The 60,397-nt window shown below is 43.9% G+C and overlaps 1 protein-coding gene across 1 annotated transcript; it reads left to right on the top strand.

Moving 5' to 3' along the window:
* The first annotated feature begins 3,948 nt into the window (after nucleotides 1-3,948).
* LOC115786348 (zinc finger SWIM domain-containing protein 6) lies at nucleotides 3,949-51,716 on the top strand. Its single transcript, XM_030738467.1, has 14 exons — nucleotides 3,949-4,415; nucleotides 30,919-31,275; nucleotides 32,623-32,771; nucleotides 34,513-34,663; nucleotides 36,216-36,395; nucleotides 37,578-37,748; nucleotides 37,881-38,027; nucleotides 38,372-38,518; nucleotides 39,254-39,514; nucleotides 40,793-40,928; nucleotides 48,122-48,279; nucleotides 48,461-48,624; nucleotides 49,561-49,642; nucleotides 49,751-51,716. Exons 1-14 carry the CDS (start codon nucleotides 3,983-3,985, stop codon nucleotides 50,614-50,616), a joined length of 3,402 nt encoding a protein of 1,133 aa, XP_030594327.1. The 5' UTR covers nucleotides 3,949-3,982; the 3' UTR covers nucleotides 50,617-51,716.
* Nucleotides 51,717-60,397: the final 8,681 nt, after the last annotated feature.

Raw genomic sequence — 60,397 nt, 5'->3', positions numbered from 1 at the left:
GTGTGCCCCGTTATTAATTTGCTAAATGGTCTATAAGAAAACTTTCAATTATGTAGCAGTTAGTGTAGGCTTATAGGAGATTATTTTAATTTTAATCTCGTTGGGGGTAGCATTATGTCTATCAAACCACACAGAAGCAGACCAGAGGTCCAGTAAGTGTAGTAAATTATGCAATAAATATTTGGAGAACAGTGAATATCGAAACTCCTTTTTTTCTTGTCTTCTTTTATTCTTAATGGAGTTTTATTTAAAAAAAAAAAAACAACAACAACAAAAAAACGTGGCACAATATAAGTGGGGAAAAATCTTTAAAGACATGAGTAATACAATCTTTCACTGTTGCTTCATTCAGTTCAATTCAATTCAATTTTATTTATATAGCGCCAAATCACAACAAACTGTCGCCTCAAGGCGCTTTGTATTATGGGTAAAGACCCTACAATAATACAGAGAAAACCCAACAGTCAAAACGACCCCCTATGCTTCATTTATTCAATCTATTTAAAACGTGAGTTTCACTATGGTTACATGAAAGATTGTGTCTTTGTCAGTCAATAGGTATAGCCTGTGTCAATGTATTAAATCAAAAATATATTATGACAAGTCTGATATCAGTACAGATGACCGGATCACATTTTGAAAAACTGAACAGTGAAAATTTGAACAATTCAAAACTCTTGAAGGCTTTTACTAAAATGTCTTATTGTGTGTAGAGCTGCTCTTTCTGAAAAATAAAGCCAATGATAATGCTAAAAAAAAAAAAATTAAAAAGGCTTCATTGGCCCTCTGAGAAAGATGACTAACATAACAAAGGAGGACCTGCTGGCTTTGTGAACTTCCTGTGGGGAAGTATTGAAACCAAATCAGGTTAGGCCACATCTGCTCCGTCCATACGGCATGGATCACTTTCAGAGCAGTTCAAAGGCCAGCCTTTTAGACCTACTCACAGAGGAAGGAGAGGGGCAGCTGGGAACACATGCGGCAGGCAGACACATTGCAAACACACATTCTGGTATACCAGCATAGACTTGGGCCAAGTTTTAAAGACAATTTAGAAAAACATCCCCCAGCCTTGTGGCTTTTCTCTGTTACATGCAATTATTAACTTCTGCAGTGGCTACCCAGACAGGGAAAACCAGGGGGCAATGGCAGCCACACCTTAACCTCTGATGACTAGTTTACCCCTATAGAATTGGGGGCCCCCTTTCATGACACACAGACATGGAACTAGCATTATCAACAGACAGGGTGGGGGCCCATAAAATGACTGTTCCACAGTTTGTGGTTATAACTAGCTCCACTAATCCATGTGTCATAAGTGTTACAGGAAAAAAAACACTAGGTCTGGTGTGCCTGTGAAAATTTTCCAGTGTTTCTTTTGGCAAACGTATAGACTGGACTACAGAAGAGGGTAAAGAGAAGAAAACATAATGGGTTGCAGAAAACTTAAAAAAAAAACGATAGAGTTGCAGAAGTCTAAAAGTTATGGCTATAGCAATCTAGAACCACAGTTGTGGTCAGAAGTTTATATACAGTCATGAATGTCATTGTAATTTGGGATTTTAAATCATTTTGGTGGAAATATTTTGCAGCATATATCTTTAATCACTTTAAAAAATAAAGAATTGGGTGCACAAGTTTGAATTTATTTTGAATTTTCTCTGATCTATACAGGGTCAAACACAAACAGGCTCAAATATATACATACACTCTCACTAATATTTGGTTAAATGTCCCTTAGCAAGTTGCACTTCAACCAGATGCTTTTTGGTAACTATCAACAAGCTTCTGGCATAATTCTGGCTGGATATTTGACCACTGTTTTTTTGGCAGAATTGGTAGAATTCATTTAAATTGGTTGGTTTCCTGGCACAGACATGATTTTTAAGTATAGTCCACAAATTTTCAATAGGGTTGAAGTCAGAGCTTTGGGAAGGTCATCCCAGAAGCTTAATGTTAGCCTACTTTCAAACTCAGTTTTGATGTGTTTGGGATCACTGTCCTGTTGGAACACCCAGTTGTGTCCAAGTTTCAACCATGTAGCTGTTGATTTGAGGTGAAGTTGAAAAATATTGAGGAAGCCCTCCTGAATTATTCCATACACTTTGTGCAGTGTAGCAGTACCGCTGGCAGTAAAACAGCCCGAGAGCATGGTGCTACCGCCACCATGCTTGACAGTTGCTACAGTGTTCTTAGGTTTGAACCTCACCTCAAATACCTCAATTTTTGTATCATCTTACCATAAAATGTTTCTTCAGAAGACATTTGGCAGCTCATTAGCCTAATAGCATAATTACCTAAGTCATATTTTGGCCAAAATTGAGATATATATCTAAATGAATCTACACTGTTAGCAGAGTAGAATTAGGTAGGTATCTCAAAATATGCCAAAATATGACTTAGGCAATTATGCTATTAAGCTAACGAGCTGCATATTTCAGTCAAGCCTGAAGGTGTCGATTTTGAAATTAAAGTGTAGATTTCTTGATCGGCACCCTCTCAGTCCATGGCAATGTAATACTTGCTTCACTGTGAACAGCGTCAGTGATGTTCCAGCAGTTTCCAGTTCATGGCGGGCTTGAGCTTTGGTGGTTCAGAGGTTGTTCTTACACATGCTAACCAATTTCCTCTCATGTGAGGGTGACAGTTTGGGTCTTCTTCCAGACCTTGGCAAAGTGGTGACATGTGAATAACTTGCACTTATGCACAATTGTTTGAAATGATGATTTTTGAATCTGCAGTTGTTGGGAAATGGGTACAAGAGTCTTGGGTAAATTAGAGTTCTGAGTCCACTGAGTTCTTTGGACTTTCCCATTGTTCTGAGTATTGGTCAGTCAGAAAAATCCAAGTTAAAAGACACTGTAGAACCTTCAGCACCACTTACTAAAAGAAGTGAATGCATGTATGTATTTGACCCTGTGTAGAACAGAGAAAATCCAAAACAAATTCAAATTTGTACACCCAGTTCTTGTTTCTTAAAGCCATCAAAGATGTATTCTGTACAATCATTCCATTTTGGAAAAAGAACAGTTCAAAGAAATCATTAAAAGCCCCAAATGACCATGCCACCCATGCCTACGATGAGTGTAGGTAAACCTCTGACCAACAAATGTAACTCTAAAAACACTACCTTGATAGTGTCAACGACCCTTATACCTGGTAGTATCTTTCAGTCACCACTGGAACTAAACAGTTAACCAAAATGTCTCAATCATGCTCTTGGGCTTATTTTCTCAGACTTTATGTAGCCAAGCTACACACAATACCAATTATACTGATCTCCATGAGAAACATCAGTAGACTCGCCTCTTAAAATAAAGATTAGTAGGGGAAAAGCTTGTCTTTCAGGGTGCGTTTGATTAATTGGCCATAGGCTGCAACATGTAACAGCTGATGTGACTACAGAGGACAAGCATGTCCACCTTCATATGTTCCTGCCCCCGCGGCCTGACAGCTGAAACCGCTTTTGGACTAAAAGCCTCAAAAACAACGATCAAGTTGTTATTGAAGAAGCTGCAGCCTGGGGTGGTAGCTGAGGCTCCAAAGGAAAAAAAAAAAAAAAAAAAAAAGTCAGTTTTCTTGCCCCCTTTTACCCCTGTGGGAAACTGCGAGGCCGCCCCTGGATTAAGTCCCCGCCTTTAAACTCAAATAAGAAGGAAACTTCAAAGGCCGTCGGCCGCCGGGGCTCCACCCTCGCGCTCCCGAACGGCTTCACAAAGGATTTGCCGACGTTCGGGAATTCCGCCTCCAGTTCCTTTTATAGCGCCACTCGTGCGCTGGCAGCTCTCCAAGATCCCGCCCATCCCGGTTACTTTGACAACACAAAGGACTTCACGGAACTCATAGGTACCGCCCACTTTTCCAAATAAGGACAGTCTCTCCATGTACGGCAAACAATCGGTGCGAGATTGCCCTTTTCTCTTCCTTATCCCGTTTATATGATCGGAGAGGAACTGCGCTTCAGGTTGGAAGCGGTGCGATCATGGCCGAGCGAGTCCAGCAGCCCCCAGCCAAGAGGCTCTGCTGCCGGCCCGGCTACAACCCGGCGTGCAGGCAGGGGCAGCGGGCTGGAGGTGTCCTGTGTGGCGGCGCGGGGTCCGCTCCGGGAGGATCGGGAAATGGGAAAACGCACAACCCCGAGTCGTTGCTCGATATCGCGGCTCGCAGAGTCGCGGAGAAGTGGCCGTTCCAGAGGGTGGAGGAGCGGTTCGAGAGGATCCCGGAGCCCGTCCAGCGGAGGATCGTATATTGGTCTTTCCCGAGAAGCGAGAAGGAAATCTGTATGTATTCCTCTTTCAACGCTGGAGGAGAGGAAAGTGGAACTAGCGGGGACAATAATGACGAGACCCAGCTGCCTTTCCTACGGGGTGTCACTCTGTTAGAGGGTGGCTGGGTGGACAACGTATTGCAAGTCGGTGAGTGGACTATAACGTTAGAATAACGCAGGAAAACAACATATAACCAACAAAACACCTAACGAGCACTGTTTGCCTTTTCCACTGGAACCATGCCAGACTTTTGAAGGGCTCGTGTTTGCCTCCCATAGTCTTGTCTGTTATAAACAATGCAGGGTATTTCCACACCAGTCTACCCTATAGCTGTGTGAGAACAGCCTATTTTCAGACAAGCCCGTAATAGTAGCCCACTTCTCCTTGTTTTTACCCACTGAGCTGCGCGCATTGAATGGCCCAAAGCCATCCCAATTGGAAGCTTAGCACTTTGTTCCTATTTTTGTGTCTTTCTAGCTCTCCATGCCCCCACCAATGGGTACGCAGACAAAAGCCCCCTATATCTTTTCACCGCTGGCTAAATAGAAGATATTTAGAAAGGGTGGGAGGGACGGTGATTTAAAGCCACAGTGCTTCTGTTTTGTTTGCCAAACACCTTTGTGAGACGGACTGAAGCCTTTCTGCTGCCTTTCCAATATTCACTTAAAGCCCAAGCTATATGCACACGGTAAAGGCAAAGATGTTTTTCCCCTTAGCGGCAGTATTTTGGTAAAGCCTAGAGTAATTAGAGGTGCTATAGGCTCAGCAACCCCCTGCCTGCCTGCATCCCTGGCTGGCTGGCTGCCTGCCTGTCTTTGCCAGAGCCACAATATTTCACTGCAATCGTCAGTGCAATAGACTCAGCTGTCAATCCGACTCCCCACCCTTGGAAACGGTTCAGGATTCTAATCCCATTACCCTCCCCAGTTCATCTGAATCTTAATGCATTCTGCAAACAAGATTTTATGCATGATCTTCTTCCTCCTCCCCTCCCTCCCTCTCTATCTCTCCCCCCATGTTCCCTCTTCCTCTCTCACTTCTTGGCTTACTATCCCTCCAAAGAATCTGTGTGGAGATGGCTTCAGCTCTTGTGGGCTCAGAGAATGTGCAGTGCACAATAGTAGCCATGGAGTAGACAGACAGGAAGGCAGCTCTCCCTCCCTCTCTGGCCTGTTTACCAGATTCCCCAGCATTAGTCTCATTTATGTGCTCAGTCATTTTGGGGCTTTAGGAAGCAAAGCACTCAGCTCAGGGTTAAATAAAAAGTGTGAGGCTTCAGTGAGGAGCTGTGTGTGTGTGTTTGTGTGTGTGTGAGCGCACGCACTTTGGAAAATACTCAGAAATAGTGACAAGTGGGGTAACGGGGTCATTTACTGTGGCCATGCATGTGCTTCTGTCTGCGTTAAAGAGATGGAAAAGTGTGTCAGTGTGTGTGTGTGTGTGTGTGTGGGCTTGATAAACACAGAGGGGAATTGTACATGCGGCTGCGTGTGTGTGTGTGTGTGTGTGTGTGTGTGTCTTCGTTTGCATGGGCTGTCAGTCTCATCCCGCATGCTCACAGAGAGTGGAGAATGACAGGCGAGTACACAGCAGGAGGAGGGCATGTTATGCTGATTGCAATTTTCGCCCCAGAATTTTTTTTTTTTTTTTTTTTTTTAAGCTGGGGAAGATAAAGCCAAGGAAGAAAAAATGATAAATAAAAGATGCAATCTACTCCAGGGGACAGGCAGCCACTGGAGAATGAGGGCTTAAAAGCAGGGCAGCGTGGGAGGGGGGGGCTGTCAGCCACATCACACACCACATGTATTGGCCCATCAAACACATACAGTGGGTCTGGCCTGGAAAAAAAGTGCAGGGTGGCTGTTAGGGCGTGTATGTGTGCGCACACAAGCATACATGCATGCATGGCTTTGTGTGGCTTCTTGTGTGTGAATGTGTGTGTGTGTCTGTGTGCTGTCAGTGGGATGGGATTCAGTGTTGATGATGAAAGACAGTAGAGCAATAGAATAGATGCAGAGGTTATTGTGTATGGGGGAGAAAGCTAATATACTTGAATGGATCTGCTGTCGCTGTTTTCCACTCCTTCCCCTCCCATCTCGTCCTCCACCTTCCTCTCTCCCAAGTGAGCAGCTATAAAACTCTCCATATTTACTCCCCTAAGGCCAACTACCAGCCCCCAGTCTCCTGTGATTATTTATCTTTTTCTCAAAGACATTAATCACAAGTCTTTTTCCTTTTTTTTGTCCCTCCATCTCTTTCCATACATCAGTGCTATGGAGAGAATGGATAGGGGGATGGCGCTTAAGGGGAAGAGCAATAGATCGGGTGATATCAAGAAAAAGAGGGGAAGCCTAGAGGGAAAATGTGGGTGGAAAATGCAAAAGAGGAAAGAGGCATTGAAATGGTGATTGCAAGAGATGGGAGATGCATGAAAGTAAAGAATGAAGTGCAGAAATAGGGAGAGAGTGAGATGGATGGGTTGCTCTCTCTCCCATGCGGGCTCATCTGTTCCAATGCCAGCCTCCGAGATAAATTTTCATATATGAATGCAGGCGTTATCTAGCTGGCCACTGCTCCATGGTTATAGAAGTGTTATAGCAACCCAGCTTCAGTACTTTTGCACTCTTTCTACAGTCAAATTGCTGATGATACGTCAGCCACTGAGCAGGTGTCAGACCACATACCTAACCCTAACCTCTATTAAAAGGCTTCTATGTGTAATAATACATGAAAAACTGCAAATGAATCACATTAAATATGCATCTTGCTTTGGAGAACAGTCCCATAACAGCACCTGTCTGTCACAAAAATTATATTGTCATGAGATGATCACAGAAATATCAGTAAATCTCACCGGTGTGCCAAAATTTGAATCTTCTTTAGCTTGTCAATCACACCGTGCCGTGTGGCGTCTGAGCATCGTTTACCGGTATAGAAAACTTCCAGACCAGCCTGTTCTGATCACGGCATCTGTTCTCCGGTCCCCTTGTGTGTTTAGACTGAGTGGCTCATCTTGTTGAAAGGAAGGCTAGTATTATGGTGCCCCATCCTCTAATTATAGAATTCAAATCCTATGGCTGTAACATGGCATGACAAAGCATGTTTGCACTTCATTACCTTCCTTCCTGTTTAAGTCCTTCTGCATGGGTCAAGTTCATCCCCTCTGCTGTCATTTATTCAAAACATGCACCATCCTGCTCTGCTCCTCCTTCCCTTGACCTCTCGTCCCTATATTTCTAACCCTCCCAGCCCCGTCTGCCTCCAGTGCTTTGGCCTAAGAGTTAAAGAAAAAAAAACAACAACTCATCACCATACACACCACCACCACCTTCCTATCCTGTTACCGTAAGCCCCATGTCCCTGAGGAATGACATACTGATGCCTGGCATATGTCGCTCTCTGCGTCGTCATTAGCATAGTCTACATGTGACAGCCTGTTTATCCAGCTCTGCTTGTTAGGCTAATATTTCACATGAAACTACATGTCATTTTTATCATGCTGCTGCCCCAAATCTGAGTGATGAGGTGGACACTTTGAGGCCGCTTTAAATTAAACTAGAATGAAAGTAGATGCGCAATAACCTGTGGACTATTTTGGTGCGTTTTTCCATGGTGGTGTTATTGGAATAGATGTAATATTTTGCCTTTCCCCTGCCCAAAATATGACTGAGTGTCCATAGCAATCATGCCTCTTAAAGTGTGAATGTCATCCTCCCATGCTCCACCTATTCCAGAGACAAACTGTTAGGTGTGTGTGTGTGGGTGGGTGCGTTTGCATGTATGTGTCTTGTCTTTTGCTACTGCATGCTCATAACTCAGGTTAATTTGTTCACGCTCTGGAGAATCTTAATTAGGTTTCTGCGTCATCTGCTCTCTCAAAACGCTTCTTTTTTTTTTCTTCTTTTTTTTTTTAAATCATGATGTCAATGAAACAGTGAAATAAAAACCAGGCGGGTGGTTCCCTGTGTTTTTGTTTTTTTTTTTTTAACCTCTTCCTATTTGTAACACATATGGAGAAAATCATAACACAGACTCCTCTAAATCATATGTGTGGCTCCATTATTGCACACTATGGGTGTGTTAATAGGGTGCTGCAGAGCAACTTTATTTAACATTCAGGCAATATGAGACAGCTATACAACGTACACCGACTAAACAATAGGGTTAGTAAAACAAAGAAGATTTGCACACACTGGTAAGTTGTTGCTTGTGTGACAAAGCAGTAAGCCAAATGCCAAGGAGAAATCTTTACGAAGTTGAAGGAACACGAGCTTGTTTGTCCAGGAACACACTCATGGATGCATTTATTTTTTTTCCGTCTGCACTTCTTTTGAACAACAAATTCACAAGGTTTGTTCAAAGGGCTTCTTGAGGACCCACGTCGACAGGCGTCCAAACATTTTGTCCACAAAGGTGCAGAATTTATGCAAAACGTAACTCTTGCAGGAGCATGTCGTCTGCAAGACGCTATCGGGCTGAGCGTTAAGGCTGTTTTTGTTGGGTGAGGGCTTATTCTTTTTGTTTGTGTGTGGGCTGTTTCTTTTCATGTGGGTGGATCTGGTTTTATTTTCCTGTTAGGTTAGAGAGTTCCTTTATCTTTTTACAATGCCCGTCGAGAATGAGCCCACATGCCCACCACCGAAGACGGAGAGAGAGAGAGAGCATTATTCCAATATTCTGGGAGGCCATTCCGCTATAAAGAGGAACAAATTGTGAATCCGGACCTAAAGAAATCAGGGCTTTTGAAAATATTCCCCCATAAAGGTTTTGTGCTTTCCTGTAAAGCAAAAGTTCTTTTAGAGGATTCTGTGAAAGTCATGTTATCAGATGTCTGTGGACCAAGCTTGAAGGTGATAGCATTCAGGGAACAGTGATCCAGGATCCGGTGCGTCAGGTTTACCCCTAGGCATATGACTAACCCTGGGCTTGTATCGTCATGGAAACATGCCTGAGCCTAGAGCTAGTGTAAACATCTGGCTGTCCAAGAGGGAGAGAGAGGGGCAGCAACTGCATCCATGTGAAGAGAAGTGGAGTCTTTAGAGAGTGTGCTCTCTCTCTGGCTTTGTGTGTGTGAGTCTGGGAGAAGGAGATTCCAGGGCCTTGTCTCATTATGTTGGCTGAATGGAAAGAAGATAGGATACCTTTCAGCTGTCGTGTAATGGAAACACGTTAGCTTAGTACCTCTGCGTGTGTGTGTGTGTGTGTGCACATGCAAATGTGGCTTTGCAGTCATTTGGATAGACAAAAGATTGTGTTTTGTATTTATCTTTTGATATCGCTATTGTTTATTTCATAACATTACTCCATGCCAGATAATATCTGGATTTTGTAAAGCATCTGGGAAAATTATTTTTTTTTATAAGTTTCCAGCTGAGCTGAATATTTTCCAGCAAAAGTTGCGTAAGCATCACAGTAAATCTGAAGTGTGTTTGTATGATAATTGCTTTCATTCTGCCATAATAAGTTTCAGCTCAATCTTAGTCTCTGCATTCTATTGCTTAAAAACAATGTGGGTGGCCTCCTTAAGGATATACCCTATAAAGAAACAATGCCATGCTGCAGTCACCGAGTGATAGATGACCACTGTTTCTTCTGCTAGCTGTGCCTCGATCCCATCATGTCAGAATTTTCCAGAAGGTCCCTAATGCTTGTCGCAGCCTCAGCTCCAAACTCTAACCAACCCCATTCCCAGATGTGCCTTTAGATAGATTTTTCCCACCACAGACCATAACTTCCTGTAGCCAACCATGTTCCATCTCCTACACTCAGCTTTAAATGTCCCCTCCTCTTTGCATTTCCAGTACAATACCTGTAGCGAGTCCTGTCATTTCAAGCTAGGACTAATGTCTGTGTGCCCTCTTTCCAGTCCTTCTACCTGACTGGAGCCAGCCTATGTCTCACTCTCATTCCCAGACATAGCTGTTTCCTCCCTACCCCTCTTAAATCACCGTTCCCAGTTCCAACCATAGCAGCACTGCATTGCCACACTGCCATGCCAATTGCAAGTTGCCCAAAGACCTCTTTTCAAAATTACCCTGCACACTAATACAAGCACATATTCAGAGATGCTCAGTGTTTAAGATCAGCATGTCTTGGTGCTTGTTAAAATAAACCAGCTAAGGTAATAAAGTTCCAGCATGAGCTCTGTAACGTCTGCCCCAGTCCCCGTTCCAGCTTGACTTGTCTCCTGTCCCAGACTGTGGCTGCTGGGTGTGCGTCAGCACAGCTCCTCGGCTGGCTGACTCTGTCTAGGAATCCAGTCCTTCCTCCACAGAGCTCCTGCCCCTCTCTTCTCTGTCAGTAGAGGGAATGAAGCACAGGGAGCAGGCGATAGAAAGGGTACTAAATCCACAATGACAAGGCCCTATTAAAAGACGTTTTTTTCTATTTCATTTAATGACTTTTATTACCAGCTGCCCCTCTCTCTTCGATTTGGCAATAATAACAACAGGGGAATGCAGCACTCAGCGTTATCCTATCTGATTCTCCCTTTCACTTTTTTTTCTTTTTAATGAATTCCACTTTGCACCAATGGGCTGCTGAAATAAGCACAAAGCAGTCCAAGAATGTGTTTACTGCAGTGGGGGGGTTAAATGTGTATATATTTACTGTGCGTGTGTGTGTGTGTTTCTGCCTTACATGCATGTATGTATATCTGTAATAAAGACGTCACACCATCGCTAGTTCAGAGCTTCTCTATGCGGTTTGGTCAACAGCTGTTTTCACCTCAGAAGCCAAACATTTTTGGATCAGCTGAAAGGCTACAAATAATTTTTTTTGTGTGCGTTTGCGTGTTGCACATAATCACTGTGTGCTTTGCTCACAGAGTAGAAAGTTACCTGCTTAAGAGCAAGCATTTTGGTCTATCCCAGACAGATACACAGTATAGCAAAAAAAAATCTCACCTTTTCATTTTAGTGAGTGTATAATTATTGTTGATCTATATTAAACTAAGAGGCCAGGGCGTTCTCATAAGAAGGCAATCATGGCCATAAGGATATGAACTTTGACTTTGATTCCGGTGGATCTACCTTCTAAAGCTACTTCTGGGGCAGAGCGCCTCCAAATACCTGTACAGCTTATAAGTAAAGGCAGATTCTTTCAGTCTTTTTTTTTTTTTTTTTTTTTTTTATCTGTGTGTGAATATGAGAATGTGCATGTGTGACTTTGTGTGTTAATGGCTCACTGATCGTGTTTATGGCTGTGTGTGTCAGGCTGAATAAAGGTGAGGCATGTTAATGATAAGAGGGTAGATGACATTCCCGTCTGCCATCATTCCCACCCTATCTCGTTTCCAGTCTTGCAAGTACACACACTTCCACACATGCTTTAACACACACACACACACTTGCTTGCCTCACAGTGCCAGGGCGCCAGTGACTAGGCGCCTTTGAATAAACAACTGCAGAGGATGAGGGTTTACCTGTCACTGACCCCTGTTGCTCACACACTTACATACTGATAGAAGTGTTCACTCATTGACTGCTCCTTCCCCCATCACTAAACTGGCCCAGTGTTGACCTCTTCACCTGATCCCCAGGGATTTTCTAAAGTCAAAGGTCAATCTGGTCAGACTGTCCCTCCAGTGGCTTATTGCTCTGCTTGAAAGGCAGGACCCTGCTTGGATTATTGTTTTCCAATAAATAGCGCCCGACCAAAGGAAAAGGCAGCTTGCTTCATTGAATGCATGCTTGCGTCTTTTGCACGTCCCAATAAGCAATTTCTCACCAGAGAGATTGGTCCAGGAGGAGACAAAGAGTATGCCCACTTTTGTTGCCCCTTTGAGGAACAATTTGGAATCTGAGCCAGATTGAGATGGGGGTGGGGGTGGGGTTACACCCTTCTCTCTTCTTGCCTGGCAGGTTCAAGTGCCTTGTGAGCTATGTAGAGGAGGAGATTTTGAGAGTGCAAGGTGCCTCTGGCTGTGCCTGGTCCAGCGATGTCGTGGCGGTGTGGCATGTTAGACATGCATTCATTCCTTTGTGGCAGAGCAGGGTTGAATAGAGCTGGAAAGGCTCTCCAGGCATGAGAGAAACAGAGACAAAGAAAGAGAATGAGAGAGATTCAGAGGGAAGGAGTAGAAGGCTTTCAAATGACTATGGAATTTAGCTTGCCCTTCTAAAGGGTTTTTTCTTTCTGTCTCGTCTCTCTCTTCCTTGCTCATTTTTTTTTTGCTAGTTTAGTTTTTGTTCATGTTTCATTCCTGCCCTCTGTCTTCTTGCCAACCTATTTTCTTGCTCTTCTACTCCTAATCATTCCATACCTTCATACATGCACTCCCTCTCTGTGTTTCTAAGCTCCCATTGTCTCTGTTTCTCCCCTTCTCAATTTTCAAGTTTAATTTTCCAAACCAGCTAAAAGACACCCACATTGTATTTTGGGCTCCTATCTAGATACAGCATGTTTCCATCAAGCTTCCTGTGTCTAGTCCCAAAAGAAGGCTAACTAGCTTGCTCAGTCCTCCTCTCTGTGCTTTGCTAGAGCTAGCAGTCTGCATCCAGATCTTAGGGGCAGTCGCTGTTCCAACATTCAGAAGCTCGCTGTTTACCACTGGATTTATGAGGGAAGCATGACTTGGCCTACTTGCTGTGGTGTGTCTTTGCTGGTGTTTTCAAATGATTTCATGTTTTTTTTTTTTTTTGTTTCTTTCTTTCTTTTGGCATGGCAGGCCATCCTGGAACCTTTTAAAAGTCAGCACTGATGAGTGCAATAAACACATTGACTGTTTATTGCACTGATCAAGTTACTTCAGCTAGGCCACAACCTTAAACCCAGCTGAAATCCTGACTGATCAGGTGATCTGAATGCTAGCCCACATTAGCTGATAAACTTCCACTCATCCAAATGGCAAGTGTCATATAGGGTGTGCTGTTTAAGATGCTTTAGAATACCCCCAGTTGCTTCTGCAAGCATCTGCAAGCTGCTTTGCAACCCACCTTCACCCCAGCTCCTCATTTTATTGCTCTTTCTGACCAAATCAATGTCAGATCCATTGTCATGATGCCTGCCCTGTTCTCTGCTGGGGTGTTTGCTGCTGCTCTCCCCACTTCCCAAGCATTTGCATGTTTGCACATGAAATGGAATGCAGGTTCCCAAGCAGAGCCAAATACAAATTACTGCAGATGGAAATAACAATCTTCTTTTGACTGAAATCTGGTTATGTCAGTCCCATGCACTTCTCACCGAACAACACAGGTGTAGCATGGATGAGGTTCACATGCTAATATTGTTGCCTGACATTGTTGAGGATGACTTGCCTGCCATTGTGTGTCACTGCCAACCTGTCTGTCTGCATTCTAGCCCAGACTCCACTATCTGTCTGCCTGGCTGTCTGGCCTGGCTAGCTGTTAGCAGGCTAGCTGTCCCTCCTGGGTGGCTACATCACCTCACCCAATACCCCCCTCACAGCCAGTGACAGCCCAGCCCAGGGAGACATAGGTAATGGTCCTCTCTGATGTACACCCTGACTCAATTGAACTGGATGGCAGACACACGCCTAAAATAACAAAAGGAGGAGAGAGAAAGAGAGGGGGTGGGAAGGGAGAAGGGGAGGGAAGGAGCGAAGCGATCGATAAAGCAGGGACACATTGCCTAATAAAGATTTATTCCTTTTTTTTCCCCCTCGCCATCCGCCTTGGCAGGGCAGACAGGGAGGGAGGAGGAGGAGAGAATGTGATTAGTGGACTTCTTCTCCCAGGGTGCTTCTGATAGCATGTGTGGACGCATGCATGGCAGTATGTTTGCCCCAGCGCGGCGTGTGTATTTTTGCATCTCAGTGTGTTTATCGCATGTGTCTGTCTCTCTCCCAAGAGCAAAAGGGGTTAAAAACAGTCTCTGTCGTTTGTTCTGCCAGCAGTGGCACTAGCAGCTGCAGCTGTGTCCCTGCCTCTCTCTTCCTGTCAGCTAATATTTAGTTAATCTTTGGTCTGGGACCTACGGGACTGGCCGGAGCTCCTGGTGCCCCATCCATCTCACACTGATCTATATTCCACGCTGGATCCCTGTGCCATTAACCACTACCAAGGGGAGGAGAGGAGGGGATGGAGGGGCTCAGAGGTAGAACTAAGAGGAAAGGGCAGATGGGTGGAGGTAGAGCCGTAGAGAGACAAGAGAGTGATGGAGAGGAAGCAATAGAAGGAGGAGGAGGGGTAGCTGTCTACCATATCAGCGCTAAATAAGAGGAAGGAGGTGGGTCAGCTATTCCAGACATGGCAGAAATTGCTCCTAATAATTTAGGGGAAAATGCAGCACAAAAAATATGCACAGATTGTTTTTTTTTTGTTTTGTTTTTTTTAACTATGCAGCTCTGCATTCATTCTCTCCCACCTCCTCTTATTTCCTACCTTACTGGATGCTGTCCCGATTCAAGTCTTTTATATAGAGGAGCAGGTGGAATTACTTCAATCCAACAATAAACAACAGAGAGGTAGAGTGTTTCCACAAGGAGGTGTGAAAGGTTGAGGAGGAAAAGGGCAATGTAGGTGGTGGAGGAGGAGGATGGGAAAAACAAAAAAAAAGAGGCAGAGGCGTGGGAGTGAGTGATCCATATGCAGTGAGTGGGCCACTTCATTGATATGCATTGTGTAGTTATGAGGGGGTCCACCTGCGAAGGCTCCAAGTGCTGAGTCACTCACTAACGCACAGACTAAATGCTTTTATCCCAGACGCCTCGTCCATCTGAATGGAATATAATAGGCCGTAAAGTGCTTTGCTAGCAGCGGCTGCTTGCCCCATGGCAAACCCTTGCCCCTCACTCTCACTCACCCTTCTCCAAATCTCATTTCGCCACTTTTATGGAAACAAAGTGTGCTTAGCTTTAATTACATTGTTTTTTCAATGTTTTTTCCCCCTTCTTTCCATCTTTCTTTCCTTGTTGTTCCTCCTGCAGTGTTTTTCAGGCAGCAACACAGAGCTCTCTCTCCTCACTACAGCCCTTCTGTCTACACTCCCTGCATATCTTCCCCCTCCAGTTAAGTGTGATCCCTCTGCTGCTGCTGCTGCTGCTGCTGCTGCTGCTGCTGTGTGTGTGTGTGTGTGTGTGTGTATTTTGTGTATGGGGCACCTGTTTGGGATCTCGGTGTGTGTTCAGGGTCACGCCTGCAGGTCGTGCGTAATGAATAGCAGAGCTGTTGGCGAAGCACAACTGGTTGGGAAAGGAGGTAGCCAAAGAATAGCTCACCAGTGACGGAAGGAGAGGAGGAGGATGGATGGATAGATGGAGGGAGGGAGGGAAGAAAGGAATGACGGAGCGAGAGGACCAGTAAGGGAGGAAGGGAAGAGTGGTTGCGAAGCCAGTGAGCCTTAACCACCTTCTGTCAGTCTGTCTGCTCTCAGTGCTGTTTTCTCTCTCCTCGGAATCTAATGGCTTTTCCACTGTCCTCTTTCCAAACCTCCCCACCCCCTCACCCCCTTCTCTCTTCTTTCATCTCTCTCTCTCTCTCTCTCTCTATCGCTATCGCTGTGCTATTTTTTTTCTTATTCCTCTCCATCTCTCACTTTCCCAGTTAAAATTCTCCAGCGAAGTCTCTGTGCTGTCTTCCCTTGCTACCTCCCCTCCCTTTCTCTCCTTGTGTCCTTCCAGCTGCTGGCCAGGGGAACAGCTGACTAAATCTAAAGCTGGGGCCCCTGGCTCTGGCCCTGGCCCCAGCCTCAGCCCCAGCTCTGCCACAGCCTCCTCCTATTCTCAGCCCCCCTTCCTCCAGCCCTCCCTCTGGCCTCTAGCCCTGGCTCCTCTCTCAGCAGCCCCAGCTCAGCCCTGGCCCTGCCTCTGAACCTCGGCTCCAGCTTTGCCTGACTCTCAGTGGTTCCTTCCAACCATCCCCCTCCATCCCACTTTGGAGCTGAAAAGCCTCAAAACCCTTCTCTTTCTCTCTCGCTCTGTTTTGCCTATAAGCCTGCTGTCTTGCTTTCTCTTTTCCTGTGTGTGTGTGTTTTTTTTTTGTTGTTGTTTTGTTTTTTTAACTGTGTATTTCTCGTTACTTCATTTGCTCACCCTCCTCCCTGCTCTGACAGGCTGTAGCTGGGCCCCTGGTACTGTCCCAACATATCTGGACTGAGGCCTCATCCAGGTTGGCTGCAGTTCAGTTCTCTGGCTCCTTTACCCGACATCCATTGCCAGGCATCTTCCTCTCTCTCTGGCTATAATGTTAGTCACTGTAACTCAATGTGGCTCGCTTTACTCCAAGCCACACTCGGCTTGTACATTTGGTCGTTTCTGGCTCAGCACTTCCTGTGAAGCTCTCAGACTCCTTGTGCGTCTCCTTCGTCTCCTCGACTCTGGTTTCTGTGCATCTCTTTAACTTGTGTGGACAGGCTCAGCCCCAGCACAGACACACACGCTAGGCACACAAAAGCGTGCGTCGTGTAAGAGTGTGAAGCATATGACACATGATTGGCAGTAGGGGGAGGATGGGGAAAAGCAGTGAAAGGGGAAGTGGGCCTTGTCACAATTCTAGACAAGCCGGGGGCTCAAGTTTGATCGCTGCCCAGGGAAGGAAGCCTTTGTCCCCCCCCCCCCCCCCCCCCCCCCCCCCCCCCCCGCCTCCTCCCTAACCTCTGAGGCTGTCAGAGTGAGGGTGCAGGCTTATGTGATTAGGTGCAGGCCCAGGTTCCGTCATCACTTTTCTGAGCAGACGTTGCCCACAGAAGACACATGCCAATACTCTTCTTCCTGTCTGACACCAAGCTATTCTGAAAAGAGCGACTGAGGGACTGACAGGGTAAAGTTCAGATTGCACCCTACAGCTACACTGGGATACACATTCCCTTTGAGTGGAAGTGGGCCACTGTAGCCCAGGCATGAAAAATAAAGGTCTCTTCTATGGAAAAATTTGCTGTTCTTCACTCATTATTCAACCCATTCCTGTCTATCTAATGCCCACAGCATCTTTTTTTTTTCTCCTGCCCTTGTTGTGTTTGTTGTCAGTTTTTGTTGTTATGTTTTAATTTTGTATGTGTGCAGAGAGAATTGAGGGGTGGGAGCAGCAAAAGTTTCCTTTGGAGTCACGTTTTCTCTTGTTGATTGACAGACGCGGGATGATGAAAGCGAATCACACAGTCCCACAGACATCAAAGGTTCCTGTCTTCCCTCACTTATTGGCATCAATGCACAACAACCCAGTGTGGATTCCTCAAAATAAGGGGGGGGGGGGTGGCAGGAAGGAGCTGCAAGAAGTAGAGGCATATGACAAAAGAACCTACCGTCCAAACAGCTAGAGGGGGTAGAGTCAGGCTAAATAATCAAACCTAAGCGCTGTAACTGAATCGGACTGCTTTTCAAGAGCATTTTCAATCAAAACGGGCTTTTGATGTGCACTGATTCTGATACCAGGGATGTTTGAATAGAGAAATAGTGACAGGCTTGAAGTTATGAAGAACTCTGCTTTGGGGCGAGCTTTGGTCCCTCACTTTGAGGTTCTTTCAAAATCCTTTTTTTTTTCTGGTGTGCATGTTTTTGTATGGACCAGTGCAACAGTAATTAACTAAGTGTTAAAGCTGAGATGAAGTAAGCCGCTTGGTTCTGCTCTCCTAACCTTATAGACTCCCTCCCTCTCCCTCTCTGTCTCTCTCCCTATCTCTCTCTCTCTCTCACTCCCTCCCTTTTATCCTTTCTCTTGTTCAGGATGGCACCCATTGACTGCCTCTGACCTAATTTGGGCAAATTTCACTGACCTACTTCATGGGTGAATGCTGACTTGCCCACGGGAGGTGATTCTCTCACACACATGCACACATAATCTTTTCTATCCTTATGGTTATCATGCAGGCCCTCAATGTCCTATACAGTAGCTGTGGTGGTGGTGGTGGTGGTAGGCATGTGCCCCCTCTGCTCACCCCCTTGTTCCCCAATCAAACTCCCCTCTATTCTCTCCTTCTTCATCAGTCTGGCATCCCAAATGAACATAATGAGGATATCAAAGTACAAGCACATAGTAAAATATAAACAAAGCAGTTGGCCTTTGTTTCATGTGGGCTCTGAGGTGACATAGCACTTCACTAGTCTCTGAAGAGACATAATCAGCATAATTGCGTAAGGATATGATTATTCTTCTGTCATTTATGAAAATGCTAATTTGAGACAATTTGATCAATTAATCTGGAAGTACAGGCAATCACAGTTATTCTTTTTTTTTTTTTTTTTTAAAGTTTGAAGGATACAGACTGTGTTCCTACTGAGCAATCTGAGAATTAGTCTGTTAATGTACTAAAAATGAATTCAAGCATCATTGCATTCCTTTAGCAGATTAATTCCCAGTCGACTGGACAAGGTCCTCTGGAGGGTTTTTGGAAAGGGTGTTGTCATTCTTGGATTACTTTTCCCCTTTTTTAACGTGAGGATGATTATTAATAGACTTCTCTGCCTACAGCCCTCCACAAGGACATGCTTGTTGGAGGGAAGTCTAACCTAAATCTGTGTTTTGGTCACGCTTGTGTTGTTATTCTTTGCGAGCTTTTGTGCAGCTGTGGTTTTGTGCGTTTGACAAAGAAGGTATTTATGTTTATATTTTTATTGCCCACATATTTCCATGGCGTGTGCCCCCTGAACGTACACGCATACAGACCCACGGCGGACAGGGATGTGTTGTCATGGCAACAAATACGGATGTCAACAAAAGAGGCTCCAGGGTGAATATTGTCCCCCTCTTGTCCAGCAGGGTGCAATTTATCTCAATGTAGCCATGAAAGGCAGCTATTTACATGAAACAAGAGCTGTTTCTGGGAAATAAGGGTCTCTCTGAAGGTTTTGATGTCAGCTGCCTGCTTTTAGCCCAAGAATGGAAACCTTAACCATCCAGAGAGAGAGGGAGAGGAGTGAGTTGTAAACCTACCGAGAGAGCTCAGTTCCCCCCCGTGTGGTTGCAGCTCTTCACCCTGAAAGTCTCTCATCCTTTCCCCTTCAACATGCTTACAGAAGGCCGAGCGTAGTGTGTGATTTCAGATGCTTACAGTTTGCACAGAGTAAATCTGACTTCCCACCCCCACCCCCTTTGCTTTATAGCTTATCCTTAAGAGAGTGGTGCTAACATCAACGTCAATATTTACAGGAATAGCCCGCAGGCAAGCGAATCGACCACCTCGATTCAGCAGAGACATCAACCTTTCTCGTGCTCCCCCCTCCTTCCTGCCGGCTCTCTTCTTTCCCTCACTTGTCTTCATCCCAGCTATTCCCGTTCTCTGCACCAGCCCGTCGATCAAGGCGCCAGGTGGCTGAGTTATTTGTCTTTGGGTTGCCTTTGTTTTGTATTTGTGTGTGTGTGTGTGTGTGTGTGTGTGTGTGTGTGTGTGTGTGTGTGTGTGTGTGTGTGTGTGTGTGTGTGTGTGTGCGAGTACAAGGTGAGTCCTGTATGCGCGGGATCTTTGACAGGGCCACGGCTTTGACACAGGCTCAGCGACTGTTTGAGAGATGCTGGATGACGCGTGTCAAGTGATATTAAATGTGAGAGAACCTCCCCTCCTTCCTCCATCCCATCCCCCAAACCCCCACTCTGCCCATCCTGCCACCGTGGACTGTGTCTGCTGTGGTTAGTGTGAGCTATGACACGTTCCACTGGGGGTTTTTAGGGGGGAAGGCGGCACATCTGATGCATGAAGCCTCACATCACTTCGGGTATAGAGTGGAGAGTTTGGCTGTATGGAGGTCAGCAGATATACAGAGGAGTAGATACAGAGCACAAATACCTTACCTGTGTCGGGTTACACATGCATTTCCCTTTGTAATTGTTAAAGCTGGTTATTGTGTCAGCTACACAGTAGCAGTGGCAATGACACTTACTTGATATTTGAACATTAATGGGTGCATACTGTAGGGGTTGCAGTGTTTTTGTCTTATCTGGGATGTTTCTGTAAAACCAGGTCACTTTCAAATAGACCACGTGCCTATTTCTAAATTTTATATGTGGATTTATTTTCTTTGTGCTAAAAGACAATAAATTATATACAAAGCGACTATCTTTTTTGTCAATTTTGTTGTGGTGCTAAAACACGTGCGTGCACCCACCTCCATCTGTGCCAGGTAAGGCTGAAGCATGAGTAGCGTGCCAGCGGGCCTGATATGCTCTAACGGGACAGTCTGAGCTCGGTGGTGGTTGGGAGGATGCGGGCAGAGGCAGCTTTACGGCAGGATGTAGCACGCGCCGGCAAGCAGAGAACAGCCAGTGTGACCTCAGTGACTCCAGGAAAGAAGGGGTTAAACAAAAGCCAGCACGGCTGCATTGGCTGCGTTACGCAAACTGGCGGCTGGCTGGAGCTGAAAGGGGAAGTGCTGAGCTCAGAGGAACACTGGCTCAGAGCCATCGCTCCCTCCTCCCTCCTCCGAAACTCCCCCCTCTTTACCTCCCACCCCCACCCACCCTCCTCCCCACCTCCCCGCTACAGCTGAGTGCTCCCCATGCTTCCCACCGCCAGGCGTGGTGATGTGTGTTTGTGTGTCTGTGGGCCTGTGCTGGAATGCAGCTTCCCCCTCGGCTGGGGCCTGTGTGTGTGTGTGTGTGTGTGTGTGTGTGTGTGTGTGTGTGTGTGAGTGTGTGTGCGTGCGCGCGTGCATGTGCGCACGTGTTCGTGTCTGTCTGGAATGATGCCTCCCCTTGTCTGTAGTGTGACGTCAGTACACACACAACAGGTCAGCTTAGGGCTAGGCAACATTCTGGGCGTGTGTGTGTGTGCGTGTGTGTGTGTGTGTGTGTGTGTCATGGGAGGGGGAACAGAGGAGGAGTCAGTTATTGGAGAGAGAAAAAGGAAAGAGGAGGGGCTGTTTGTGAGCAGAAGGAGGTTGACTGCAGGGAGTCACTGAAGCCAGTATGCGTGCATGCATGAAGGAATCATGAGTGTGTGTCAAGGGGTGGGGTTGTGTGTGCGTGCGTGTGTGTATGTGTGTGTGCGTGTCTCAAGTGTGTCGGGTGACTTTCCAAATGAAATGGGAAGGGTAAAGCGAGTAAGGTTATTTCCTGGCGTGGAGAAGTGAACCTAAAAACACACACATAACCCACGCATGTGCGCTCGCAGTCATGCTGCAGTTTTCAGTCCAGTGCCATTTGTGCCCAGCTATTTTCATATGCAAATAAATTCTGTTCACTTTCAGCAACATTAACTTTCACAGTGGCTTTTTTGTCTGTGTGCCATGCTGCATTTACAGAATCTTTTCACTGCACTTTTTTCGGTTTTTACCTTTTTCATTATCGCTTTTAATATTTGAGCTTTAATGGGAGGACAAACTTCTAAAAGCTGCTTCATCGCCGAAGGATTTCTGGGTCAAAGTTCAGATTAAGTGAGAGAAACACATCTGTAGTTGAGTGTTGAATGCCTTTTAGCACTTTCTGCATGCGGATTTTGCATAAGAGTTGACAAACACGCATTACAATAATCCCTGTTTATTCTTTGTTCACTGAGCAATCTTTTAAAACAACACAGACCAGCTCATTTTGATCAAGACTCGTTAGTGTTCTACTGTCTCAACTTGCTCTATAGGTTTGTCATCAGGAAAGATACTCAAGTGTAGCAGACAATGACTTTTCAATGGATCCCTTTACCTCCACGTATAGCTTACGTAGCTCTACTGGGACAGACCTCTGCTAATTACACACATTAATTTCCAGCCAGCTGTAATTTCATTCACACTAATGAACCTTGCACATGGATTGGGATAATGTATAGTTAATGTACAGATGGGAGACAGAATTAGCAGGCTACTGACCTATTCAGTGACAGAAATTTGTTGGATAGCAGCTAAAGGAACAGTTCACCCAATACTACACAGGTGAAATTACACCTAATAGTAACTTTTAGACTTAAGCAATAAATAGTTAAATGTGATAGCTTGCTTTGGTAGATCAAAATTTTTGTTTTTTTTATTAAACTTGTATTATCTCCAAAGGATAATGATATCATGATTATAATATCATGGTAATTGTTAAGGTTTTTGACGGCAGTAGTAAAAAGAGTGACACACTGAGGTTGCTTCTGTTTGTATAGTAATTAAGAAGCTGCCACCAGGAGCCATTTATCAAGACTTAGTGCTGATACTGGGAACACAGATAAACAGCCAGGCAAAATCCACCTATCAGCAGGGAGAATGGCTGAAATATCCTGGCACTAAACGAACCCCTTGTTTAAAGAACAACTTCCCGTTTCTTTACTTCAGTTTTTGTACCAATTAAATGACACGAAGTGTTACAGGTGTTGTTGAATAACTTCTACCTCTGGACAGAGTCAGGCAGACTTTCTCTCAATCACACAGGTCTAGAGTCACAGGTCGCAGGGAAAAAATGTTTATTCCCGAACCAGTTGGGGAGTGGTTGCCAGATGTTGATGGCATAAGCAGGGAAACTGATAGCTGAAACCCTAGTCACACATGCCTATAGACTGGTTGGTGACCCCCTGGCAAGTGCAGGTCATTAAGGGATAAATGTGTATTTCTTGACCAGTTGTTGGCAGTCGAAAGGTGAAATTGGTCGCAAAGAGGTATATATTGCTGCATCAAAAGCCTCCTTGTGATTGCTTTGGTTGCTAGCAGGTTGCTAGGAGGTTGTCACAGTTGCCCGTAGTTTGCATGAAAGACGCCAACTTGACTGCAAACACTCAGCAACTACTCTCCAAGCAGAGACACAAACCGAAAATGAAGAATTTTCGCCTCAAAGTAAAAGTGGTGGCTGCAGTAGTGCGGCACAGCTTTTAAGCTGTGTACACACAGCACAGTGATTCACTTTTGATTGATTGATTCACTCCAGGCTTAGGTTGCCTAGGTAACCTTCCAATGTATTTACTATCAGGTCATATGTCATTCTCACTGGTAATTATTTCAGTTGTTCACCTGGAAGTCGTTTATCCCACCTATTTCCTACCACCTACGGTCATTTCACCTGTAGTCACTTGAAGTTGTGAAATGTCATTCAATTTCTGGGGTTCCATTGTGGACTTTGAAGGCGAAGACAGCCTCAGGAGGTCATCAGCTAGTGTTCTCTTAGCAGTCTATCCCAAGCCCAGATAAATTGGAGGATTGTGTCAGGAAGGGCATCCGCCGTAAAATCTGTGGCAAATCAATATGCAAATCCATCCGTTGTGGCGAACCATTGGGAACTAAGGGAGCAGCCAAACATACCTCCTTCTTCCAGTAGAAGTTATAGAGTGTTTTCAGGTAAATTGGCATCTTCCATGCAAAATGCAGGTGACCTCCTTGTGATTGCAGCAAAGCAATCACAAGGAGGTTTTTGTCACCAGTTTCACATGGCAAGTGCCAGCAACCACTCGCCAACCAGTCGGCCAATACACATTTTTCCCTCTTGATGGGTGGTTGCCAGATGATCGCCAGCTGGTCTCTAGGCATGTGTGACTGAGGTCTAAGCTACCCAGATTGGTGGCTCTAGCTTGATATTTACTGTAAAGACAAAGAAACAAGCTTTTACAGACTTTTCATGTCTTCACTTCAGTTTTTTTTTTAAAACAAATACTGATACAGTATATTGGAGGTGGTCACTGGCAGATTTATTTACTTTTTAAATACACTCAGGCTAGCTGATTATCCCTGTCCCCTAGATGAATAAATCTTTCCCTAACACATTTTTACACGAATAATTATTATTCTAATTAATATTCTGCTAACACTCTAAAAATTGTTCTACTATTTGCTGTGGCTTATCCTGTTTTTTTGTCTTGTCTCAATCCCACCCATGAACAGAGGTTTCACTGTCTTCCCGTGCTGGTCATCTTCCTCAATGCCAACCTTTAGGATCCGTCAACAGAGCAGTAACACCATCTCTGTCTGACAGACCCAATCCAGCAAAATTAGAATCCATTTTGAAAGTGATAGTTAGAAAATTGCAAGTCATTCCTGATGTACCGCGTGGCAACGAAGTGGCAGCAGCCCAGTAGTCGACTGTCATTTCAACCGCCAGCTGATGACAACTCCAATCACCCACACATCCATCAGCGTGCGCATACACTCGCACATAGACACAAACACACAGACATGCACATATACTTTCCTTCCCATCCCTATGATTAACATTTAGATTTTGCTGTCAGAATCTCAAAGGGAAGTAAAAGTATTGAAATTCATAGAAGATCTCAGAACATTAATTTATGCTCGTGTGTCTGTCGGGATAAGCATTCGGACTGGGAATATGTGCATGTGTGTGTGTGTGTGTGTGTTGGTGCACAAATGCACATGTGCAAATGTGTGGGTGATGAAAACACACCCGGGGAGGAAAAAGACTTTTTTGGTCCACCAGTGGGTTTGAGGCATAAATATGGCTGCCCCTGAAACTCAGTTGTGTTATTCCAGCCTGTCACATACCTAGGACACACACACACACGCCTGGAGCAAGGTCTCCTGCAGAATAGCTCTGATCTCTGTTTATAGTCTCTGTATGGGTTCTTCCTTATAGGACCACACACACATACATTGTTACTCACACAGGCCTACTCTTTAAGATGCCGAATAGCCTTGTGTATGTCTTTGTAGACTTATTAATCGGGCCAGTTCAAGGAGCTGCAATGTAGGAAATGCTCCTTTAACTATGGGTGGGATGGAGTGTTAGAGGTGGGGGCTGCCCGACAATTCTCGCCCCTTTTCCAACCTTGTACCATGGCTTGGCTTTTCTTCAGTTGCAGTTCAGATGTCCTTTCAGCAGGGCCTCTCATTTCTGTCCAACCAAATAGATTGGATTCTAGTCCAATAGCCTTTTCTCTGTGAGGTTTAAGCAGGCTATCTTTGGTCAACATAAAGTAGGATCCCATGTTAAAGCTCACACTGCTACAGGTGGTCCCCTCCGGATCAGAGAAGCTCTACCAGGCCAGAGTCGGATTTAGGTGTTGCTCTCTGTCTGTCTACAGCCCGTGAGGTAATTTGATTAATGTGCAAGGCTAAAGTGAATCTGTGCAAGCGAATGAGCCCTAAATATCTATTTGCGCTGGCTGTTTCTACCTCTTTGCTTTTGTTGGCTTGCTTTCACACCAGCCCATTTGTTTCATCTTGTTTTTTTTTTTTTTGTTTTGTTTTGTTTTTTTTTGTTTTGTTTTTTTTTGGGGGGGGGGGGGGGGTGTAAATCCATCATGTATTCAGAATAAATTACACACAAACTCACTCTCTCACACACATACAAAGGGTGAGTGCTGTCTGAAATGCAGGGTGCCATATTAGATTTAGGCGACAGTCACTCATGGACCAATTCATCCAATAAACTTAATGACCTTCCCACTGCTGGGCCTGAATTTTCTCCATTGACTTGGAATCTTAATTTGATTGCGGAAATATATGTATGTTGTTCAATCTAATTTAGTTCAGTGATTTTTAGAACACTGAGCGCTTTTGTGCTTAGCCAAGCAAACCCCTCTCCCCACTGACTGCCTTCATGTGGGAAGCTAAATCCTGTTTTATAGGGACCGTATAAAGGTGGCATTCTTCCGTCACAGCGGACATACGTCGAAGGAGTTGCAGGTCTTAGTCCAGGTCTTTCCTCCCTGAAATAAGAGCAGGAGTCTGGTATTTCTGGGGCCCCTTGTTTTTGAATAGACAGAAATGGTTGTAGCTGGTCAAGACATTGCATACTGGCTTATGTGCACTTACACAATTTAAGAATGAAAGATAGGACGAAGGGCAATATGAAGGAATGCTTTGATGTGGGTCCCCCAAAGAGTGTGGGTGGTCCACATCTATCTATCTATCTATCTATCTATCTATCTATCTATCTATCTATCTATCTATCTATCTATACACACACTCATTCTCACTCAGTCTTTCACACACACTGTCCTTGCCTCCTTCCTCAGTGTTTTGGGCCAAGTGTGATTTCACCAGGGCGGTCAGAAGGGGTTTCTAGGGCAACCTCACAGAGGCCTTGTTCTAAAAATGGCCGCCATGGTTACTTTGAAAGCCAACACTGGGCTCTTGAACATGCACAGAAAAGAGCCCTGAGTACCACTCGGGGAAGAAAGCTGGGTGGACTGGGTGAGGGGGAAACCAGGCTCTTTAATAGCTAGCACATGAGACATTGAAGGTTTCATACCCACCCAACCAGGAGTCAGGGGAGGTGTGTGTGTGTGTGTGTGTGTGTGTGTGTGTGTGTGTGTGTGTGTGTGTGTGTGTGTGTGTGTGTGTGTCTAAACAGTAATATCCCTGTACTCAGCGCTTGGCTAAATTAAAAGGGCATTTTTGGCGTGGGGGGCAGGTTTTGGTGCCCAGACGATTGGACGGGGAAAGGCGAAACTCATTACCTACCCATCTGTCAGAGAGTGAGAGAGAAAGAGCTGTGGGAATGTGGATGGAGGGAGGGATGGATGAAAAGGGCTTGGAAGAGGAGAGATTGAGAATGCCTATTAAAGCAAGGGAAACACGACAGAATTTTGCTTTTAAACACGTAAGTCTTTTATCACTGTTCAGGTTTTCATACTCCATGTGTTTTGAATCCAAAAAGTATCCCTGTTAATTTTCTCTATGAGAAACAAAAACATTTGTTGAAAAAAAGTGCAGCTGGTTTTACAACTGTCTGATAAATGTGTGTGTGTGTGTGTGTGTGTGCGTGTGTACATACACATTTGTGTGTAAGAGTGTATGCGATTGTATCAAAGGTTCATTTTTGAGCTCTCTCAGCCCCACATGTTTTTGATGTTCTCTCTTTCTCTCCCCTCTGTGGACCAGGGGCTACTCTCAAAACACAAGCTCGACACTCTCTCTCTCTCTCTCTCCCTCTCTCACACACACACACACACACGCGCGCGCACGCGCAAACTAACAGACTAAATGTAGCAGCAAGTATTCCGTTCATTTGTACGTTGTTCTACAACTTAACAAGTTAGCTTTCCATTCCACAACCAGGTGCACCATGTAAGCCTTTTTGTCTAGTTTAAGATTGTCTCAGTGCAGCTCCGTCTCTCTCTGTCTCCCACAGCTGGAGACATATAGGCTTTGATCACTGCAGATGCGAGTGGTTGCCATATTTGATCCACACTCAATCTTCTGTGGATATTGTTAACAAACATGTGTTTCCTCTGCCAGCTGGCTTTCAGGATGGAAACGCATATCTCCATGGCAGTGTTGTGCAGTGTTAGATTCTTGCAGCCAGCGCTGCCTAGTTCTGATAGTGCAAGGCAAAAGGGCAGCTATCACAAGACATGGCTCTTTCTCTTTTACAGATTGCACTCATACTCATGCTAATGGAGCTTTTGAATGTTTTATTGATAGATTTATATTAGGGCTAATGAACCTATTGCAAGGATTCTCAACCAAGGGAGCAAGCACCCAGTGGACACAATAGCTCAACTAATCCAAAAGTTTAAAAAAAATACAATGTAATTTAATAATTGAGGGGACCTGAAGAGGTTGGAGAAGAAAAGTTGATGGTCAACCAAAGTTAACAGATATGTAGTGGAAACAGGCAAATAGTAAAACATGGTTTAAATAGCTCACTGCAGGTACAGCTAACAGTTGAATTTGTTAACAGTATAGATAAACAGGTGAAACTGTTAGCTAAAGATGCTGGACGGGCAGTTATTAATAACTAAAAGTATGGCTAGTAGCTAAATGTTAACTAAAAATATGGATAAAGAAATGAAATTGTTAGCTAAAAATAATCAATAAAAAAGGTTGAAATAGCTAGCTAAAATTATAAATGAGTTTAAAATGATGAGCTAAAGGCACGCCTTGTTGAAATAGTGAGATAAAAGTATAAAAAAAAAAACAGCTGAAATTGTTAGCTAAATGAATAGTTTGAAATTATTAGGTAAAGGCATGGCTTGCAGTTGAAATTGTTTATTAAATGTACTGATTAACAGTTAAAATATCAAGAAAACGTTCAAATAAACTATCAAAATTGTTAGCTAAAATAAAGAAACTGTTATCAGCTAAAGACATATTGCATTTGAAATTATTAGTTACATTTATTGAAACATAGTGAAATGAAAGTTAAATAAGCAGTTGAAATTTCTGGGTAAAATTGTGAATTAAGATATTAAAATGATTAGCTAAAGGCATGCCTTGTAATTAAAATTGTTGGCTAACAGTTAAAATGATGAACAGTTGAAATAGTGATAAATAGATAAACTTGAAGGGATAAACTGTTGAAAATGGTCATCAAAGACGACGCTGGTCTTAATTCACCTGCTTTTTTTATTGTACTCCTCGAGCACAAAGAAAGAATGAACTCTACTTTGACCTCTGTTTAGCTTTCCTGTATAACCCTCAACTCATTTCCATCTATATCCTATAAAATATTCAACTCCTGCCCCTCCCTTCATACCAAATGAAGAGGCCCAGAAAACACTTTGATATATGCGTTAATACATGCTTGATATCACATCGATGTGTGCGCTCAGTCCTTTGATAAACATATTAAAGATATGTATGTCTTTGCCTCGTCCACATGAATTTCAGAGTTCTCTCCTGAGCACATAAATGCATTCATAAGCTACTCCCGGTCTCTCCTAACCACTCCCATTATTAATAAATGCATGATCTCACGCTGTGCCTCAGTGTGTGCATGTACACACACACGTGTGTCTCTTTCATATGCTCATGAGTGTATGTTTTAGACCACTGCCGGGGACCCCCACCTGGCTCATTCATATTTATTCTCGAATAATGACTAACCACGCCTCTGGATGGTGCAGTCAGGACAAGATCAAACATTATATTCAAATGAAAGCCTGTATAATTCATACTGGAAAAGTCAAACTCACTGCTCACTTCCTTATCTCTTTCTCAATTCCTCTTGCTGTGGATCAGCAGTTTCCTGCATCTAGATTTCTGTCAGGCCCATTTACTCTCACTCACAGTAATGGTAGTAGACTACAGCTGGTCCTGATCATACTGATAAGAGAACACGGGGCTTTTGGCAGGTGACTGCAGCCGCGTGAGTCTGTTTAGCATAACTCCATCCTAAGTTTATTCATTCTTTTAGACAATATGTACAGTAGTGTAATTTAATAAAGGGTACACTTAGTGAACTAAGTAATCTTATTCCGTTATAATACAAACCATCTTCTTGTTGCCTCTGTGTGTAGACCAAGCAGCAACCTTCTTGACAAAAAAAAAAGTAATCCAAGTGCCAAAAGCTGAACTTCCTTGAATGGCGACTTTAGAGTTGCTTCATAAGTGAGTCAGTCTCCATACCATGTAAAACGCCCAGATTTAGAGCTTACATCTTTAACACAACAAACAACCAAAAAAAATTTTGGTTCTACAGACAACTGTATTTTTTTAGTTTCTTATTTTAAATGTATTAAGGCTTTAAGTTATGCATTATATTATAGGGACGTGGCAACTTTTAGCGACAAGTAGGAGCCAACACAGTCTCATCTAGTTTTTGCTTATACAGTGCTGTGAAAATGTATTTACCCTTCTCCCTGAATTCTTATGTTTTACGTATTTATTACACTTACATGTTTCAGATCATCAAACAAATTTTAGTATTAGACAGTGATAACCCAGGTAAATACAGAATGCAATTTTTAAATGATTTTATTTATTAAGAGGAAAAAAACTTTCCAAACCTACCTGGCTCTATGTGGAAAAATAATTGCTCCCACCATTGACAAATCATGAATTAACTGTGATTAACTAAATTTTTTTGGAAAGCTGTGTTCAGTTTCACTAACCACACCAAGGCCTGATTACTGCCAGACATGTTGAATCAAGAAATCACTTAAATAGAACCTGTCTGACAAAGTGAAGTAGGCTAAAAGATCTCATAGGGCAATACATCATGCCATGATCTAAAGAAGCAGCTGAGAAACAAAGTCACTGACATCTGTCAGTCTGGAAAGGGTTATAAAGCCATTTCTAAGGCTTTGGGACCACAGTGAGAGCCATTATCCACAAATGGACAAAACTTGGAACAGTGATGAACCTTCCCAGGAGTGGCCAGCTGACAAAATTACTCCAAGAGCGCATCAATGACTCATCCAGGAGGTCACAAAAGAACCATGGGAGGGTTCCAAGGAGAAAATCACTGCTGACCAAAAAGAATAAAAAGGGTCCTCTCACATTTGCCAAAAAACATCTTCACGATCCCGAAGACTTTTGGGAAAATAGTCTGTGGACTGACTAGACAACAGCTAAACTTTTGGGAAGGTTTTGTCCAGTTACATTTGGAAACTAACACATCATTTCATAAAAAGAACATCATACTAACGGTCAGACATGGCGGTGGTAGTGTGATGGTCTGGGGCTGCGTTGCTGCTTCAGGACCTGGACCATCTCCAATTGAGATTCTTTGGCATGACCGTAAACAGGCCGTTTGTGCTCGAAAACCCTCCAGTGTGCCTGAATTAAAACAATTCTGCAAAGAAGAGTGGAACAAAAATTATATATTTGCTGTATTTGTTTAATATTAAAATTTATTTGATGATCTGAAACCTGTGTGACAAAAAAAAAAGGAAGGTGGGCAAATACTTTTCTCACAGCACTATACATGATCTCTTCTGGCTCCAATAAACAAGACAGCAGTAGCCAAAATGCCAAACGCAAGGCTTTAAAATGTGAATCCATTACCAGTGGCTGATGTCGTGGTGGTTATGTCCATCTTTTATATACAGTCTATGTCTAGTTGTGTAATGTTTTGCTTGACTTGATGTTTTAGTTGTAAAGACAAAAAGAGGAAGAGAAGGATTAAAACACTTTCCTAAAAAAAAGCACATTCTCTTTTGTTTCTAACTTCTTCAGGCTTCCATCTGAGCGGCACAGTGACGGACCCTGCCACCCCCTCGTCCCCAGAGCTCGTATGCAGTGTCAGCGTCAGCTTTGATCGTTGCAAGATCACGGCGGTAACATGCACTTGTGGAAACAAGGACATCTTCTACTGCGCCCATGTAGTGGCGTTGTCGCTTTACAGAGTACGGAAACCAGAACAGGTGAAGCTACACCTGCCTATCTCAGAAACCCTCTTCCAGATGAGCAGAGACCAGCTGCAGAAGTTCGTCCAGTATCTGATATCAGTGCACCACACGGAGGTGCTGCCTACTGCGCAGAAACTGGCTGATGAAATTCTGTCACAGAACTCGGAGATCAATCAGGTCCACGGTGAGGAAATGCGTGTGTGTGTGTGTGTGTCTTTGCAACGTAATGGGTATGTTTAAGATCACATGTGGGTTTTAACGGCCTCTACATGCGCACGTATTGACTGTGAGGGGAAAGTGAAGAGTGGCAGGATCAATGTTACTCATTAATAAGAGCCAGACAGTAAGGAGAGATTCTGTGCCTGTAATCAACACTATAGACCTGTTCTTTACCTCTGAGAGAGAGAGATATATAGCAATGCAGAGGTACAAATGAAGAGGTTAGCATACAGATTTGTGCATCTCTGATTATCGATGCTGTACTTGCTGTTTACCTAGATGAGGTACGCAGCAAGTACAAACAGAAGGGCAAACAACTCAGAAAGGAAAACAGGATGCATAAAAAGGTATGAAAAAGCCTGGATGTGTTTTTTTTTTTGTTTTTTTTTGTTTGTTTGTGTTACTGCTTTGTAACTGGAGAGGTGATGAAGAAGGCAAAAAGAAGTCACGGAGAGAAGTCCAAAAATAACGGGACACGGGAAACAGACTTGACAATGGGAACCTGAGAAGGAGGGCCAAAAAAGAAGAGAGGGAACAGAAGAGGCCAAGTCTTTTGTGAATCAAGAGATCTGTCAACAAGCCATCGATAACTCTGGAAATGTGAACTAACTCGCGTTAGCAGAGCCCGTCCTGTTCAGATTCTCAGTTTGAGTGTCACCTTGGCTACTTCAGCTGCACATGTGTTTACCTTTATACTTTATGAGAATTATGAAGAATCCAAAAGAGGACAGAGTGTTGGGAAAGGCACGTTTAAAATTCAGCATGTTACTCATGTATTTAACCAAGTTAAATCTCAAACAAATATAACTTTGATGGCACTAATGGGATTAATCTGTTTATTCAAAAAATGCAGTTTAATTACTGAGGACGGCGCTAATGAAATTACACTATATTAAAATAACTTTTTTTATGCAGCATGTTTGTCTAGTGTTATGATCAGATCACATTACTGAATGGTTTTGCTGATGTGCTCTCTGTAATGTTATAGAGATGTAACACTGTATTGCTGCCTCCAGTACTAGTGTTGCACTTGCAGGAGGCTGTTGTAGTTGTAAGCTTCTGGGGGCAAAAATAAAATGTCTTCACAGGTGTGCAAAGGTGAGTTACCCTGTCAGAGTCTTTTATTGGGTAATTACTGTAAATGAATGTAAAAAGGAGCATTCTGTTTTTGTGCTTTTCAGATGTAAAATAAAATTGAACTCCAGAATACTCTATACCAGTAATACCATAGTGTTAATTAGGATAAGAGATAATAAAGAAAAAATGTTGTGGCCTTATGCAATTATAAGATATGAAGTGTCTGTGTGTGTAGGGGCCCCGGACCCCACAGCAGGAGCTAGTGTGGATGATGAGAACTGCTGGCACCTGGATGAGGAGCAGGTTCAGGAGCAGGTCAAGCTCTTCCTGTCCCAGGGAGGATACCACGGCTCGGGCAAACAGCTCAACCTGCTCTTCAGCAAGGTCAAGACCCAGGAACACTCCCTCATTCACGTACAAAACACAACAGCTCTCATACAGTACATACCATCCCTGCCAGTCATGGACACCTTCACTTCTCTCCCTTTGTCTTTCTACAAGAACAAACAGCTTCTTTTATTAAATACTTTCTCCTTTTTGTTTGTGCACTTCCATCAGAAACACGAATAAAAGATAATACAGAGAGCGCATACACTGAAGGGCATGCTGTCTCTGAACTAGAGCTAATTGCAGGAGGGAGAGAAACTGTGAGATTAAGAAAAAAAAAGAGAAAGACAGGTATAGAAAGGCAAACGCTTGCACTGTATGCTGCTCTGTACCCATGATTAAATGATTACATGTGAGACGTGCCGTTCGCCCTGTTGCCTGGTATTACAGTAGCAGAGCTAGGCCAGCATTAATGCGCTGTGTGCTATGTAAAGACTGCAAGCCAAGGCCATTATCATCCAGCTTGCATGGCTTTTAGAATATCTCTCGGCTTCATGCTCTTTGTTGCCTGTTATATTCATTTCGGTGCACGCACACGCCCACTGACAGCCACATATATGCTTACATAGATGCACACACCCACATCGAGAGTCATGTACACACTTGTACTTACACAGAGCTGCCCTTAAATCTAAAATACACAACCACTGTATTTGAAGTTGTAAATCTACTGTAAGTATCCACATGTGTGTGTGTGTGTCTGTGTGTGGTGCGTGTTTGTGAGTAAGCGTTGTCTCCACATGTAATTTGTGTGCACATGTCCATGATTGTCATGGGTGTAATAAAGTTGAAATTCACCGTTTTCAGTTTTTATGGCATTTCACTGAAAAACACCCCCGTCTTTAAAAGTAGCAAATCAGATTAATATTTGATATTCCCGCACACCCAAGTGTTTATGCTTCCTTCTAGAAGAAGTTGCTGACCACTGTAGTTTACAATAAACGAGTCCCTCTTGTGATTAGCGCTCCTCAGAAAAATATTCCACTCAGAGACAGTGAAGTAGAGAAAAGAAAACTCTCTGCTGCTGTTTATGCACAAGGAAAAATATATACAGTCTGTCTTTTACACAATTTTTTTTTCTTGTCATTTATTTTCTCGAAATTGGATTCTCATTCCTTTTCAGTGCCACGTTGCATGTCTTATTCTTTTTTCGTGCTGTCGTGTGTAATGAATGGATTTTCTTAGTGGCCTCTAGTTTCAAAGAATATTAAAAACTTCAGGTGAAATCGCAAAACTATTTAGAAGACATGAATGGTTGTTCAGTTTCCATGTCAAGATCTGGACAAGGACGAGCACAGTAAGTGCTTAAAAACAACGTGCCAAAAAAAACAAAACATGGCCAGAATGAGTGGAATTTTGTCAGAAGAGCCATTGTAGCGCCAGTTGTATCCTCTCAGTTGTGTTAGGTAGACTCAAACCGGATTTGATGGTGTGGGGTTTTCAGTATATATGCAGTAACTGTGAAATTAGAATGGAAACATTTCCATATGTAACCCTGATGCAACTAGATCAACAGATTACGTGCAGCAGCTATAAAATCATGAACCAACTTTTATGCCATAGCATGGCATAAAAGTTGGTTTCTTCATTGATTTAAGCTGCATACATGTCATAAATATTTCAGCGCGCACACGCTGCCAGAACGGGCGCGCGTGTTTGTGTTTTCACTGCTCTATGTCCATCAGCTGGCGTAAACTACATGTGTGCGCGGCTCTGTCCCTCTCGTCTCCTCTTCTAGGTGAGGGAGATGCTGAAGATGCGTGACTCCAACGGAGCGAGGATGTTAACACTGATCACAGAACAGTTCATGGCCGACCCTCGGCTGGCACTGTGGAGACAGCAGGGCACCACCATGACCGACAAGTACAGACAGCTCTGGGATGAGCTGGGTGAGTCGGAAAAACACACTGCACATGCACATGCTGTCCTATAAATGTGGACACACACATCTCTTTCCCTAGTATGCTCGGGTTAATCGAACAACATGACATAAAGGCATATATTTTTCCCTGAGCGTTTGTCCCACTCAGACACACACACACACACACACACACACACACACACACACACACACACACACACACACTTGTCACTGACAACCCAGTCACTTTCTCACTGTGACTGGTGGTGTATAAAAAGTGTCTTCATGAATTACAATCCATTTAATGCATCACGCTGCGCCGCGTCAAAACCCTAAATGTTATAACCTCCGCCGTGTTTTCAAAGCCGTCTTATTATATATTTAGTTGATGTGACAGAGTGCTGCTCGCCATGCTCTTGCTTGGTTTGATATACCTCACAGTGCTTTTGACAGACGTGCTGTACCTACTGCAAAGCACATCCTCACAAACCACAAAAACCAACAAGCCCATCACCAGGACAGCAGTCGTGTTGTCTCCTAGTCTTTGTTGTTCTTCCTCTAATGTCTCGGTTGCTGCTGCTACTGTTCTTGTTGTTGTTGATGATGTTCGTTTTCTCCCTTTGGTCTTGTTCTGCACTTTGTGAGGACAGCGCAGTGATCTCATCTGTTTCAATCCCACGTATTTTTGGAAGTGTGTGTGTGCACAGTCTCTTTGAAGTCCACACTTCAAAACCTTCTTCCCAAGTCCTTATCACTCCCCCTGATGTGTGGTAAATGCTGCCTCTTGGCGCTGCTCTCTTTCTCCCTTTCTCTCTCTCTCTCTCTCTCTCTCTCTCTCTCTCTCCCTCGCTCTCTCTTTTGTCTTTCTCCTCTTTGAGTTGCAGCTACTCCTCTCCTCTAGAAACAAAGCCTTGCCTCATTCACTTGTCCTCACCCATGTCTTCTCGTCCAAATCATCTGCGCTCCCATTTCATTTTCATTCCCTCTTTTTTTATACTTTCCCTCTCCACTGTTTTCTTCTCCCTTCTTATTCTGTCTACGTCCTTGCCTTCGTCCTTCCTCCCAAACTCTGTCTGCACACACATGCATCCGTAGAATACAATCACACACACACACACACACACACACACACATACCACACACACACACACATATACAATCTAAGCGTGTACATATCTCCTGGAGTCTTGAGAGTAAAATCCCCGAATGTGCTTGTATCCCCAGAGACGTAGCCACTTTTCATATTCTGTTTGTTCCAATTTACTCTAAAATGATGTGTGTGCAGTCAGCGTTGCTTCGGGGACTAGTCAAGTTCTCTGTTTTCACAGAGTTTTGTATTCCAGTGCAAGATGGCGGCAGCACACAAAATGTGCTCTAAAAGAACAAGAAACAATGTTAGGATGTAAAAACAGCCTCGAGCTTTCAATCTTACATGATATCTGTATTAAAGGTATTTTAAATCTCAAAAGACAGACTTTCTGGCTTTGTGTGACTCACTGCTTACATCAGTGATGCAAGCTGAGAAGTAGGACGGGCAACTGACGCGACGTGTGTGTGTGTGTGCGTGCGTGCGTGTCCAGGTGCCCTGTGGATGTGCATCGTACTGAACCCCCACTGTAAACCGGAGCAGAAGTCATCATGGCTGCGCCAGCTGCGCAGATGGAACAGTGTGGACGTTTGCCCCTGGGAGGACGGTAACCACGGCAACGAGCTGCCCAACCTCACCCACTCACTGCCTCAGGGTGCCCATGGCAACCAAGGTCAGAGATTGACAAGTTTTGTATGTCTTGTCAATAACATATTTATTTGTCATGACATGTGTCTCGCAGTCTTACAGGTGAGAGGTGAGAATTGTCAGCGCTGTGATGCGTCCGAGATTTGCTGTGCAGGAATGACTAGTTCTGTGCATGTTCTCCCAGTGTCTGCATGGGTTCAGTCTGGGTAGTCTGATTTCCTCCCACAGTCCAAAAACATGGGGATGGGGTTAGGTTGCTGATTCTTGATTGGCTGTAGGTGTGAATGTGAGCATGAATGGTCATCTGTCTCTGTGTCAGTATGGTGAGAAGGCTGACAACCTGTCCAGGGTGTACCCTATGACAGCAGGGATAGGCTCCAGCCCCTGGTGACCCTGTGTTGGATAAGTGGAAGTAAACACTTTCTTTTCACAATCAATACAAAAATGAACAAGGAAACAGAAATTTTTTTTTTTTTTTTTTAATTGTGAAGTCAGTATAGCAAGTTCAGTTTCATATTGATGTGGTTCATATTCAGTGTATTAAAAATGAATTAAAAATTGTAAATCAAAGAACTGTTGCCTCCCTGTAAGAAGGCTCAGGAGCTCTGACTAAAGTATGTGTTCACATTTCAGTCTCTCTCTATCCAGTATTTGTCGTAAACGATCATTTCTCATTGGCTGCAAACACTCCAAGCTGATGGATCCATCCATGTTCAGCACACTTCCAGTCTTCTGTTTTGTTTTCCTTTGATACGCATTTTACAAAATAGACAGAACAAGAAACAGAGAACAACCACATCAAGAATAAATCTAACACAACAATGAGAAGTACAATTCAGTATGTTAACACAACAACTGCAAAAACACAATAATCTTCCTGCCCCACATAATTGCTGTGTAAATCTGGTCTGCTGGAGTCAAGAGGAGGTCGTTTGGATTGCTTATTTGCTTTCTGACTTTAAAAAAAGCGCAGCAGATTTTCTGTGGTACAGAAGCCAGTTCAAGCTGCCAATCTTCCAAGTGATGGTTATTTTTGTTTGCAGCAATTATGCTAATGCCTTAAAATTAAGATATTGAAATGCTAGGGGCTGTCTTTCAAGACAAAAAAAAAAAGTCAACAAATTAGCTAGCGTTTTGGGCTTTATCCATTTTTTTGTCACCTCACCTCACCTCACCTTTCCTTCTCCTTCTCGTCCTTCTTTTTCAGAGATGCGCCCCCACAGGACTGTGTTCACACGGGCCATTGAGGCCTGCGACCTGCACTGGCAGGACCGGCACCTGCAGCACATCATAGCTAGTGACCTCTACGCCAACTACTGTTACCATGACAACCAGGAGGGCTCTCTCTTTGACTCACGTGGTTGGCCCTTATGGCACGGTGAGTCTGTGTTTGTATGTAGGTGTGAGTGAGCACGTGTCAGATAAGTTATTTATACACGATGAGCTGAACTGAGAATGTCCAGGAGCCGAGAGAAGAGTATTGGTTTTAAAACGTCTGTCTTTTCTTCAGAGCATGTCCCGACAGCCTGTGCCAGGGTGGACGCCCTGCGTTCGCACGGTTACCCGAGAGAAGCCCTCCGACTGGCCATCGCCGTGGTCAACACGTTACGGAGGCAGCAGCAGAGGCAACTGGAGCACTTTCGTCGGCACAAGAAAGGTGAAACACGAATGCAGTCTTGAGTCCTGTTTTTTTAGTCTCAGAGTTTAGTACGGCAGCAAACCATCAATCCATTAATCTTACCAAAATTAGGAGTAGATGAATACTTTATGCAAGCTACCCAAAAAAGTTAGCACAAATAACAAATACTCATGCCATCACTGAGATATGTTTTGTATTGCTTTTTGGTAGTTTATGGCACTTATTATTGCCGTTTCCTAATTGCATATCAATGACAGCTCTGTAGTTTTTCTCTGTGACTTTAAGGCATGGAAGAATAAAGATGAGGTCTTGCTGGGACAGACTGTGATTTTATCCGTTATATCTTCTTTGCCCTGTTTTAGAGTTACTCCATAAAGGCCATACTTCCATAACCAATATGGAGGGCTGGGTGGGACATCCTCTGGATCCCATTGGCACCCTGTTCAGCACCCTAACAGAATCAGGACGAGTGGGCGAGGAGGGCTCCAACACCTGCTTAGACCTCTCAGGTACAGCTGACTTCTGGAAACTGGCCTCTTAAATAGAGAAAAAGTCACGCATACACATAATATAAAGCTACGCTAACATAAGTCCAAAAAAATCATATTGTGTCTTCAGTGAATGATTTATTCATCCCACATCTTTGTACGATTCCTTTGTCGTTTATATGATATATGCTGATTTTGGTAACTACTGTCTACAAGGAAAAGTTATCTTCTCCATACAAACAAGTATAGCAACTCCTGAAAGTCCAGAAGCCTTTGTATAATTTAGCACAAATGTTTGACTTGTACCATTCCACTGATTTTGAACATGGAATCGAAAATATATTATTCATGTCTTGTTGATTACAGTAGAGCAATTTTTAGTCTATGCAAAGCATAGTCTAAGTGTAGCTTCACCTTCATTCTCTTTGTCTTATGCCTCCTCATGTTTTGCAAATTCTCCTCGCCTACTCTCTGTGATTGCTCTGTCCCTCAGTGCGTCTCCTGCTTACAGAAATAGCCCTCTCCTCTGAGGTAGAGCAGCGAACAGAGGAATGCTCCTGAGGGGCTGATCTTTATTTTGGGTGGTCACTGCATTCAGACCTGCATTGTGTGACGGACAAAGTGTTTTTTCACAGGAGACAGACTAATCTATTGTCCAGCACCTCGGAGAATTACACGGACGTTCATAGCCAATTTATGCTGACTCACTTCTTCTCTCTATGCCTCTTTGTCTTGTGTTTTTTTCCCTCTTCGTAGATTGCTCTAGTGTTGTAAGCCGAGCAGACCTCCAGCGGATGCCTGTGCAGCGATTGCTGGGGGACGGCGAATCGTACGTGGCGCTCGCCGTGGAGACGGCTCTGATCGGCTTAGGCCAGCAGCGGGTGATGCCTGATGGGCTGTACGCTCAAGAAAAGGTGTGTCGCAATGAAGAGCAGCTATTGGCCAAGCTGCAGGAAGTGGAACTGGATGACTCCCTGGTCAAAATCTTCCGTAAACAGGCCGTCTTCTTGTTGGAGGGTAAGAGAGATAACAGAATATATTCTAACCATATTTTTGTTTTTATTTACATTTTAGATGGTTGTACCCAAAGTGTGGGTTGAGTGGGTTGTCCACTGGTTGCGTGCTCCTCTTGTCCACATGATAAAGCGTGCTTGGGCAGCATTGAACCACAACATGCTGAATGGGTGAATAAGAGATGTACTGTAAAGCTGTCCCCCAGTTAAAGTTTAGTGTCTTTTATAATTTTAACCTGTTTATTTCACTCCAGCTCCCTGCAGTCTCCCCACACACACACACACGCACACACACACACACACACACATATATACACACACACACACATATATATATATATATATATATATATATATATATATATATATATATATATATATATATATATATATATATATATATATATAGACACACCTCCTCCTCATTCTTCCTCTACCTCCCACACACCATGAGCCTACACATTCCTGCTAAAACAGGAAAATCACTTTTGACTCTGTCTCACTATTTATTATCCTTTCATTTTGTGGTGCAAATAGAGGCTGAGCTGCCCTGGGCCAGACCAAAATGAGCTCTTTACACAGCAACACCAGGGGTTTTGTGTCAGCACACATATATCCGTGCACGCACAGCAATGTGTACATTTACAGGAGTGGAGCTAGAGCAGAATGGGGTTTGGTTATGGGAGAAGGAGGAGGAGGGAGGAGAGGTGGTGGCACATCCCTGAGGGCCCAGCCCAGTCAAACTCTACTCCAGTCCCCACCCAAACCCCAACCCTGCTTCATCCCTGGCGCGACCACCCACCTCTGGCTCCGTTACTAATAGAGCACCAGGCTCTGAGGCCTCCCGTGGTCCCTGGAGGCTGCAGCCGCGCCACTGTGTGATGTGGTCTGTGGCTTAGAAGCCTGTTGGGGTTTAAAATAACCCACCAGAGATGAGGGGAAGCACAGGAAGAGGGGGAGGGAAGGAAGAGTGTGAGGCCAAGTATGCACCATATGGTTTTTGACGTCAAAGTTTGTTTTAATGCCGCGTGGCTTTGGTGCTTCCTGGCTGGAAGGGACAGACCAGATAAGCCGCTCATCAATGTGCAACAGAAAAATAATGACTTATGTTCAGCAGTATAAAAATATACTAATTGTACGGTATATATTATAAAATATGATAACTTGAGGAGACAGATAATTCTAATATAAACAGATCTCTTCCTCCTGTGTGCTCCATAGCTATAAAGGACCCACTTTTCTGAGTATCTTTAAATTGTTTTTATGTGTTTTTTTGTTACAGCTGGTCCGTACTCTGGCCTTGGAGAGATTGTCCACAGAGAAAGTGTCCCCATGCACACCTTCGCCCGCTATCTCTTCACCTCTCTCCTACCTCACGACGCTGAACTGGCGTACAAAATTGCACTGAGAGCCATGCGGTAGGTCTCCTGTGTTTGTGTGGGCTTGTTTCTGTAATCATGTCAAAACCTTGTAAATCAGATTTTTACCAGCTGTGACAGCAAGTCTAGCATTGTTTTCACTTTGCGTGTGTGTGTTTGCGTGTGTGTGTGTGTGTGCGCGCGATCATGGCAGAATCTGATCCTGACCTCTTTCTGTAGCACCTACAAAAGGTTGTCAGGTGTTTATTTGTCTGTCTGTGGACAGATTTTGTCGGCATGATGGCATCATAAACATGCAAGGGACAGTCCTGAAATGTAACAGGTGTAGTTAAGGTTTATGAGTATTGAGGAAGGGCCATTAGAAGTAGGGAGGCCATGTTCCACCCCCTGGACCACATTCTTTTTTAAATTTATTATGCATTTTTAACTCCGTGTTAGGAGTCTCAACATTTTTTGAGCTTTGGAGATATCCTAGTAATCAACAGGGAATAGGGGAAGATGATCAATGAAATTTATACAACTGCAATGTAAGCAAAATTACCACACACATAAGTTAAAGACAAAGGCTGTGCTGTGACCTAAGCTTCATTTATGAGTAAAACGATCACCCTCATCTCAGTGCTGCAGCTCACTGAACAGTACAGAGACAGAGATGTGCCTCGCTCCAAGGGGAGCTTTTGTGGGAAAGACTTACAGTACCATCCATAGTTTCTTCTTTTTGCTAGTTTTTTTTTAAGAAAAAAAAAATCTGACCACAAATTTTACGTTGGCACCAAATGTGGAGAACTGCAACGTGATGATCATGAGTGCGCTGTGAGAGAGAGCAGTGTCAGGCACCCAGCTGTGGTGTTACACATTTATACACTGGAAAAAAAACAAAACAAATCCAAATCCTGAAACTGAATAACAAATAGGCTTACCTGTGCAACACACTAATATGTGGACAGCTGAATACTAGTGCGCACCCCAACTCCCTAAATTATATATCTTTTAGAGAGTTATTCTTTATACATCCTGTATAACCATAAAATATTTACATGTGGCTTATAAATGGTAAAATGGACTGGTGCTTATATAAAACTTTTCTACTCTGCGGACTTTTTACTACAAGCCACTCTTACCCTTTCCCACACACGCATTCATACAGTGCTTTATTCTGTGCCTTTAAGCATTTTCTGAGTATCACACAGGCGCTTATGGGGAAATTATGGTTCAGTGGTGGTAGCACGTTAGCAGTTTGTTGGCAGCTACGGACTGCCCATCTATCTGCAGAGAATGATCATTGTCGGATCGGGGCAGCATCAAAAATATGTGGTACAACCGGTCTGTGGGCTACTCTTGCATGTGCTGTTGTTGGTCTGTCAGTCAGTACTTATAACATACAAAGAGCTGAAGTGAAACTGAGTGTTAAAAACAATGGAAAGTTTCTACTGCAGCCACTGACTGCACTTTTCATCCTGTATGTTTTATTTCACACCTCTCCCATTCTTGGTAAACTCCACTGTTGCTTACTTCACTGTACCGGCCCACTTGTCAAGCAGTCAGGATTCAACAGACACACAGTATCGTCCACGTCAATCACCGTGCAGTTGGGATCTTGGAGGGCTGCACGGGCACACGCTTCTGGTGGTTGAAAACCCCTCTCAGTAGGCTATCCGTAGGCTCTCCACAGGCAAATGCCTCCGCAAACGCACACAACTGCGGTACCATAAATTAAGCATCCAACTCCAGTGGATGCATCAGGTCCTATTTGGGGTTCAGTAACCTCGCCGAGGACACTTTGATACGCAGACTGCATGAGCCATCAACCTTCTGATTAGTAGACAACCCGGTCCCCCAGGTTTGGACTAATGAAGCTTTTTTTTTTTTTTTTTTAAAACACCACATTCAAAACCTAAAAAAAAATTTAAAAATTTAATTTTAAAGCCTCCAGCTAAAATAACCTAAATATTACAAAATAACATGTTGTAATCTCTCCTTTTTGTACACTCTTGTCTGCGCTGTCCTCAAGCTTTAAACAAATGTAGCACATATTCTGCAGCTTTGTGTGTTTGTGTGTGTGTGTTCTGAGTTTCGATGGGGATACCATGGTGTTTGTCAGTCTGTACGTTGTCCGTGTGATCTCTCTATATTAAGCTCCTGTGTGTATTCATCTGTGGACAATGTGGACATGTGTATGTGCGTTAATCAGTCTGCGCTGCTGTGTTTTGATGTTGTGACTAGTGGGAGCTGGATCAGTGAATATTAATTACATTAATGAGAGTATAATTAGTGTGGCTGTAATGAGGAGGAATCACACACACAAACACACACACACACACACACACACATGCGCACTCATATACACACAAAAACACATGCATATGCTGAGCCAACAGGGAGAGGACACAGAGGGGAAGATGTTTGTTGTGTTTCTACAAAGCTAAGCTTCGCGGAGTCCATCACTGTAAAACTGGCAATTGATTTGTGAACAAATAAAAAAGCGATTCTTCTTCGTCTTTGGTTCCGTGATGTGTCACAGTCGGACAAACAGAGAACAAAAAGGCAAGAAACGCATCCCTCACACCTTCCTGCAGTTAACCATTTAGGAGGTGCCGGGAAGTGAAATAACGTGCTCGCAAACCCAAAACGAGATGGTTTGGATTTCTCAGTGTGGTTTCAAGGTTGCAAATCCAGCTGCTGTGTGTCCCTTCCTTCCCTCCAAACCCACGTCCCAAGCCTGTTTTCCCTGAGTCAGCCACTCCCTTCCCTCCCTTGCTACTTCCCTTCACCTTTTTTTGTGTGTGTGTGTGTGTGTGTGTGTGTGTGTGTGTGTGTGTGTGTGTGTGTGTGTGTCCCCACCTCCTCCATCCTCACTCCTTTGGCGTGAATGCGTCGATTTAGAATAATACGGCCACTTATGGGTGCTCCTGGGAGCCAGGGGTGTCTACTCAGCACATAATGAATGTGTGTAATGTAGCGTAGTGTAATGTGATAGCATATACCTCCCCGCTCCCACGGGACGGCGGACAGTTAAATATAGAGGAGGAGGTAAAGTAACCAGGGCTATTTTAATGGACCTATTATAACACTATCATTGATACAAGGAGAGAAAGAAAGTCTAGCTCTCACTCTCTTTTTTACACACGCACACACACACACACACACACACTTCTCTTCCCACTTGCGTTCTCGATTTTTCTTCTCTGTCACAGTTGCTCTTAAAACAGCTTTTTTGTAAATGAGAGGAAGTCAGACTGCCTCCATGTGCACATGCATATCCGCAAGAGTATTTTAAAGTGCGTGTGTGTTTATGTGTCTTGGATGAGGTTAATTAAAGTGTGTAAGAGCAGCATATGCCGTGTAATGGCTCGGCGTGAGTGGCCAACACAAAAACAGAGGAGCTGCCTACTAGTTCACGGGCTGCCCAGAATTTGACTGCAGCCACAGAAGAAGAAGAAGAAGAAGCTCATTGCCTCTCCGGAGACCGTGCTTATCTCAACTCTTTTGGAAGCCAAAGAAACAAATCCCAGTCGCCTGTTATCATATGAGATTTCCATATGAGATATGAGCCTTCCAATGCTAATGACTCTGTAATCCACAACCTTTGATCCTCTGCATAATCCATAATCTTTGAATATAAAGTACTCTGTATCATGACTGCCGTCTGAGGATAAGATAAGACTGTGATATGGCAACAGTGCTCTTAGGTAGCAGCCGTCATTTCAGTCAGGACCACTTTATTCAAAAGAAGATTATTATTTCCCGATGGGGGGGGGGGGGGGGGGGCAGCAAGATCTGTGGTTCACCACACAGCAGGTATTAGTGAGATGACACTGACAGACTCGGCATGATAAGGAAGTGCTGGGATCAAAGTGGGCTGCAAAGTGGCTTGCAGAGGCATGAGCACGAACTGAAAGCAAGCTAAAGCAACTTCAGTTGTATACCCTATACAGGATTTTGCCAATAGGATACATAGAAGGGAATCAGCCAATGCAAGAGTTAAGATCACTTGGTTCATGTATATGTTTTTATTGTATTATAACAAATGTATTGAGAAATCTAAAGAAATGTGCTCGTCTGTGAGTCGAAGAAAACCCAGTGCAACCTTTGAGTGCACAGAAATAAACAAGCCTCGTGAAAATTATATATTCACGTGACTATGAGAATGACTTTAATGTAGTACATGTTTTACATAAAACATCACCCAAAGCAAGTGTAATGTCTAGCATCCCGGGCGCCTGACAGCTAAAATTTCTGCTTATGTCTCTCATGTATGACTCGATCACTGCCAGGTGTTCTGCAGGTTTTATCCTGCAGGAGTTTGTGTATGGAGTAGTGGTCTTCCACCGGATGTGTCACTTCGCAGATAGATGTGTGCTTGATAAATTATGGAAGTGAAGGGTGTTTACAGTCGGAGTGGGGAACGGAGAAAGAGGTAAAGAGGTCAGTAGTCATGGTGATGCAGACCAGAAACCCAAAAGGGCCTCAGAATTTAGGTAAAACCTGCTTGCACTGCTTTTTATCATCTTATCCTTGTTTCTTTTCTGCAAAGCGTTACACATTTTGTTCTTTTTACACGGAAGCGTGAGTGTGTCAGGATGAAGTTCAGCCGTTAAAAACACGACCCTAAACGTTGGTTTACCCATTACTGTCTCCTCATCACAGGCTCCTCATCTGTAGTCTGTTGCCGGCTGCCTTCACGCTGTCGCTCTTGCGCAGCTCTGTCCCTTTCAGATGTGACAGCGTGCTACAGTGCAACTGGAGGCATATGACGCCAGAGCAACAAATCCTTCTCACTGACCCACACAGGGATGGATTGTCTATGTTGTTGATTTTTAGTTATTTTTTTTTTATATATGTTACATTGATAATACACATTTATGTCAAACCACGAGAAACCTGTAAACACAGTAAAGTGCGCAGTGGCTCTGGGTTTAGATGTGCAGCGTTTTGCTGTAGATATATTAGGTGGATGGGCGTAAACCGCACTTGTGGTTAGACTGAATTCTTTGGAGAAGTTCATGAAGATTTTCTTTTCATTATTGTCCAGTTCAGATTTACCTCTCATTACATTTAGCTATTCTTCAGCAAGTCTAGATCCTCAAGCACCCATCCAGTGGAAGTGGCTAGCTCTCTGGTGAAAACCAAACAAAAGCAGGAATGTTGATGAGGCCTCCATCTTTACCCGGGGCCTTTTTTTTTCTCTTTTCTTTTCTTTTTCTTTTTTTGCTTTGCTGCACCCCAGGAATCTTCCAGAAGGTCCCAGTGTGGCAGAAGCTTTTAGCAGCTCTTAAGTTGTGTGTGGAATGAATCCGGCTGTTGCTAGGGCTTCCAAACATCTCCATTTTGCACCAAGTGTCAGTGTTCACGCTTGCACTCATCTCAGCCGGGTTTTTGACACCTTCTGTCTCAAAGAAATCTCCGCTCGTGCCCTCCTGGGCGAAACCGAGCGAAGACGAGGCTGTTTTTGTGCATGCCTTTACTCGGGTGGCAGCGGTATCACATGCACCTTGCTCTGAAATTGAAACTGGCATTTAGCATTACATTGCTTTTACTGGGGTGCTTTGATGTGTTTTCAAAAGGGCAGGTGTGTGTGTGCGTGCGTGCGCATGTGTCTGTGTCTATCTGATCTTGTGTGCGCACGCATGCGTGTGTATGCTCTGGGTTTTTTTCATTGATGTGTGTTGGTATTTGTTTGATGTGTGTCCAGCCTTACGGGGCTAGAAGGTGAATTCCTTAATTTCCCAATGGACTCAATTAGCTTTGTGATTGGCTGAGAGAAGGCCAGGTTGTGCTGTCTTCTGAAGGAAAGAAGACCTTTGAAACTGAGGTGGGAGCGGAGGGAAGAGAAGTGAAGCAGAATAGGAGATGAGCCGGCCACAGTGGTAACCGTGTTGTGCTCGTGTCTCTTGTGAAGACTTGGCCCTGTCAGTATTATTATAATGAGAGATAGAAACTAGTGAAGCTCCTCCATCCACTACCAGGTGTTGCATGGCTCTGACTTCATTATGACCAATTAGAGTGAAGAAAATACTAATTATACCATGGTTTCTAGGTGATTAAATACTAGGTTGAAAGTAAATTGCTGGGAGAGGCTAACTGTAATCCCCCTGTGACGACTGAAGTCATTCTGATTTTGAAGTGACTTTCAGGCATTCATAATGAAGACTTCTGTCTGTATTCTGTTTGCTTGTTACAGTACAAAGAGAGAAGGGATGATGATTCAGGGACCTTGGACATCTCATTTCTCCTCACTCTTGTTTTTCTTTAATTTGGTGTGAATCTAAAATTCATATTCATTCAAATTTAAATTCATTTAGCTGAAATATACACACACAAAACGTTACATCTACAGTACTGTGAAAAAGTCTTGAGCCACCCCTCGTTTATTTATATTTTGCTAGGAAAATGGAAAATAGGTGTAGTACTTTATTGAAATGTGCAAATGGAATGGAAATACAGTAAATAAGGCAAAAACAGAATTTAATGAGCTTTAAAGTCAATATTTGGTATGACCACTTTTATTCTTCTCAGACAAGGTCTGCAGGAATAAATAGTTCTTCAGGCTTGTTTGGAATCATTTTCATGCTCACAAATGAAGCCGTTATTGCATGGTGGATCAAAATCTGACAGCACTTTTCTATGTTCATAATTCCATCAATTTTGACAGGATCTCCAACACCACGGGCTGAAATGCAGCCCCAAACCATGACAGGGATTCCACCGTGTTTTACAGATGACTGTAGACACTCACTCTTGTACCTCTCTTCCGACCTCCATACAGAGGCTGCAAGTAACAAAGTACCTAAAAGACACAATTTAAAATTGGTTCTTTGTCAAGTCCTCTGTTATCTATAGACACAACATTGGTTCGCCCCCTTTTAGTTAGGTGCCTTTTTTATGCTTGAATGAATCACAGGTCAGTGTTAAGTGGTTCAACAAACAACAACAACAAAAAAACTCCCGATTCCTCTGAAAATGGTCAAGTACAAGTACTGAACTGAAAATGAATGAAAAAGCAGCAAATGCCCACAGAAAAACTTTGAAAGACCTTCAGAAAGGCTGGAGAACTATTACCCAAGACCACTTTAAAAAAAACTACAAGAAATTCTGGCTCCTTGGAACCAAAAGATAAAGAAACAAGGTCAAAACTTTTGCACAGCACTTTATATTTATGTATTTAATTGGAAGTAAATTGTTTTCTGTAGAATATATTTACTAATTGTTCTCTGGGTCTGTTTGTCTTTCAGGTTACCGGTGTTGGAGTCAACGGCATCATCCGGTGACCTGTCACGACCTCACCACATCGTGTCCGTAGTGCCCAACCGCTACCCGCGCTGGTTCACCCTGAGCCACATAGAGTCCCAGCAGTGTGAGCTGGCCTCCACCATGCTCACTGCTGCCAAAGGTGCACAGATATTTGCACAGTTGCAAACAATGCCACTTATCTAACAGTGGTGTCATATTAGTAGCACACACACACACACACACACACACATATTATATATATATATATATATACACACACACAAATACGCATAGCAGTAATATCTGTCTTATTCTAAACCATTCCTGTGTTTATACTCCAGGTGACAGTCGCAGGCTGGAGACAGTCCTGGAGTCCATCCAGAAAAACATTCACTCCTCGTCTCACATCTTCAAACTGGCACAGGATGCGTTCAAGATCGCCACGCTCATGGACAGCCTGCCTGATATAACACTTCTCAAAGTCTCTCTGGAGTTAGGACTGCAGGTATGCAAACACGTTGTTTGCCAAAACGGATACTATGGTGTATTTATTTTTACCTCTTTCTAGAAGCCAGGTTGTAAATTTCCATAGCACACCTTTGTTGAAAATGCTTAATAGTACATCTGCTGCGTGTGAAGGTAGTATTCTACTTAAACCAAGCACTTGCATTTTTCAGTAGCAAAATATTGGATCAGTTTCTTACAAGAAATGCATCCAGCTCTGGATGCATTATTATAGACGTCACAAAGTTCAGTTATGTTGAAGTGTCTTGGGTCAGTAAAAGGATTTTATTCTGATGTTCATGAAAGTGAATTTGACATTATTGTCTTGGAATACACGAACATCACCGGGGAACAGTATTTACACTATAGGGGTATTTTAATCCTGTAAAATAGCTCCATTATATGATGATGCAGAGGAATCACCAGACATATTGATCTAAATCTGTGGATGCTTGAGGTTTCTGAATATATAAACATAGATAGATGTTGGAAAACTTAAATGTGACTCACAGAACTACGTTATTTTCTTTCTTCATTTTGTGCACCTGAAGCAGGAGTATGCATTTTTGAGAGGTGATACTTGGTAAATGTCAAAATACTGTACTTTTTCTTTTTTTTTTTTCACCTTTTCAGTTTTTGAGACTTCAATAAATTATTTATAGAGTTAGTTTAGATTATATATTTGTAAAGGTATTCACTTTGATGCTTTTCCTGTGGGACTTTCCATAAGCCAGGTGCAAAATGTAACAGTCTTTGCCACCGCAGTTCTAGTGCACTGCTGAAGTCACAGTTGAACTGGTTTTAAGAATATTTATAATACTCCTTAGTGGCAATAGCAGACATATTTCATCTTCTGTGTGCATATTAATGCATTACATATCTGATTTGTAACTCACCTTTCATTCCCCCCTGCTCCATCATTTTCCATCTTCCTCAGGTGATGAGAATAACTCTGTCTACGTTAAACTGGAGGAGGAGAGAGATGGTTCGCTGGTTAGTCACATGTGCCACTGAAGTTGGTAAGCCACCCTGGTTACTTAATTAGATTTGTTCAGCTGTTTTAAGAATTATTAGCTGCTGTTTCAAGTCTCTCTTCATATCGATTCATTCCTCCTTGTGTGCACCAGGTGTGTACGCACTGGACAGCATCATGCAGAGCTGGTTCACCCTCTTCACCCCCACGGAAGCCACCAGTATCGTGGCCACCACTGTCATGTCCAACAGCACTATCGTCCGCCTCCACTTGGACTGCCACCAGCAGGAGAACCTGGCTTCATCTGCTCGTACCCTAGCCCTACAGTGCGCCATGAAGGATCCCCAGAACTGCGCCCTCTCTGCTCTTACACTCTGTGAAAAGGACCACATTGCCTTCGAGACAGCCTACCAGATTGTACTGGATGCAGCGGCGACAGGAATGAGCTACACGCAGCTGTTCACTATCGCACGCTACATGGAACACCGCGGTTATCCAATGAGAGCGTATAAACTGGCGACGTTAGCGATGGCTCACCTGAACCTCAGTTACAACCAGGACACGCACCCGGCCATCAACGACGTACTGTGGGCCTGCGCGCTTAGCCACTCGCTGGGGAAGAACGAGCTGGCCGCTGTAATCCCCCTGGTGGTCAAGAGCGTAAAGTGCGCCACCGTGCTCTCTGACATTTTGCGGCGGTGCACGCTGACCACGCCGGGCATGGTGTCGGCACTGCACAGCCGCAGGAACTCTGGGAAGCTGATGTCACTGGACAAGGCGCCGCTCAGGCAGCTGCTGGACGCAACCATCGGGGCCTACATCAACACCACACACTCAAGGCTCACGCACATCAGCCCGCGCCACTACAGCGAATTCATCGAGTTCCTGGGGAAGGCTCGGGAGACTTTCATGATGGCTCATGACGGACACATTCAGTTCACCCAGTTCATAGACAACCTGAAACAGATCTACAAGGGCAAAAAGAAACTAATGATGCTAGTGAGGGAGAGGTTCGGCTGAGTGGGAGGTTTCGCGGGGGAGGGTGGGAGTGTCATGCGAAAGCTCCTCTCCTGCTCTAGTACTTTTCTATTAACTTGAGTCTGCCTTTTGAACTTCTTTTGGACTTATAAAATAGACAAGTAAAAAAGAGGGATGTGACTTGTAGAATGAAGCAAAAAGAGAAAGGAAAAGATGACAAAAAAATCAACAGAGCCACACGCGGTATTATTGTTCTTGCTGTTGTTATTGTCATAAACATTATTACTATTATTATTAATAATAATATTATTACTACTATGTGTACAGAAGTGTTTTTATTTTTCAGAAGAGAGGAAATTTGTCACATTGTGAATGTTGTGTGTATTTCTCTACATGTGTGCGAGACAAAAACGAAAAGCGAAATTGCTTTTTTTTTATTTCGTTCCTTTATTTTTATGATTTTAAAGCATCTTTTTTTTCCCCTTTTTCTGTGTATATTGAGTTACATGTTGTCAAGTGGCTGAAGCCCTTCTACAATGGCGCTCATGTAAAAAAAAAAAAAAAAAAAAAAAGAAGAAGAAAAAAAGCAAAAAAAAAAAAACAAAGCAAAACAAACAAACAAACAAAAAAAAACAAATGAAAAAGGAAACTTGGTATCCTCAAAGAGAAACTAAGGCTTTAAAAACACATACACATACACAGAGCACCTCCCTCTGTCCACGCCCTCACCGGCGGGCGCTGGCCAGCACTGCACAGCTTAGCTCGGCTCGGCACAGCTTGGGTTAGCACTGAAAGAAAAGCCGCCATCAGCATTTTCTCCAGACATAGCAGCAGTAGCAGCAGCAGCAGCACTTGAGCAGCCATTAGTTTTCTCTGGGTTCCAGGCATTAGCTTCATTATATACAACAATGCTCTTAGCTAACTCGTGTTGTTGATATTGTTGTAATCTCACCCACCTCCATAATGAGTACCTGTTCCAGACAGAAGACAGTATGCAGGCGCTATAGACAAAGATAATGAGTATTCTTGTTACGTTAATGTAATGTAGTACAGTGCTAGTTCTAGTTGAAGCAGAAACCCAGAGGCAGACGACTACCTCATAATACGGTATTGAACTGCTCCCAGTTTTTTGTTGTTTTTTTTTTGGGGGGGGGGGGGGGGGGGGGTTGGCTATCGTGATTGTTATCATCTATGATAGCTGACAGTGTTAATTAAACCGGGGATTCACCACTGTGACCAAGGTTATGAGGAAACTTCAGATTCCTGCTAAGTGTTTCTGCCCTTGGCTCTGCTGTACGTCACTGCCCTGGCATCAGTACTTAGACTCCCCTATCCAAAAATTGGCTCAGACACACCCACACACTCAAAGACACACACACACACACACACAAATACACACACACATACAAGATGTGTCAGTATATCGGTCCTCCTCTCATCTATACAGCCACCATCGTTATGGTGTTTTCAGACTCGGCCAGTGTCACCTCCCTCTGTGCATGTGAATCATAGAAATTAGACTTTCTACTGTTATAGTTGATTGTGTGGAACCTTCAGTAATTGTCAGCCAGAACGTTCTCAGGGATTTCTCTACACAGGAAAAAAGGCGGAACAAATGAACAACTGAACTACGAGGAAAAAGACAAAAACACGACACAACATGAGCGAGCATTTATTGTACTCTGTATATATGCCATAGTATATGTCTGAATATGGAGGATCTGAAAGTATATGTTAACTAATTTATACAGAGTATTCTATGTAATGTGAAATACTTGAAGCCGCTGTAGTTTGCTCTCTCTCCCTCTCTCGCTCTTCATCTCTTTCTCTCTTTTTGCCCCCCCTCCTCTTTTGTTGAAAACAGAACATATCAGAAGGACTCGACTGACCTTGTTGACAGCTTTTTTGGACTCGCATGTGTTCATGCAAGAGATGCTGGATCCTGCCAGAAATGCAGGTTGAGTTGAATTGGCGACAGCAGCAAAAAAAACAAAAAAATGTTCATGCTGAGCGATGCATAGAAAGGGGAGAGAGGTAGACTACTCCACGCCACTGGTGGATAAATGTTTAAAAACACAATACATGATTTCATACTTATGCATGTAAGCTGTTGTAGTAGCCTAGATTTCCATGGGATCCTATTGGAAAAAATACTATAATGTGCTTTATACAGGAGCTAATTGGAGAACAAACCGTGCATTATGTGTCCAGCCTTACATTCATACATTTAAGGACATCTTTTGGCTGAAGCCTGCCTCGTGTTCCAGTAATATAATCATTGCCGGAGTAACTTAGTAGTCATCAAACTCCGCAATTCTGCACACAGAGAAAATGAGTCTCCTTAGTTCTCCTCTTTTCATTCACTGCAGAATTTCCAGTGTCTCCACTGCAATGCTCAGCTGTCCTGTCATTACCTGCCTTTCTACCTTCTCGTTTTTTTTTTTCCTTTCTAATTTTCTCTGCATCTTTTTCTATCTTGTGTTGATTAAAGATAAAAGCAGCCTTTTCTCTTGCCTTGTCTTAACGCTTTAAAGTAACCAAACAGAAGATCTATCTAACAACCAAACGCGTTCTAAGAGGGGAGAGACAACCAACCTTGGTCCCAGCTTTAGTGTCCTTAATTAGTAAGTGAATGGCTGTGTAACTCATGCTTTAACAAAGCAATTCCTCACGTGTGTTTGGTGGAAAAGTTGTCCAGTGTCTCTTGTTCTCTTCAGAAACAATTTCCTCTGAGTCTTTCTAGCTGTTTTGATTTTATTTTATTTTTTTTGTTCGTGTAGGAATGTTCTGCTCTCCCATTTTATTTATTACAATGACCCATGTATACATGCTTATGAAATTAAGATTTGATACACCGATATCAATTTATTTATGTAACTAAATCACTGTTTTATAATCTTGTTAATGAGTCAATAATTGATTCTTTTGTTTTTGTTTTTTGTTTTAATAAAAGTTAGTTTTTTGAAATGTATATTTATTTCCTCTCAAAGTTGATTTTTTTTTTTTTTTTTAATATATACTCTGCCAAAAAACAGGAAGCATTTCTTTTTTCTTTTTTCTTTACAGCTGCACTTTAGTCTGAGAAGGTCTGTCGTAGATCATTATGTGACGCGGTCCCTGAGCTTGACGCCGTGCGTTGGTTGGCGTATCAGCGAGAGACGATCAGTCAGGACGGTTCAGATCTCCATCAAACGGTGGTGTCAGAAAAAGGCAGAGAGGGATCACTCTCACTGGCAGCAGCTTTCACGCTGTCATCTCGGGCGAGCTGACGAAGAATATGAAATGTATCAATTGATATTCCCATGGTCTTTGTAGCTTCTGTCAGGCAGCCAGGCTCAGCCAACCACAATAACCTGTTTACATGTATCCAACACTGACAGTGGTGCCACAGGATGACTAAATCAGTGTATGCAGTTTGTCAAGTGTGTGCGTTTGTGCAGACATGTTTTGGTGTGTGCTGCTCCTTGTTTGCATGCCTCTGCGTGTCTGCATGTATTTTAATGTGCATGCGTGTGTGTGTGTGTGTGTGTGTGTTTGTTAAGGTCTTTAGGGAGTGGATGGGAACAGGTGGTAGCTCCAGACTACAGGAGCTCCTGACAGCAGTAAGGTCCCCAGACTCCCAGCCCCTCATTAAACATTGACACAAAAACACTGCAACTGTCTGTGTGTGAACAGTAATGAAGCGCAGACGGCTACACTGGTATACACACTGCAACTTAGCACAGCACGAGCTTGCAGTCCACATCTGTGTGTGTGTGTGTGTGTGTGTGTGTGTGCGCGTGCACGTGTGTTGTCCATCTGTGTGCACTCATTAATGAGGTACATTTGTCTGTAGAGGTGTCCACTTAGATATTGAGGAATTCTTCAGGTTTGCCAACAAAAGCACCAGTCGGCTGTCAGAGGCCAGACAGGGCTGTCCATTTGTTACGTTATGGATGCCTTCCTGTGAGAAATGGAGTGTGTGTGTGTGTGTGTGTGTGTGTGTGTGTGTGTGTGTGTGTGTTGGAAGAAACTCATGCATGTGTGTATGCATGTGAGTAAGAATACACTTGCTTGCATGTGTTTGTAAGAGATACATACTTCCTGTGTGCCTGACCTGTGCTCAGGTCCCTGCTCAGTTTCAGCTGGTAATGACGTCCCTGGGGTGTAGCACGTTACAGCAGCCTCCTCCAGTCTGTCTCACTGTATACTTCTAATGACATCATGATCACACACTGGCCCCTTTCATGCCAAAAGCCCTCTTTCTCACCATCACCATCAAAAATCCCATCTAGGGTATTAATCTTGTCTTTCTCTCTCTCTCATGTACACACTGCACCATGACTTCACAACGCATCAAGACTTTGACAAGGCCTTGGCTTTTTTTTTGTTGTTGTTGAACTGTAGAGCTAATATGCTTTATATTTTCACGTATAGAAAGTCAATTCTTGACAGTTTCTGAGTTTTAAATGTGCTGTGTAAGACAGCTTATAGATGCAGGCGATTGCTGCCAAGCAAAAATGTACACTTTAAAGTTGTAACCTGCAGACAGGAGTGCTACTGTAGTTTCCCACTAGAGTAGACTGACAGCAGCATGTTATACTATGAGCTGCTCGCATACCATCCCAATCTTGTTGACTGACAAAATAAAGGGAAACCCTGGACCCCTGGATTTGGATTTGAGGGTCCTCCAGCTTTACTGTCCTGTAGGGGGCATTTATCCAGTTGTTTCTTTGGAGGAAGGGTGGGCCATTAATTTTTCCAAAGGCCCACATGAGAAACTGGAACTGTTGTGGAGAGTCACACTATTGGTGCGACCCAAGATTGGGATGGTGGAAAAATGAATGGCCCACCGCTGCTTTAGAGGTAACAGTCACTGCAGATTATTACAAAGTTTTTTGGGGTGATCACATTTTTCCTATGAGGAAACCTTTGTGTTCCAATGTGAGTGCACCCATCCATAAAGCACCAAAGGTTCACCGGATGGTTTCAGTTTTCATGAGTATGATAGCATTTTTATGGCCTTTGCAGTCATATCGCAACCCAACTGAACACCTATGGGAAGATTTTGGAACTAGTTTAAACAGCTTTTTCAACCACAATTCCAACAACTGTTTTCTTATTTCTTATCTAACTCAGGGTCACAGGTGAAACCTTTACCAAACCTGGACAGGTCATCAGTCTACTGAAGAGCCCTATTTAGTTTAGAATCTCACATTACCCTGGCACATGTGGCTTTGGACTGTGTGAGGAGTCCAGAGATCAACCCATGCAGGCACAGAGAGGTCAAGCACACAGAAAGGTCCAAGCTTGGGTTTGAACCCAGGAACGTCTTGCTGTGAGGCATCAGTGCTAGCCGCTGTTTCTCTGTGCCACCCCATCAAAACACTAACAGCGGGAATATATTTGATTCCATGTCTCCACTAGAGTTACAGAGACTTGAGGAATCAGTTCCAAGGGTGGTCGAGGTTATTTTCCTTTGATTTGTCAACTATCTGCACATCCATAAGTTGTTGCTGTAATCTGGCAGATATCTATGTATTTTACTTTGAATTTTCACATAATTTTTCTTCTCAGATTTTGCAGGAACAGTGCACTGTTTAGGTTAATGCTGTGGAAAGATGCTGTGATGTTTTTGGGTTTAAAAGCACTCAATGTTTCTTCATGTTCCTTTATCTTAGACTTTTCCTACATTTTATAGGCTTTCCTTTTCAGTTCTTAACAGCTGTTTTAAGTTTTTGTAAAGCTTATTTAACTGAGAGAGCTTCATACCCATCCATCCCTTGGAGGTTCACAGACCTGAAGTCACCAAACATCCTGAAAACGTCCTGAAAATGTCTTTATTATCTTTATTTCCTGGTTTATCTGTGATCCAAATGTAACCGGTGGCTTCTACAGCTCTCTGCGTTGTGTGCATCAATGATCAGATCAGGCCACCGACGTGATTTGGAGGCGATCTCCTTTTATTTCTGACCAAATAGTAAACAAAACATCACAGTCTGGTTGGTGACGATCGCTTTAAGCCCCGCTCCCGCCGAATGCCACAGGAAGAAGGGGCCCGTACACAGCAACACATTAAACACAACAATCGATCATACAAAACATACCTGACCAAATAGTAAACAAAACATCACAGTCTGGTTGGTGACGATCGCTTTAAGCCCCTACACAAGCAAAACACACAAAGACATTGTTGTCTAGTACAGCTGGATTTACGATTACTAAACTTCCTAAACTTTCACTCACCGCTCCCGCCGAATGCCACAGGAAGAAGGGGGAGAGTGAGCGCGAGACTGCTCCTTATAAAGGAGTTGTCCCAGAAAACTAAACGTAGGGGTACAGAAAACAATAACAAAAGAAAGGTTCCGCACACCAACCGGAGCTACACAAACACGTCAGGTAAATTCAATAAAATAATCTTTGTGAAATTCTACATAAATAAATATGAACATAACTGGCAGAGACAACTGTAAACTATAAACACTATTAACAAAGAACTGGCATTGTTACATTCACCCCCCTAGAATTACACAAAATTATGGGTTGTACAACACACTACACTCAGTAATACACATAAAAACACAATCTTCAAGCAGAGAAAATCAACATCAAAAGTTTCCTATTAAAAGGATAGGAGAACTAAAGGCTTGCTTGGCGCCCAGCAAAAACCTATAGTACTCCAAAAATAACGTGCGGTGCCTCATACACCGCGCATCCTCATGCCAGACAAAAGAGGGTAAATGAGATAAAGATGTACAAATAGCAGTACATCACTAATGCAATACATGAAAAGTTATGTAATATGCCATGAAACAAAAACAAAATTGCTAGACATGCAACTTTAGGCTTTACACATGAAGAACAGTAGGAGAACTTGGCTCCACCCCCAGGACAGACTCAAGTTGTGTCATGGACTCGATTAAGCGGCAAACGGGTCGAATAACCCTGCCAAAACTCGAGGTGAGTCGGTCTACTGCATCAAGTCCCCGAGGAGGACCATGGTAGACATGCAACGGTTGCTGCAGGGGGGCAGGGGCAACAGGTGACTGATCCACAGTAGCAGCAGGACCAACTGGAGCTGGGGCGACCACAGCGGAAGAAGGAGATGGACTTTTCAAACCAAGCGGTTCATCTAAAGATGACTGTTCGCTGACCCAAGCAGCAGTTCGGCCACCATCCCAGTCGTTAACCCCAGAGAGAGAACCAGCAAAGGACGGTTCAGCTGTTGCTGCAGCAGTGTTCAATCCAGACATCTCAGTCACATTCCAGTCAGATGGACAGGCACTGCTCACACTACAGGCAGGCAAGGGCACACCTGCTTCATCACCGTCTGGAACTCCACTGAGGGGTAAGAAATTGACCTGTAGTAGCAGATTGCGATGGACTACCCGTTCGTGCCCATCCTGATCCCTGATCCGATAGATGTGCAAAGCAGGCTTCGAAGCCACCACAGTGTAGACAACCGGCTCCCACTTGTCAGAAAGCTTCCGTTTCCCTCGGGCAGCTTTGTTCGCCAGCAGCACCCTATCACCAAGTGACAGAGGCAGACCTTTGACCCTTTTGTTGTACTGGTCACGTTGATGTTTTTGCTCAGCTGTGCAGTTCTTTTGTGCCAGAGTCATTGCCCAGCGCAGGTCTCCCAAAAGAGACTTAACATAAACATTATAGTCACACACAGTCTCATCACGGAGTACATTCTTGAACATTAGGTCAACTGGCAGTCTAGGAACTCTCCCAAACATCAGATAGAAAGGTGCAAATCCAGTGGTCTCGTGAATGGTGCAGTTATAAACAAAAGTCATTGTGTGGATCATCTGTGGCCATTTCTGTTTAGAGCGAGGGGGCAGTGCTCTCAACATGTTGCCCAGGGTTCGGTTAAACCTTTCTGTATTGCCGTTCCCCATAGGGTGGTATGGCGAGGTATGCGACTTATCAACCCCTGACAACTTCAAGAGCTCGGCAATAAGCTCGCTTTCAAAGCTCGCTCCCTGGTCAGAGTGCAAGCGCTGGGGAAAGCCATAAATGCAAAAAACATTGTCCCACAGCTTCTTGGCAACCCCTTTTGCGGTCTGGTCTCGACAGGGAAAGGCATGAGCCAACTTGGTAAAATGGTCCGTGACAACCAGAACATCCACCGACCTGTTGTTGCTGTCCTCCGCAGACCAAAAGTCCACACACACAAGTTCCAAGGGAGCAGAGGTCTTGATGTTTTCTAGTGGGGCTCTGGCAGAAGGTTCAGGAGTTTTACTGAGAACGCATCTTTGACAGTTCTTCACATGATCTCGCACATCTTTCTCCATACCAGACCAGAAGAAGCGCTGACGAGCCAGAGAGAGTGTGCGAGGCTGACCCTGGTGACCAGCATGATCATGAACACCCGATAACACATCAGCCTTCAAAGACTCAGGCACAACAAACTGAAACCTCTTGTGTTTGGTTAAAGGGTCCTTTGTGACCCGGTAGAGAATCCCACCCATGAGTGTCAACCTGTCCCACTGCTTCAGGACCTTCAGGGTTGGCTGACTCTCATTACAACGTTCCCGTCTGGAGGGTCTGCGCTTTCTCTCAACATAATGAGCAACCCTCGAGATTACTGGATCCTTCTGTTGTTGTGCCTGAAGATCAGTGAGAGGCAAAAAAGGCCACATATCCTGACCAGCAGGTTCCAAAGAGGTGAGGTGGTCAGCAAGGGAGGCTGCTCGTTGTCTCGAAGCTGCGTCCCACTCTTCAAATGAGGAGAGAAGGGAGGAGACATCATCCTCAGACAGTGAGCCATGAACTGCAGCAGAAGTAGAGGGGCCCCCCATTGACTGTGGCTGGCAAGTAAAGCGGAAAGTGTCCTGTACTTGTTCGTCACTGACATCATGAGCCTGTCCCAGCAGCTCAGAGTAAGGGACACACAACAGCTGGTCCCGCAGAGGCTTCACAAAGGGGTCCCTGCTGAGAGCATCTGCCACCACATTCAGACGTCCGGGAATGTGTTTAATCTCAAAGCAGTAAGGGGCCAGTTTGGAGACCCAACGCTGCTCACAAGCATCAAGTTTAGGTTTTGTTAGGATGTATGTCAAAGGGTTATTATCAGACCACACAGTGAACCTGTGACCCTTGAGCCAGTGGCTGAATTTGTCACAGACAGCCCACTTAAGGGCTAGGAACTCTAGCCTGTGAGCAGGATAATTTGCTTGGCTTCGGGAGAGAGACTTGCTGGCAAAAGCAATTGGCCTTGCTCTCTCCTCGCCAGCAGGCACTTGGGACAGAACAGCACCCAGACCATCCAGGGAAGCATCGGTGGAAAGGATGAAAGGCCTGTCAAAGTCTGGGTGTGCCAGCACCACACTGTTGAGGAGGGCACTTTTAAGACCCTCAAATGCCTCCTCACAGGCAGGTGTCCAGTCCTGAGGAGACAGTTCCCGGAAGGTACCCGCTCTCCGCCGTCCGGGAGAGCCCTTAACCTTCCTCTTCTGCCCAGCAGTCAGAGCATAAAGCGGCCTTGCAATCGAAGAACAGCCAGGAATGAAATGCTGATAATACAGCACCATCCCAAGGAAAGATTTGACCTTCTTCTGAGATGGCGTGAGCCCATCAGAGTCCATGAGGTCCTCCTTCCTGAAAGCTGAGATGACCTTAACTTTGCCCTGGTCAACTGAGACACCACTGCTATCCACTACATGGCCAAGAAATGTCACAGACCTGCGAAGAAAGTGACACTTCTTTTGTGACAGCTTTAGATTGTTTGCTCTGAGTCGTGAAAAGACCATGTCCAGACGTTTCAAAGCCTCCTCTTCAGAAGGGGCAAAGACGAGCAGATCATCAAGGTAGCAGAGGAGACTAGAAAAGTTCAAGT

Source organism: Archocentrus centrarchus, chromosome 9, assembly GCF_007364275.1.
Source record: "Archocentrus centrarchus isolate MPI-CPG fArcCen1 chromosome 9, fArcCen1, whole genome shotgun sequence".
Classification (NCBI taxonomy): Eukaryota; Metazoa; Chordata; class Actinopteri; order Cichliformes; family Cichlidae; genus Archocentrus; species Archocentrus centrarchus.
Note: the sequence above shows the minus strand (reverse complement) of the source record. Positions and strands in the feature narration are given on the sequence as shown.

What these genes read in the sequence shown, in the direction of transcription:
- LOC115786348 (XM_030738467.1), top strand. Translation starts at nt 3,983, where the DNA reads ATGGCCGAGCGAGTCCAGCAGCCCCCAGCCAAGAGGCTCTGCTGCCGG. An exon ending in CATGCTCACTGCTGCCAAAG is followed by an intron (nt 48,280 to 48,460) that starts GTGCACAGATAT and finishes TTTATACTCCAG; the next exon opens with GTGACAGTCGCAGGCTGGAG. An exon ending in CACATGTGCCACTGAAGTTG is followed by an intron (nt 49,643 to 49,750) that starts GTAAGCCACCCT and finishes TGTGTGCACCAG; the next exon opens with GTGTGTACGCACTGGACAGC.